Raw genomic sequence first — 72,089 nt, forward strand, 5'->3', positions numbered from 1 at the left:
CCTATTTAGACGTAAACCTTAATAAATTTAATTACTATTTGTTTTATAGATTACACATGACCTAGTGATATGGTTAATATAATTAATTAATGTTCGTTTAATAAAATACCACAGGGCCATTGATATGGTATTTATACCTTATAAAACCGGTGTTTGTTCAAACTTTACAAATGCAAAAAGTTCGATGTGTTTTTGATTTAAAAAATGATGCTCAAATAAATATTTTGTTTTGTTAATTACAGAATTTAAAGAAAATGCCAAAACTTTTATTGTTGTTATTGTTATTATTATTATTATTGTTGTTGTTGTAACTAGTGGATTCCCCACACTTCGCGGCAGGCATTTGTTTGGTATCAGCTCAATTATAAATGCAGATAAAAAACACATTGTGGGGGTTATATTTCAAAATCACATAAAGTTTACATTGTTGTATCATGCCCATAAATCAACAAATCAAGGGCCAAACATGACATTTTTTGGGAGATACGGTGTTTGCTTCTTAAGTTGTATCATGTATTTCTCTATCTTATCCACTACCACATACATGTTTTTTTTATTATTTTAATGGTTCATTTTTTTTTTGACAATTTTTTATTGTTTTAGTGTTATACTTATCTTTAAAGATGTAATTTGTTTAGTTACGTTACCATAACTAATGTAATCAAAACTAAACGAATTCGCGTTGGCTCGCTACTGCAACCCTCGAGTTTTACTGACCGAATAAACATCATTTTAAATATGTTTTTTTGGATCATAGACCGTAGTGAACGTAACGAAAACCGATCAAATTTGCACTGACTTTTCACCAAACTTATTTATTATGTCCTTCTAGTAAAAAATATAGAATATTTCTATGTCCAACAAATCCATATAATTGACCTTGACCCTTTCATAAACTTTGTGGTAGTAGCTGATGGAAAATTCTCTACCGTGGTGAATTTTGATAGAAAAAAGCTTTGGATAAAGACCTGAACCAAAAAATAAATAAATACGGTTTTCAATTTCATCTCATTATCAAGAATAGAGAGTCTAAAGAGCATATCATTACCAAAATTACGTACCATAAGCATTGTCAAATTTAAAGTTTTGAAACTCTATCCTGACTTCCCACGTTCCCATTGTTCTTCATTTGCCCTAATCGTGTATTTGTGTCTTCTCTGTATTACAAACATGGAGTGAAGAAGAAGCAGTTGATACGCTAGTATGAGTTAAAGATGTAATGATAAGATTTCCCTTAGTTTTTTTTCACATGACTCCCATTCTGTTAAGTTTTTAACGGATGTTAGACTTAGTAGTATCCAACTTTGTTACAAAATTAAAAATTGAATGCCTAAATAAGTAACTTTTAAATGTTAATACCCAATGTTATTACTTTTATGAAATGTTAGGCACCCATTGTGTAGTTAAATTCTAAAAGAAATTACAAAGATGCCATGATACTGTCGTAATTGGGTTTGCAATAATATATAGAATAATTATAGTAAATATATATTAAATTAATTATAAGAATATTTTTATTTCTATAATACTATTATAATATTTAATATTACTTTAAGAATATTATTACTATACTAATTATTTTTATTTTCATACAATCATGATAATACGTATTCTTCTTTTTGTTTCTTTTATTATTATTATTATTATTATTAACGAAGCAATTATTTAATAGTAATTAAATTTATCAAGCAATAATTGTACATAAAAGAAACAGACAAAAAGTATTGATTATTTTTTGAATTAAAAAAATTAAATAGACAAGTTAGATCTTTATGAAAACAATAAAATTACAAAACAGTCAAAGTTAACCACCAACCTTCAATGGTTCTGTTATAAGAATTATACAGTTCACGAGGAGATGAAAAGAAAATTAAGAAAAGAATTAATATTTCTTAAAAATTCAAATAATTTTTAAATGTATTATGTGCCCATTATGAAATTGCTGTGGCTACCAAGAGTCCGGCCGAAACATATAATGTCATGTGGAATGGGTCTCATATAAAGAATTTCCTTAATGTCGCGTTTATTTAAAAGAGGAAAGTGAATACGGTATTGTCATACACTTAAGCTTAGACGAAAAATCTTTCAAAACTACGCCGTTTTGATTAAAACCCTAAATGATAAAATTAAAACCCACAATTTACCTCAATTATTTTCTTGACGAATTTCATTCCTTCGTTTTTAGTAAATCAAACCCAATAATGTCATTTCTTCGTTTTGCTGCAAATCTCCATTTCTCTTAAAGTATTCATTGACTTTATTAGATCTAAAACTACTTTTCTTATTTTTATTCAATTTCTCTACTTTCATTTTGTATACATAGGTCTTAGATGTCCAGTTTCATATGATCTGGGTGTTAATTTAAAATATAAATGAAAATTAAATAACAAGAAATAAAAACAAAGGTGAAATCGATGAGCTGTGCTTAGGAATTGATAAGAAACTGTTTGGCGTAAGGAATTGAAAAAAGAAAAAAGAACAGAAAAATGTGGATTTGTGTATTTTTAGTGTTTCAATATATTTCAGTTGAAAAAAACAACCATTTTTTAGGGTTTCAATTAAAACGACGTAGTTTTGAAAGGTTTTTCGTCTAAGCTTAGGTGTATGACAGCATCGATTCACTTTCTCCTATTTAAAATTGACACACGTATTGACATTTTTCCTGTAGACGATGATGAATTAACACAAAATCTCCTTTATAACTGACATTTTTGCACTAAGGATTTTGGATACACGTTTACCTTTTTGTAATTTGAATAATCAAAGTTTGTTTTGGGTTTTGATTTTTAATATCTTATTTTGAGGATTTTTTTTTCTAAATTCAAAATTATTATTAATAAAAAATGTAGTATCTAACTAATATATTAAATCAACACAATTTTGTCCACATGTCCTTCACCTATGTTGTCCACATAGACTTCTATGTCATCAACATTCCATAAATCTAATTTCCACATATTCACAATAAAATTTTAATCAATGATATTCATTTTTATATTTTTGTAACTTATTAATGTAATTATGATATTAATTATTCTAATTATTGTTAGAATTAAAATACTTATCTAACTAATATATTATAGCAACACAATTTTATCCGCATGTCCTTCATCTAGGTTGTCCACATCGTTTTTCATGTCATCAACCTTCCATAAATCTATTTTCCACATATTCACAATAAAATTTTAATCAATGATATTGACTTTTATATCTTTGTAATTATTAATGTAATAATGATATTAATTATTCTAATTATTGTTAGAATTAAAATACTTATCTAATCTAATATATTAAAACAACACAATTTTGTCTACATGTCCTTTACCTAGGTTGTCCACATAGATTTCCATGTCCTCTGTCACACCCCGTTGAGCGAATTACGGAAGCGTAAAACGAAAATGTAACAGACACCTCTGGTATCAACCACATTGTTTATAAAGAACAATACAAGCTAGTTTATAATATTTTACATCGATCTAACTTTGTTTACAACTAGGTGATACAAACTAAAACCAGTCCATTAAGCGACTTTACTTCTTACTAGCATACTTGCATCAATTCACCCAACATTGATCGCAAGTCAAACACGTAGCACATTGACTTTCTAGTCTAAGTCTGGTATATCTGAAAAACATGTTAAAACGGGTCAACTACAAATAGTTGGTGAGTTTCACAAGTTTCAAGAAATCAGTTGTGCGTACAACAATCACAGTTGTAAACACGCAGGTATGTATGTATGTACGTTCACAAGTACGTTTGTTTGTATGTTTATGATGTAATTATGCTAAGCTACAGTGAAGCCTTGACTGTTCGTGCTGCGTGCCTCCATTTCCCACGCTCAATCAACCACTGTGGCCCCCTTTCCGCCCACAACATGCCCCGAGTAGCTATGTCTAACACTACATAGTGTGTTTGTATAATTATGGTCATGTGCAAACGGTTTTGTGTCTCGGCAAACCGTGCCGGCTCCGTTTGGGTTTGTCAAACCAATAGTACTATTCACAAGCCACCGGCTCGAAGTTAATCACGGTGTTAGTGGGGAATTTTGTGTGTTAGCACTTAGATAATTCCCATCATCAAACAGTTCAGAGTATATATAGATATGTAACATGTTTTTCACCCAAAAAGTTCGTAAAAACAGTTTAAAAAGTGGGGTCATGAAACTCACTGTTTAGTAGATAATCAGTAGCATGTCGGTTCGAGGTTCGTGTAACTTGCAATCACGGTTTCCTATAATCAATATTATAATAATATTAATATTTTAATATTATTATAATCTCAATACTAAACTGGGCTGTATAACTAATCTGGGTATAGCTGGAACACCCAGAAAGTGGCAATAGGCTTAGGTTGTGATGTTGTTCAATGTCTAATACTTAAAACTGAACTTGGCTCAGATTCCCGTTTTCCCAGCTGGGCCAAGTTGTTCGCTTACGCGTTCAGAAAACAGATATGGGGAAATAAGCTTGGGTAAATGTGTTGGTTAATAAAATGATTATGTTATAAGAAAAATCACATATTGGGGTCCCGGATTAGCTACGGAGCCCGTTTCCGTTTATTCAGTTTGATTTGAGAAGAAACGCGCACAATCTATCTAGATTGTCCAGATTTCTCATAGAAAGGTTCGTTTTTACTTCATTAATCCAAAAATATGATTTTTGATCACTCTTGGTGTTTTGATATTCCCGCAGGTTCGTTGATCGCGAACATGCCGGTTTTTATAAAACTGAATTTGTTTAATCTTCAAATTAGTACAATTAACTAACCGTTAATAATTAAATTATGAAAATTTAGCCACTTATCAATTAAAATATGTATATTTTTATAAAAATATTTCTAGAATTATTTACTGATTTATTAATTTATAAAAATTTATTTTGTCAGCTATATTTCGCTTGAAAATCATCCGTTTATCCCAAAAAATTTCCAAAAATTCCACAAAACTTCCTGAATACTAAAATTATGTCCCAAAAGAACCTGTATCAATTCCAGAATGTAAAAAGCTCGTGCGATATTCTTTTCGGCCCAATTTCGGCTATAAAAATTTACACGAACACAAATGCACAAAATATCCTTAGATTTCTCCAAATGATCCCAAAATTCATATGTGATCAAAATACATAAAATATGAGTTCCCAGAAAAATTTCATAATTTTTTAAGTATTTTAGATATTTTTCCCAAATAAACGTCCCAATTCGGTAAAAATTCGCCAAATATTCTCGGATGGTCAAAAAATTACCAAATTTGAACAGGGACTCAATGACATGGTCCCTGATATCCCTGAAAAATTTCAAGGCCTAATAATATGCACATCACAACCTTAACCCAAACAGCCCGTAAGCGAGTGTTTCGGCATTACCTTAGCGGTTTTGGTTCGTTTCCGCCTTTCTAATCAACTTTTCAAGCTCTTGTGCTCCTATTTTGGCTAGATAAAAGTCCTATATCACAAACCAAGCAAGTTTCATCAATAGAACAACCCTTTAACTTAGGGTTTCGGCTAGGGTATAAAAACGAACCTTTGAACCGTAAAAATGTCGTTTCAACCCTTTAATCCGTATTTATGGCAAAAAAAAACTATCAAACCAGGTTCCTTACCATGTGTATGATCAAAACATGTTTATAGACCATTTTTAGGGTTTTTACATGGTTAGGAATGATTTTTGGTAATTAAAATATGTTTATATGGTATTAATCAAGGTTAAACAAGTATAAAAGTAGCTTATTTAAGTTGTTTACCTTAGGGTTTATGTAAACTTGCTGGAGAAGAAGGTTATTTCCAGAATTTGCTTGTGGATGAATGTGTATAAATATCTTAGAACTAGTTTATATGTGAAAGAAATCAAAGGGGGGGGGGGGTCCAATATTGCGACCGGAAGTCTCATGGGCCCATTTTGGCCCAAGTTTCTGATTTTTCAAGCCCAAACACGAAAAGCCCAGTCCAAATTTAGTTCGGGTTCGGTTTTGCGCGAAAAACTTATCGGGTGCGTTTAACAGTGCGAAAACGAGTGTTTTTCGGTGAGTTTTGTGTAAAATTATAAAAATATACTATATGTTTGTAAAAATCGAAAATATTTTCACGGATCGCTTAAAACATTTCAAAGGAGTGTTTGGTAAGTCTTTTTCGGTTTAACGGATGATACAATTCTTGGTTTGTAACTATTTTTCGCATTTAAATCTATAACGGGTAGTTAAACGAGCATATTTTCGTTTAACTTGTTTGCTATTGAAGTAAGGCCATATTACTAATATTTTAGCTTATATTAAACGTGTATCACTTATAGATGCCCCCCCGAGGTATCTGGGTTATAACCAGACCCGTTTGATTATCCGTTCGTTCGATACGCAATAAGCGGTTAATCGCTTATTCGGTTTGTAAATACTGAGGTGTATCCGGTTTTGTCACGAATGTCACATCATCAACCTTCAATAAAATCTAACTTCCACATATTCACAATAAACTTTTAATCAATGATATTGAGTTTTATATTTTTGTAACTTATTAATTTAATTATGATATTAATTATTCTAATTATTGTTAGAATTAAAGTACTTATCTAACTAATATATTAAAACAACACAATTTTGTTCACATGTCCTTTACCTAGGTTGTCCACATAGACTTCCATGTTATCAACCTTCCATAAATCTAATTTTCACATATTCACAATAAAATTTTAATCAATGATATTGACTTTTATATCTTTGTAACTTATTAATGTAATTATGATATTAATTACTCTAATTATTGTTAGAATTAAAATACTTATCCAATCCAACTAATATATTAAAGCAACACAATTTTGTCCACATGTCCTTCACCCAGACTGTCCACATAGTTTTCCATATCATCAACCTTCCATAAATCTATTTTCCATATATTCACAAGAAAATTTTAATCAATGATATTGACTTTTATATCTTTGTAACTTATTAATGTAATTATGATATTAATTATTCTAATTATTATTAGAATTAAAATACTTATCTAATCTAACTAATATATTAAAGCAACATAATTTTTTCCACATGTCTTTTACCTAGGTTGTCCACATAGATTTCCATGTCGTCAACCTTCTATAAATCTAATTTCCACATATTCACAATAAAATTTTAATAAACAAAATCTAAAACCACGCAACCCGTTTTATTTCTATAACCTGATAACCCAATACTCAGTTGAAGCCATTTATTATCATCTTCTCAACCCTAATGTGACATTCGTCAAATTCCGAACCCGAAACCCAGCCCATTTTGGATTTTAATTTCCGAGTTCATATAACTTATTAAAGTTATAAAGGTTTGATATTTTAATATTATATTTTAGTTTTATGTAAGTTAAAGTACCAATTTTGTAAATAATAGTTTTAAATGCTAATAAAGTTGAAGGACTTTTGTGCAAAATTTAATAAACTTGGAGTAAACCTCCGTTACGTTGTCATCTCAACCAAGAATTCCGGCCACATATCGGCGCTTTTGTGGCAAGTATTTAACACCGAATTAAGGCTTAAAAAGGTCAATTAATGAGACCATTTGACTCGTAACTTCAAACCGAGCGTTTCGCCACCATGATTGAAATTCAATTCAGTGTTTTAAGTCTCCAATTAACGGAGCGGAAATTGTGGGTTGACCAAACTGATTGTAACGTGGCTTTTAGCTCTGTATAAAATCGTAGAACCATCTCGTGATCCTTTCGCACTCGCATATCCTCTCAATTTCTTCTAAGCTTTCGTTCTACGAACGGACTCAAGCTCTTCTAACTCTGGTACTTCGACCAAGCTAATCTACTTCAATCTAATAAACACATGGGTAATTTAATTGTGATTCATGTTCGGTTTTATCTGCAGGTACAAAGCCGCTGTCAATTTAGATTGGCAGAGGTATTTACTTGATCAATTTGTGATTTATAGTTTAGGGTTTATATGGATTTGGGGATAAAACTTAAGTTGTGTTTATAATTAATCAGAACCAATCCTTGAAAAAAAATCTTATTATAGTCCTGTTGGTTTGCGGGTTACATATAAAGTTCCAAACCTATCCAGACTCAGGTTTGAGTCTCTTAAAAAGCAGTTTGTTAGTTTTTTTTTACTTTTAACACATTATTATTATTATTATTTTAACACTTTATTGTTATTATAAAACCAATTATCATCACTAAATAAATGTTAGATAAACTTACAAATCCAGTTTTGTTTGAAAATCTAAAAAATTGTTTATTTTTTTTCTTTATTCTAAATCATTCGTTTAGGTCTTAAAAAACTCATTATTATAATCATCGTTTAAATTAAGTGAAACGTTTATAAGCTGATTTCTGTTCATATAACTTAATATTGTTGTTGTGTAACTTTTAAGTGTCAAAATTATTTGAAACCGTTAATCACAAATTAATAGCATCGTTAGTTATTTATTGCTTCATCATATTTTAAAATAGTTACGAAGTTCTAAATTAATATAATTCGTAACCAGTTGTCTGTTTATAATTGTTAGTCTAGAAATATAATTTAAAGCCATTTTATATCAAACTTCTAATCAAGTCCCCAAATTTGGCATACAAACCCTAAATCCCAAATGATCTTGGACGTTTCGTGTCGTTTAGTCTATTTAACTTATTAAAGCACATATTGTTTGACTGCAATTTAAGTTATTTAATTAGTTATATATTAACTATAAAACTATATAATTAACTATAATTGGGATGTTTCATGTATTTGGATATTTAAAAATTTTTAATTCACCAAAATCATATTAACGATATAATTAGCTGCTACAAGATTTTTAATTTGGACTTTATTATATAATTAAGCATATTAACAATATAATTGGCTGCTACAAGATTTTATGTAGCTTTATCAAGAGTGAAGAGTAGAACCGGTATTAAGTTAGTCATACTCGACAAAGAATCACAGCTTATAACTAAAACTACAAACGTTGTTTACAAGGAGATTTTCGGAAACTTAATGTGATAAAGTTTAAACCTGGTATTTATTTGTAAGCTTAGTTTTCAATTAATATTACAAAATTTGTTACTAATATGTGTTTTTTATTTTTTTCAAGTCTAATGGTTCATTTACGTTATATTATTTTTTATTCACTGCATTGTTTATTTATAAAGTATTTTCTTTTTATGTTATAGATATGGTTTAACATCTTTTGTAATATTTGAAGCTAAAATACTTATGCCAAATATTTGTGTTGATTGAATATGTTGCTAATATTTTATATTGTTTGTTGATATGTTTTCCACCCGTATGTAACACGGGTTATTATCATAGTTTTCATATTAATATTTTAAAAGAAAAGAAAAAAATACACATAAAGCAAAAAATTAACTCTATCTTAAAATGCTATATGGTCGGAAATAGCACTTCATTCTCATTAGACAACATCTTTTTGTTATCATATGTCTTCTTCTCCAGCAGGCAGCAGCTGGTACAACGAAAAAAGAAGAGGTACATTTCCTTTTGAGTCTCTCTCTCTCTCTCACACACACACATGCGACATTCACCACCACCGGAGTACATCGTCGGCCAAGACACTACCACCCTCACCTAGTGGGTGTTCTTTATAACTCTGTAACATGTTGGTTAAGATTATTATTTGTAACCATCCGAATCATCAAAACCCTAACAAATTTTAAGAATTAGCATATAGAATGGGGATACAAATATTAATGGAAGTCATATGGAGGCTCAAAAAGTAAGGATGTAGGGAGAGTAAGGAATGGCGACAAACAAAATGGATTGGAGGTTGTCTGGTAGCCTTATAACAGTAATTAAGAGGCTACCTATTAATGGCTCATAACATTTTAATGGTTAAGATGTAGTCTTAAGTCTGAATGGTTAAGAGGTAACCGTTAAGAGATAACATTTTAACCATTCAAACTTAAGGCTACCTTTTAACCATTAAGAGGTTATGAGTTATTAAGAGGTAGCCTCTTAATAACTGTTAAAGGCTACTAAACAGCCCCTTTTAATTGCTAATGTGCTTTAAATTACATATAAATAATATAAATATTTCCTACACTTTTAATTGATTTTGAGCTAGTTGTTATTAAAATATTAGTCTAAAGTGACTCGCGTATCAAGTTTAAAAGATTAATGAGACAACGAGCTTAAACAAGTTAAAACTAGTAATATTGGACGTTTAATTTAAATACAAACCAGAATTTAATTTCATATTAAAATTATTGAATAAGAAACTAATTCCATTTTGCTAATCAAACTTGAATGATTACTTGAATGAAAGAATATTTTCTCACTTTAAAAGAAATAAAATATATAAATCAAGTTTGGAATTAAAATGTCAGCAAATTTGATGTAGTTCACAAATCAAATATATACAGACAATTATTATAGAGTTAAGTGCCATTTTAATACCCGTAATTTATTCAATTACGTAACTTTAGTGTCGATTTTGAATTTAATGCAAATGGCTACTTCATTTTTTAAAAACTTACAATTTTAGTACTGTTTTCTAACTCCGTCTATTTTTGTACGTTAAGTCAGGAGTACTTTGGTAACTTCGTTATTTTATTTATTTATTCTTTCTTTTATACTTTCTTAACCATAAGATCCCAAAGACCGCCTGTAGTGGGGCACTTCCCACCCTCACGACACCCCATAGCGCCGGGGAACACTGCCCCCCGGAGTAACATTTCGGATCTTTCGTATTCGTATTCGTATTCGTATGTGTTTAACCAATTCAGGAATGTAATTCGATCTTGGTTATTAATAAAATCATGCATTTATAAGTATTCGAATGTGTATTTTCATTTCATACTCTCTATGTTACTTAAACTTGCCATTTATTGTTCAAAATCTCTAAAAATAAAGGCCAATTGACCATGCCGAAAGTGGCTGGACCTCCTTCCATGCCGCACCATGCGAGGAGGAAGGCCCAACCTGGCCGCGCGTGGCGACCAGGTCTGCAGATTAGATTCGTTTGTTTGTTTGGTCATGTTCGTGTTTAATGCTAAATCACTTATTTTTCGACCCAATCTCGTGTTTTTAGCTCCATGAAAACCCTCCTAGACATGGTACATGTCAATATACATTTGCCTCTTCCTCAAGAACAAATATTGGTTTTTATTTCTTTTGATTTGGTCGTTAAACAAGATATCTTGCATAAACGAGTTCTTTTGACCAAAATTAGTGTTATTTTACATTTTCTATATAAACGAAGCCATAAGAACCTTTATCTCTCTTTTCTAAACCCTAAATATTACTGTAACTTAGCCATCTACCTCAAACCCACGAAATTCCCTCTCCATTTATTATTTTCTTCAAGATTGATCGAGCTCTAGGTTGATTTTGGTGTTCAAGACCTCTTTGACCACGAATTTATCATCCTTCTCTTCATCTTCGAGGTAAGTTGTCTTATGATAAAACATGCATTTTTATCCTTTAAACAAAATCTCTCAATCAATTTCACATATAGATTGAGGGAGTCTCGGTGGTCAATTTTATCCCGGCCCGTTTAAGGGCATAATAGTCAAATCCTTTGATTATTCGATTACTCAACCTTCTGGTCAAAATAATCGTTCGGGCCAGAAGACTTTTTTTTGTTCCTCATTAAAATTTGAGTGTATTGGTCAGAACCTGACTCCCGACTCGAAGTTCGGATTCTGAACAGTATCAGCTCGCTTAAGTCTATTTGAGTTTTACAACTCCGTTAACCTGATTCCAATTGCAATATTCTCGGTTTTAATTCTAGCTTATTATCCCGAAGTTTTAGGTTCATTTGGATCAACTCAGTTAGCGCGCTAAAATTTTGGTTTCTTGTTTTATTTTTATTATCTCTCAAACTCGCCTAATTACTAAAGTGGACTGCCCCGGCATGAAACCAAATTGGTCCACTGTAACCCGAGTTCTCGTCTAATTCTAACCCAATAGCTGTTTCCCACAGCTTCATAGTATGACTTAGTAGCTTTATATCTCTATAGTTCCCACAACATTGGGCATCTCCTTTGTTCTTATAAATAGGGACTACGATGCTACTCATCCACTAATATGGCATCTTACCAGTTTTGAAGATCATATTGAGCAAAGTGGTTAACCACATGACTCCTACCTCTCCCAAACAATTCCACACCTCAATTGATATGTTGTTTGGGCCGGCTGCCTTAGCCCTTCCCATCCTCGAAAGTGCAAACTTTACCTCTTCCTGCGTGATACGCCAACAATAACAATTGTTCCGTTGACCCATATATGCATTCACATTGATATATAACACAATACATACTCGGTTGAGTTAAAACATCAAGTTTATTGTGTTAAAATGTTAAATTTAACTTGGTTTAACGAACAAAATATCACTTATAAAAGGAGGTAAAATACAAACTTAAAACATAGACATCACAAACTAGAACGCAAACAAGTTCTTATTTCATAACCTATATGACGTATGAACAACATTAATAATCTGCAACAAATTGAATGTTAAAGAGGAAAACAAAATATCCCCTTAGTCGTATGGAAAGTAGTTTTCTCTCCAACCTCAAATTTCATTTATATCCGGTGATAGCCCTTGTAGACGCCTAAGAAGCATTTGAACTGGAAGCTTGTAAGTGTGTCAACCTTCCGATCAATCTCAGGAATGGGGTAACACACATGCGCCAAGAATCATCTGACCTTTTTTTTACTGGATTGCCTACCGATGATAGACACTCAACCTCCCAAGAATTCTTGCTTGGATGAGCTTGTCACCTCCTGACATTCTTCTAAGCTTCTACAGGCGCCAAGCTTCTTTTCTTTTTGGACTACCAGTTTAACATTAGGGGCAATCTTCAGCTTATGTTTAGCAATATCGCTTGGTATCCCGACCATCTACTCAGGACACCAACTGAACTGTATACATCCACGCTTTCCTAGAACAACCTTTTAAGCTTTTCAACGACTTTTTTGGTAAGTTCCCCACCGATTTTAATATTTTGCTCGGGGTAGGACATCGTTGATGCTAAGCTTAGTGATTTCATTTTCCTCGAGCTCATGAGCTTTATCGTTTATCAAGTGGTTAAAGGTTGTGTGGCTTGTATTTGGTTCATGAAATGTTTTCAAGGAAACTGACACATCAGGAAGGAAACCATTTAAGGCTGCATAAAGCCTATATACGTGAAACCTTGACAGTTTGTTGAAGGCACCGGACAACTTACTCCCACACACAAGCTAATAGCCATGCTTCCAGCCAAACGTAAAGACATGATTGCTTGATCCTAAGAGATGGGAGAAGTTGGTGGAACGATAGATCTTGAGCCAAAGGTAAAGAAGTGATTGTTTGGTCCAAAGAAATGGGAGAATATGGTGGAACGATAGACCTTGAGGGTTGAAAGAGTTGTTCCAACGTATATTCTTGAGTTGCTGGGACTATGATAGGTGAGATAGCTGGCTGTTGCCTTTAGGATTCGTTCTATCCCTCGTTTGGAGGTAGGGAGGCGAACTGGGCCTAACTGCACACCTTAAAGGCTTAAAATTTGAGTTGGACGTTCTCGGTGGAGATAGAAGGCTACTTCAAGCTTATCGTCGTAAACCCCATACCCTTTTAACATTCCTCATGCACATAACTATTGAGAAACTCCCTTAAACGCATTAAATTGTTTTTGACTCCCTCAAGGATTAGATGAACCCGTTACACAGACAACATGGTGTCATATCTAGGTGTTACAAAAAATAACGGTAGGGATGGTGTAGACGACCATGGGGCTTAAAGTGGGATAATCGGAGTAAGAAGGGAGTTCTCACCTAAGCTATATCTTTGCGGACAGCTCAGGCGCTATGACTCTTCTCTTCTTCCTAGGGCAAATGCTTCCGATCATTTGAGTTTTGAAGCTAACAGAGTTGTGGTGTGAGATGGTGTGTTCAAGTATTTGCCCCTTGTGTTGGACCCACCTACACACCACCGCAAAGGTTTGGATATTTTTGACTAGGAACGGATGACATAAAATCCAACACTTCCAATCTACTATGTCATATGCTACAAATTTAGGTGGGACCCACTTTTTGTCATTAAAACAAAACAAAACAAAACATTCCACAACCACAGCACACCATCATCATCACTGTCACTTCCATTTCATTCAACAAAAAAATGGTGGTAAACGCAGTTGAGCTTCTGAAGCAAGAGATACCAGTGGAGGAAGAATCAGTATGCATACCTGATGATGTCATCACTGGACTTGTTCTTGTTGATATCATCAATGGCTTCTGCACCATAGGAGCTGGAAATCTGGTCAGTTAGTTAACCATAAACAGTTAGTTGATGATCTGTTTGTGTGCAAATTGATATGATTATTTGGTAACATATCATCTTGATTTAACATACGACGAGGTTAAATATGAAAAACCGAGAAATAGAAGGGGTGAATCAAATAAAAATTGAAGATAAAGATGAGAGAATAAATTGAATAATTTATGTTAGGAGATCATTACTAAAGTTAGAGATAAAGTTTACTTTATTATTTATTTGAGTATGATTAGAAATTAGAGTTGGATTTTATGTTAGTATAAATAGAGGTGCAGGGCTATTGTATCTTGTGTGGTTTTCATTCTTAATAATATTGAAACGGTCGTGGTGGTGAGTTAGCACAAAATTATCGATGCTGCTCGATCAATCCATTTAATTCCAACAATGATGACGATTGTGTTTGTTAATTAATTAGGCACCTAGAGAGCCTAACAACCAGATGCTGGAAATGATTGATGAATCAGTGAAGCTCTCAACGGTTTTTTGTGACAAGAAGTGGCCGATTCTTGCGTTTTTAGACACTCATCAGCCCGGAAAACTTGAGCATCCTTATCCTTCTCACTGTCTTGCAGGCTCTCATGAATCTGATCTGGTTCCTGGTATTATATACATATATCATCCTTCTTATAATTCCCTCTTATATACCTTGATCAGCGGATCGTAATGGGTGCCTACTATCATATTATTGCTGAGACAATATTGTAATCATATTATGTAGATTCTTTATTAAAAGTTAAAAACTTGAAACAAAAAGTGGTTTGGGTGCCATAAAACAAGCAATTACATGTTTTGACCCAAGCCCATTTTGCCCTTTACCTGACTCCAATGGCCGTTTCGGCTTCTCTGGCTAGAGGTGCGCCAAATATTGAAAAAGGTTTGAGAAGGACCAGTTAGAAACCGGGTTGTAACCCTATGTTTTGAAACCAGGTAAAGCTGGCCTCACCCAATCAAACCCGATCTTTGACTTTTTTCAAAACGGTCAACTCCGATCTAAGAATTTTTTTCAAAACCGGTTTGAGCAAAAACCCGATTTGTACACCTCTACCCTGGCTCATCTGTGGTCTCGTTTTCTCACTTCCCTTTCTCCTATATATAGCACTAAAGTGGTTGGAGAAAGAATCAAATGTAACCATTAGGCGCAAGGACTGTTATGATGGATATATCGCTTCCATAGAAGAAGACGGTTCAAACGTTTTTGTTGACTGGGTCAAAACCAATAAGATACAAACAGTAAGTATTTCCTATAATTTCCCAAACACATAACCATACAAATCACAAAACTTCAACCACTAAGCACCGCCTAAACACCGTGTGTTTGTTCATTCATGTTCAAGTTATTGGTGGTGGGAGTATGCACCGACATATGCATGCTTGATTTTGTCTGCTCCACATTATCAGCAAGAAACCGCGGCTTCCTCACACCATTGAAAGATGTGGTGGTGTATTCCCGCGGTTGTGCTACCTTTGATTTCCCGGCTTCAGCTGCCAGAGAGACTAAAGATGCCCTGACTCATCCCCAGGTATAAACAATAATCCCCTAGGTGGTCTTAATTTAAATGTAATCATATATAACTAAAAGAATATAATATAAATGTTTTAGATATCAAGATAAAAGGATTGTTAGGTTACTGAAGCATGAATGTTTGGCAGGAGATAATGCAGCATATGGGTTTGTATATGGCTAAAGGAAGAGGAGCAAGAATAGCAAAGGATGTGTCTTTTGGCGCATGAAACCAATATTAATAAGCAATCTATTATCTAATAATATGTACTCTACTTCATCTACTAAACTTATTAAGAAAGATTGTATCACTTGTGTTTGTAATATATATGTCTGCAGTGTGTAAGATGCTATTTACCGTACAGTTTAGCGCGCAACATACATTTTGGCCAACCCAGTAGCTCTCAATGTTCAGGGTCCGCTTCCGTCAATCTTGATAGACGAACCGCTTTGAAAAACGACAAACGAACTGCTGGTTGGTCAGAGCAGCCAAACTAGTCTATTTCACGGTTTAACGATTCAGTTTCAACAGTTTTAAAAGCTTGACATATAAAATGCTTAGATTAGTTTTAAAATATAAGGATCGTTCAAGACATTACATATTAAATATCTAGCATGCAAACAAATAACAGTAATAACATATGCTAGTCCGTCAATTCGGTGTTATGGCTGGTTCCAAGTTCCAAAACTATCATAACCAAACCACAGACCGGAACCGGATCATTATTTTTCAAACCGGTGTTATGGTGTTGGAAGAACAATTGATAACAAAAACAAAGAACAAAGATCTTTGGTGGACAAAGACGTCCTTTTCTGATTTTATTAAAACTGAAAATATGATACTTAAAAACAATAAATCTAATTGCCTTATTTATAGGCTGTTAATACTTGGAGAACAAGTATCCTAATTTAACTCAAACTCAAATTGAACTTATGACTCAAACTCTAATTACCAGCTATCTTAATCTAAACAGACTCTATTAAAACATAATTAATAAAAGACAATTATACCCCTTCAAATTAAGCCATCGATCCATAAACAAATCTGGATTAATTCTTCATTCACCCCCTTAATCCTGATTTTCTCCTCCAAGATCCACCATTCCGAGCAACTCTCTCATCTCAGCGAACTTTATTCTCGATAAGGCTTTCGTTAAAATATCAGCCCGCTGCACTTTTCCACTGATGTGTTCCACTTTAACTTCTCCCTCTTCAATACACTCTCGAATGAAAAGGAAACGAGTGCTTATATGTTTGCTCCTTTTGTGAAAAACTGGATTTTTCAACAATGCTATAGTTGACACGTTATCTACTCGAAGTAGCACTTCTTTCGGTTCCTGACCTGTTATCTCGCTTAAAAAACCTCTCAACCATAAAGCATGTTGAGCTGCAGCTGCGGCTACCATAAACTCAGATTCACACGAGGAAAGTGCAACCCTACATTGTTTTTGTGAATACCAAGACACAATGGCTTTCCCGTAGTAGAACGCCATCCCGGTTGTACTTCTGCCATCACACTGATCAGTACCATGACTGCTGTCACTATAGGCAGTCAATTCTTTCTTCCCATTTCTATCATAAGTTAACCCGTAACTGATCGTACTCTTCACATAGCGCAGAATCTGTTTCACCACAAGCATATGACTTAGTTTCGGTTCCTGCATAAACCGACTAGCCACACCGACTGAGTAGCTCAAATATGGTCTTGTGTGATCTAGATACCTAAGACTCCCAATAAGTCGTCGGTATTCAGTCGGGTCAACAGCTTCACCATCTTCATCTTTGGTGAGGTGTAGTCTAGCCTCTGTAGGAACTTTTGTAGGATTGCAGTTCATCATTCTAGCATTCTCCAAAAACTTTTGAGCATACCCGCTTTGTTTTATCGAGATCCCATCTTTGTGCTGGTGTACCTCGATACCGAGATAGTAGGACAGTGGTCCTAGATCACTCATCTCGAACTCTTGTTTCATTTGAGCCTTGAACTTATCTATTATTGCTAAACTTGTCCCGGTGACTATTAAGTCATCGACATATACTCCCACTATTGTCACTGAGTTTTGTTCAGTTCTTGTGTAAACAGCTTGTTCACTAGGACATCTTTTGAACTTCAATCGTTTAAGTGTTGCATTTAGTCGTTCATTCCAAGCTTGAGGAGCTTGGTGAAGGCCGTATAAAGCCTTGTATACACGATACACTTTATCTGTGACATTCGTCACTTTCGGGTCTTGTTTGTATTCGTTTTTGTATTTGTTTATTATGTAAATCGACCCTATTTGTAAACCGAAGCTTATGTTATGATCAAAATGATGGATTTATGTTACAATATTGTTTCACACTTGTTGGGTCTTGAAAACATCCTATTTTTATTTTTATTTATTTATTATTTATTTATTTATTTATTATTTTTGTTGTTTTGTGTTTTTGTCTTGATCCATTTTGCATGAAAACTCTTGTGTCTCACACCCATATTTGACCACCAACATTACCCTATATATACACCACCTTTCCTCTTCATTTTCCCTTGCTACAACTCAAAAAAAAAAAAAACTCTCTCAAACATCAAAGATTTAAGGTTATCTTCTTAAGTGTTCTTCAAGGTTTTTAGTCTTTTATCTTAATTAGTTTATGTAGCCTTATTAATACTTGTTTATAGTTGTGCAACATATATATAATATACACCCTTTGTTTACCTTTGGTAGTTACTTCTCCGATTCTGGTCGGTGAGGTTTCGGACCTCATAAGACAAGGTTTCATGGAGGACTTCGTGTCCTTGATATATATACATCTATATAACTTGTTCATACATATTAATCTTGCTTATTTTAGCTTGTTGGTCATGTTTACAAGTTCCATGGTTATGGGTTTTTAAGAGTCTATGCTTTGGTTTAACCGTAAATAGCTCTAAACCGTAAACCGAACTTTGTTACTAGTTTTGTTAAATAATTGTTTAAACATACTTATTGTTAGATCTAAGTTTCTAAAATCATTTTTACAAATTCTATAGTTATGGGTTTGTAGAATCTTACCTTGGTCTTAACCCGAAACACGATCCGAACCGAAAACCAAACTTTTGTTAAAGACTTTATTGTTAACTTTTGGTTGTAAAACTTAAAGTATTTTTATTTGTACATTATTATACAAGTTCCTTAGTGTTTGGACATGTGGAAACCATCTATGAACTTGTTGTGAGATGGAAACCGAACCAAACCGATTCTTACTCGCTTAAGACACACAAGTGTGTTTTTTTTAGCCATCAAGACTTGTATATTTCTTTAAAAATATTTACAAATTGATTTTTAAATATTTTCTTAAGTACTTGAAAATGTTGGATCCAACTTGATCTCATAACAAAGTTTGGACCGACAAAACCAAACACTCGCTTAACGTGCGTTTTTAGTTCTAAAACAATGGAACTACATACTTGGTTAAGCCTTATTAAATTTTATTGATTATCTCATAACATTCAATATTTTGGAAAGTTTACTTTGGGTTTGACCAATTATCAAGACCCGAACCGACAACCCGAACACTCGATAAAAAAAACCGTTTTAGTATCTTCATTCCAAAGGGATTTGCATTCTTGCATTTTACCTACCTTATTACTTAACATAAGTTGAGTAAATATTAAGGTTTGATACTTTAACCCGGTTTCGAGCAAACTTACATTTTTAAAGGGTTATTATTATAAATTCTTAAGTAGTTACATTTTAAACCTTGAACTTTAATTATTTACATTTCTCAACATTTATTTTGTTTAAAGACCTTCAAGACAACCTTTCTAAATTCAAGACTTCTTTTCTTTTTAGGCATTGTGCGTTAAACTCGTCGTTCCGACAAATCTCCAAATTATCATCTTTCAAGTTTACTACTTAAAGGTGAGTACTTCATGCCCCATTTTCCATCTTTTATTTTTGGGGTGACATTTCATACTTATTCAACAAAATGCTTTATATTTGAATCTTAAACCACAAACGTAGTTGTATACTTTACCTAAATAATTGCTCGATTTGGTGTTCTATGCTTATATGCCTATGTGTTTATCGTTTTTGGTTTGTGGAACTATAAAATCCTAGACTATTTGGCATCCCCTTATAGCTAAGTGTCGCTAATGTGTTTAGCGATATCTATTTATCCAAATTACCACTTTTATTTATCGTTTCGTATGCAAGTTTTGTTGCTATCTTTATTATATACTAATATGATTAAACTTATGAATTGCTCATCAACCTTTGTGTTGACAAACTTTATTTTATGAAATGCTGCAGGTTTGCATCTTGGTTGATTTATGATTGTGAAGAAAACGGCATCAAAGACCTTAGGATATTAGTAAAAATGAACAATATCAAATTTGCCATATTTTGTGATATCTTGTTTATGGTTATTTTATGGATAATTGTTATGTGACATTTTCGATGTTGTGAAATGAAATGAGTTTATTACATACTGTCACTTTAATTAGTGTCATGTGCTTATGGACAATCGTTACACCTCGGCATGTTCCGCCGTCTTTGGTCGGGGTGTGACATTATCTTCTTTTCCAAGTACAATAAATCCCTCGGGTTGTTGTACGTACACCTCTTCTTTTAGCTCTCCATGCAAGAAAGTCGTCTTCACATCCATATGATGGATACTCCACTCTTCTCGTGCTGCTAAGGCAATTAAAAGTCTGATGGTTTAAGTCGGGCCACCGGAGCGAACACTTCTTCAAAATCAATGCCCGGCATTTGAACATACCCTTTCGCCACCAATCTTGCTTTATATTTTATTATATTCCCATCAGCATCACGTTTTACTTTGAAAACCCATCTTAGCCCAATTGACTTATGACCCTTTAGTAAATCAACAAGCTTCCAGGTTCGGTTTCGCTCGATTGAAGCAATCTCACTTTTCATCGCAACTTCCCATTCTTTAATTCCAATTGCTTCTGAATGGTTTCTTGGTTCTTCATCAATTAACAAAACCTCTTCGACTGCTAGCTGCTCAATTGGGGCTGATTCGGTGTAAACAGCCCCTATCGGTTTGAACCCATGTGATGGGGTATCATCAAACGTATCATGATCGGGCTGTGATGGACCAACCAAGTTGTCATCCGGGTTTGGTTCTGGGTAAATAAAATTCTGACTAGATTCGTTCTTTCCACGGACTCGGGGTCTTCTATTAACAGCGGTCGGGTTTGGTGAGTCATCATCACTCTCATCAAACTGGTCGGAATCTGAATTCTGATTTGGGTAGACATTCGGGCTTGGCATATCATTCTGATCTGGATCAGAAATTGTATTCTGGTCATCTTCTTGTTGCACTCGAAAATTAACCCACTCTGGTTCGGATTCTAAGTCAACATCTTTCATATAATCAGCCCAATTATACCCTTTAGCCTCATCGAATTCAACATCTCTGCTTACGTAGACCCGATTTTGATCTGGATCATAAAGTCGATAAGCTTTGCTGCCCGGTTCTGTACCGAGATAAACAACCTGCTTGCTTCGATCATCTAACTTTTTCAGATTCACCGGAGGTGTTTTCATGTAACCCCGACACCCGAAAACGCGAAGATGATTGAGGCTTGGTGTGTAACCCTTCCAAGCCTCATATGGTGTCCTGTTCTTCAATGGTTTCGTCGGGACTCGATTTAAAACAAACACAGCATGCCTAACAGCCTCACCCCACAAATCTTGTGGTACGTTCATTGCTTTTAGCATGCTACGTGTAGTGTTTAAAATTGACCGGTTTCGCCACTCGACGACACCGTTCTGTTGCGGTGTGTAAGGGGTCGAGAACATTCGTTTTATGCCAGTTTGATCACAATAGGTTGTAAATAAATTGTTTAAAAACTCTCCACCCCTATCACTCCTTAGGGTCTTCACTTTTAACTCAATTTCCCGTTCAACCTCTTCTTTAAACTTTTTAAACACATTTAAGGCATCGGTTTTAGTTTTAATATCATACACCCACATGAAATGGGTGTGGTCATCAACCAGCAACATGAAATAACGATTTCCACCTCGGGTCGGTGGTGAGATTGGTCCACACAGATCTGTGTGGATCAATTCTAGTGGTTTACTAGCTCGAAATTTGGTTTTCTTGGGAATGGGCAAACGGCTTTGCTTTCCCAACATGCACAAATTGCAAACCTTTGAAAATTTTGAAATATTTGGTACACCACGTACCAGGTTCGAGCTAGTCATGTGATTTATTGACTGAAAATTTAAATGACCTAGCCTCGCATGCCATAACCATGCTTGGTCGGTTATAGAGAAAGGAGACATACCGGTTTGCCAATCTTAAGTCTTTCTTGTATAGCCGATTCTTAGAACGCGGAACTTTCATAAGAAGACGTCCACCCTCGACCTCGACCTCGTTCTCGTATAACCATAAATATTCATCAACCATTACCACCTTGCACCCGACTTCTGTTAGTTGACCAAGGCTTAGGATGTTACTACGTAACTTCGGAATGTAGTAAACATCGTTGAACACGCGTTGTTCTCCATTCTTGCAATCGAAAACAATTGATCCTTTACCTTCGATCTTTATCGTGGACCCGTCTCCGAACTTCACAAGACCATTAATGTTTGAATCGATCTCGGTGAAGTGGGTCTTGTCTCCCGTCATGTGGTTAGACGCTCCATTGTCCAAATACCACGTCTCACCTGTTTTGTGGTCATTAGCATAAAGATCCGGGTGTACCTTATCTTCGTTTAAAAGGATTTTTTCTGTTTCGGATATGGCCAAAACCATCATTAGTGTTCCACCTTCCTTTGATTTGGACAAATTCGCCTGCTGTTCTTTAGGTTGGTCTTTCGGCTTCGGGCACTCCCACGCAAAGTGACCGTGTTCGTTACAGTTGTAACAACGAACTTTACTTTTATCACGAGTTTGGCTGTCATCTCTCCGGTTGTCATAGCCTCTTCCTCTACCTCGACCTCGTCCACGGCCCCGACCTCTTCCACGGGAATCAGAATTCGAAGAACCTCGTCCATGCTGATTTTGGTAATTAGTAAAGCCTTTGTTGCCATCTGTCTTTGAAAACAGCAGCTTACCGTCCTGATCAGATTGGTTCACGGTATATAATTTGACCCGATCTTCAAACGCTTTCAACCTACCGATAGCATCTTCGAAAGGCATATTATCCAAATCTTCCGATTGTTCAATTGACGCTACAATAGGAAGGTATCTAATCGGTAACGAGTTGAAGAGTTTTCTCACCTGCACTTCGGGTTCAAGAGTTGAACCGAGACTTTTTAAACTTGCCTTCTATTGCACTTATCTTGGCTGCGAAGTCATCGATCGAATCGTTTTCTTTCATCTTCGAAGATTCCAGTTCTGATCTCAGAACATGTAACCGGGCCTTTTGAACCCGGTCTGCACCTAAGAAACGTACTCGTATTGCTTCCCAAACTTCATGAGCCCTAGCATACTTTGAAACTTGATTTAAAATAACCTCTGGCAGCGATTGAAACAACAGAGCCAAAGCGGTTTGGTTCCTTCGATCATCTGTGGCACCTCCCGTTACTGGATCAATCGCACCTGCTAAGCCGTAAGCGCCCAAAACAGCTCGGACCACAACAGACCAAGACGTGTAGTTTGTTGTGGTTAATTTTGGACACTGTAGGTTAACATTCTGATGATCTCTACCCTGCGGTTGCTGGTCGCCCATTGTCTTCCGCAAATCAAGAGATTTAAACTTACCAGATATTAAACTTGATCCCCAAGTTTGTTGGTTCTGGTTTTGATCAGTTAGACTCCCTGATCAGTTTCCGGTTCTTGATTCTGGTCGACAGCAGCAACAACTTCCTGGTTCCAATTGGTTTGACACCCCAACTGAAACTATCCCTTTGATCTTCTCGAGCTGAAGCTCTGATACCAATTGTTGGAAGAACAATTGATAACAAAAACAAAGAACACAGATCTTTGGTGGACAAAGACATCCTTTTCTGATTTTATTAAAACTGAAAATATGATACTTAAAAACAATAAATCTAATTACCTTATTTATAGGCTGCCAATACTTGGAGAACAAGTATCCTAATTTAACTCAAACTCAAATTGAACTTATGACTCAAACTCTAATTACCAGCTATCTTAATCTAAATAGACTATTAAAACATAATTAATAAAAGACAATTATACCCCTTCAAATTAAGCCATCGATCCATAAACAAATCTGGATTAATTCTTCATATGGCTGGTTCCAAGTTCCAAACTATCATAACCAAACCACAAACCGGATCACTATTTTTCAAACCGGACAACTTTCTTTTGTTTCAGACTTTCAGTGGTTTATGAATTACAGTTTTCAAAAGCATAGCTAACAGGGTTTATTTGCTTAAGTTGGGAGCTTCTGTTGGTTTCAACGGTTTATGAACACCCTTAACACCGGAATATCAACTTTACAATATCATGTAAGGGCTAACAAGCGAGTGATGAGTCAAAACCAACCGAAACTAGCTTTAAAATATAATTTACAAAGATAAAAAGCAACAAAATTTAAACTTCCTCTATTCAAGACTTATTTAAAATCTATCAAGCTGATTGATTTAGATTTTAGATGTTAGGATATAGCACCAACTTAGATACATCAAATGAAGCCAAAACTAACTCTGATAATTACATTTGTCATTTGACTCTAATGGAAGATTATGCATACTCACTCTCCACTCTTAATACTCCACAAGCCATCTGACACTGCAAATAATAATAAATTAATAATAATAATAATAATTTATTTCGATTATTATTATTATTAATAATAATTTATTATCACTAGTAAAGAATCACTTAAGCATGAAAGTGAATGAAGATCTTACCTATAATATCTGAACCAGCTAGAAAAAAAGATTTGTGAAGATTCATTCATGTACAAAGAGAGCATCTTTATTATTCCTGCAGCCTCAGCTGATTAAAGAACACCAAGAAATGAGATTCTGGGGCCCAGTATACAAATCCAACAACAGGACCTCCGTTAATGTACTGCACGAATATAAATTAAGTCAAAATTCTATAAAGTCACAAGTCAACAAAGAAAGTGGGTACCTTTCCATCCAAGATAACAAGTTCACCATCAACCCATCGAGGATTTTGAAATCCTGGGTCTGCAAGCCTCCCTTGTCCCCGATATCGAGCGATCTGATTTCCATAAAAATATTAAAAATGGGCCTGGTAAACTAACTGAACATTCAGTAAAACGTTCAGTAGGAAGTTCATTTATGATCGATTATCTAATAAATGAACAAACACGAACAACACTTCTTGTTCATTTAGTTAAACGAACGAACATGAACACATGTCTTGTTCATTCATTTATGTTTGTGAGCGTTTGTTTGTTTAAAATTTAAATTCATTCATTTGCGTTTGTTAATGTTCGTTAGTTTTATGGTTGTTTTAAGTTTGTATGCTTATATATTCATTAAAACTTTTATTCCTTCTAATTTAGTCTAATTTTTTGGAATTAAAATATCACCCCTAGAGTTAAGCCTAGTTTTATCAATGTTTACTTTGAATTGGCATTCGTTTAATTATGCTCGCTTATCTTCGTTCATTTATTTTCAGTTATGTTTGTTTATGTTCAATTTGTGTTCGTAAACTGTGTATTTATACTTAAAACAACAAACATAAACAAACACAGGCACACTCATTTTCTTAATGAACAAACAAAAAGAAAAAAAAAAACTCCATTCGTTTAACTGTTTGTGTTCAATCGTTTGTTCGATTAAAGTTAAACGAAGTAACATGAAAATGCCCTGTTGGTGTTCGTTCAATTATATTCGCTTATGTTCTTTCATCTCTCCGCAGTTATGTTTGTTCATATGCGTTTGTGAACTGTTCGTTTCTACTTCAGCGAACGAACATAAATGAACATGAACACACTCATTTTCTTAACGAACAAGAAAACTTCGCTCGTTTAACTGTTTGTGTTCAATCGTTTGTTCGATTAAAGTTGAACGACCTAGCATGAACATGCCCCGTTCGTGTTCGTTCAGTCCAGCTACACGCCTACTAAAAATGCTCAACATATATATTATATAATAAAGCATTTAAATAAATAATAAAAACTTGCCACTCCAAATTCTTCTGGAATGATGCCTCTATGAGGTAGCTGATACTTGGTTCCAACTTTTGCACGAAATGCAACCTGTAGAAATTAAAATAGTATAAAAATGGTGTATAAAATTTTATAAAAAAAATAGTGCAAAGTTTACCTGTCCAGCTGGAACATAAGGATCCCCGGTAATCTTTATGGCTTCTACATACTCGTAAAACTCGAGATTTGAAAACTTCTTTGTGCTACCATCTTCTTGCCACTGACCGAATTTTCGTTTTAATTGAATCACCTCAGAAGTGTATATACCGTGTGCACCGACATATAATCCTACCAAAAATGTTTGAAAATACGCTTATAGAATTCGAATTAAATAATATAATTTTGTTGGAAACGAATGAAATTCAATTATATTTCTTTGTAAATTTCTGTTTGGTTTAGAGAGTCAGTTTTGAATATGTAGAATAATAGATACTAACAAAGTCAGCATTATCCATTATTGAATATTTTTAATTTTGCAATGTTTAGCTATGTTAATAAAACGACATTTAAATGTCTTACAGATATTAGTAAAATTATTACTTCAACTACCATTTATTTACATTGGTTACCAAAAACTTTGAAAGTTCAACACAAGTAGGGGTGTAAACAAGCCAAGCCGGCTCATAAGCTACTCGAGATCGGCTCGTAAATTCTCGAATCGAGCTGAGCTTAAACGAGCTCAAGCCTGAGACTTTAAATAAGCTTGTTCATAAACGAGCCCAAGCCCGAGCTTCATTTATCGAGCTCAAGATGGCTCACGAGCCTATTATATATATAACTTTTATTTTATTAAATAAATACCTTTGCAAAATTAATTTTTGCTACACATAAAATTATGATAAAAGTAACTAAATAACATATATAATGTTATATATAAAACATATGGTTAAAAAATACATATAAATAATTAAAAAATATATATTTTTATTAATAAGTAATAAACAAGCCGAACTCGAGCTTGAAAAACGACTCACGAGCTGAGCTCGAGCTTTAAAGAAAGCTCAAAACGAGCCAACCTTGAGCTCTCGTAAGTTAAAACAAGCCAACCTTAAGCTCTCGTAAGTTAAAAGTTAAAACAATCCGAGCTCGAGCTCGAGCTCTCATAAGTCGAAACAAGCCGACCTCGAGCTCTCGTAAGTCAAAGCTCAGCTCGGCTCACTTGCTTACACCCCTAGATACAAGTCAAATTCCAATTCTGCCAAATTCCCACCATTTAAAGGATCCTGATTAGAGGGAACCTCGATTCGGTTAAATGTTGTAGATCCGGATAACGGTTGACGGTTTTGAGCCTGACTGAGACTAAGATTTATCAACTGATTCACATCTTTAAGCACCTGAAAAAAAAACACATCGTCAAAAACTCAATGGTTTGACTTTGACTTGCAATAGTCAAAACATTAAATGCATATAGTCAACACCAACCTTCATGGGTATCTTCCCGGTTCCAATATACTTGGCAAGATTGAGCATAACACTATCTATACTACGAGCACCTTGATTCTTAGAATCTTTTTGATTTGAAGATTGTGCATTACTAGATCGTACATTTTGATTTTCTTTTTGTATGGAGAAAGTGAATGACGAGCGGCTTTTCTTTTCTAGCTGAGCTGGCATTCTAACCAAATCTTTATGAGAAGTATCATTGGAAACCTTTTGTACTAAACCACCAACCACAACTTTGACCGCGATTTGACTATTATTATCCCCGTCAATTATAGTATTACCAGTGTCAATATCAATATCTATATCATATTGCTCTCCATCAGTTTCAGTTTCATCTTTAACTTCCACTATATCACCATCATCGTCATCATCGCTGACGTCATCATTGCTTTCATCTTCATCATCATCTTCATCTTCTTCATCCATGATTTGTTCAACCACTTTTGATATTAAATCTCTGTCTATTTTTCCTGGTGACGTCACATTCATAACCTTAATTTTCACATCTTTTGCACCGGGAATCATGTCCCGGAGAATATTTTCAAAGCTATATTCCTCATCGTCTGTATCTTCGTTATCTTTTGTAAACACGTCACCTTTGTCACCCGTGGGGTCCACCGTATTCACACTGTTGATAATACTAACATTTGATGACTTAGGGGGGAAAAGGGAAAAATCTTGAGGACCCTCCTTTCGTTTGAGGTATACAGCCTGATTATACAAATTCAATCTCAGAATAAGTTCAGGGTATCAAAAGTTTGACCAAAATTGACCCGGATAAAGAAAGTTACCTGATGCTTGTATTCTCCTTTCACATTCATTGTAATAAATATTTCAAACAAAGGGGCACCATCTGCAGCCTTGGCAAGCTGCCTGAAATTCACAAATTTAAAAATAACAATAATAATAATAACATATAAAGAATTGAAACTTTAAAATGCTGACAAATTACATCTAACTATAGCATAGCTTTGAGGTATAGGTTACCTGGGACTATAACTTCTTGCAAGGTATCGTCCATGTTCTGCACTTATACGGATGATTCGACCATAAGGGTCCTTGCTATCATCTGAAAATCCAGCCCACCAACCAACCTAAAATTTGAGATGAACGGAATATAGTTACTAAGGTGTGATAACGTGAAATCACAAAAATAGAGTGAATATAATTTATAATTTTAGTCATGATAAGTAGACTCAATAATTAACCTTCTTGGGGCTTTTAACGCTATAATTAAAACTATAGTCCTAAAGATAGCAATTTCGAGTTGTTACTTATAGATGCGACAACGGTTTAGTTTAATCTCAAAGGCATCGGTTAAGTTGAAAGTCGCCAGAACCCTATTATTAACGCATACAACCACTTAAACCATTTTATTCAGACATTAACATTAATATTGTACCAATAAAAGTTGTAACTCTGTCTAGCACAAAAAAGATTTTAAGCAGTTTACCGTGTACCAGAAAACAACCAATTTTAACCTATTACCTAACTCAACCCATTTGACCATACTCTTATTGCAACCTTTAAGCTATATCATTCTAAAAGAAGCAGTATTACAAACTAGAGTTATAGAAGAATCATTGTGATAATTTCTAGAGTAATCTTTCAAAATACTGAAAGCATATGAATGGGGATAACACGTTTGACATGATCTAACTCAAGTATAGCCGTATAGGAAAGGCAAACCTTAGTTAGTTGTAATGATACATTACAAGTAAAACTTACATTAGCCTTTAATAGATAATTTATCACCCCATCAAGCAAACTTATGTGCATATTTCTTACTCAACTTGTTTTTATACGTTTGATCGAGATCCATAGAGATTGTGCTTATACAAGTAACATTCGAAACCACCATATTTAAAGAAAATGATCATAACAACTCACCAAACCCGCACTAGCATAATCTCGTACATACGCAGCATCCTTGTAACGCTCTTCTTTTATAGCTTTCTGCAACAAGACTCTAGATCAGTACAAATACTGTAACCTTATATTTACTGCTCTTCACTTATTACAAACTAAATCATTCTCTTACATTCAACTGAGACATCACCCTGCCAACAGTATCATTATTAGCAGCTGCTGCAATTGCAACCTTGATCCTAGCAGCATCTTCATAGTCCTCATTAGCAACAGCATGCTTTAATTGTATCTATCACAAAACACACCTCACAATTTCAACATAGTAATGTTACCACAGAGATGATAATCACATAATTCAACCTCACTACTAGGGCTGTAAGCGAACTGAACGTCCGGGGAACTGTTCGTTGGGAAGTTAGTTTATGTTCTTCCGTTTAATAAATGAACAAACGTGAACAAAGAATTCCGTTCGGTAAGCTTAACGAAAGAACACGAACATTGGCCACGCTCGTTCAGTTGTGTTCGTGAACGTTTGGTAATGTGTTCATTCAGGTTTGTTCTTTAGTGTTCGTTTACGTCCGTCCATTACGTTCATTTACATACATTGTGATACGCATATGTATCGCATATGTTCGTTTATTAGAATTTTACTATAACTATTTTTATTTATTTATTTATTTATTTATTTATTTTTACTATTACAATTTTGATATAATTAGGTTTATGATTACTATGTTTAGCTTTTTTGGATATTATATGGTGTGGTTCAGGATTTTATATTGATTTAGTGATGACCATTCTCGAACTAATATATGTTCCTTTGTGTTCATGTTTGTTCATTTATGTCATTTGTATCCGTTAGTGTCCGCTATTGTCCATTTACGAAACTAGAGAATGGCCACCAAGAAGCTCAATTCCTTAACAAACAAACACGGGCACAGAATATGGTTTGGTAAAGTGTTCATGAACCGTCCGTTTGTCCGACAAAAGGTTAAGAGACGAACACCGACAAGGTCTCGCGCAGTTCAATTTGGTTAGTTTCCAGCCCTACTGACCACCTAGTGAGCCCCCACCCTAACACCAGGTGAAACAACAATTTGAAAACATAATAATGTCATCACATAAGTCTACTAAACTCATCAACTTCACACACGCACACACAATCAACAAACCCTAACCCTAACAAAAGTTGAAGCAACAATTTATACCTGCAATAAGTCAACAATCCTTTCCTGTTGATCCACGTCATCAAAATGCTTCTTCCAACGCTCCCAATCCCACTCATCCTCACCTTCTTTCATCTTCTTCAAACTATCATCATCATCATCATCCACCTTATTATTATTATTCCGATATCCATCGAGAAAGTCATCGAACCACTTGATAACGTTCCGAACATTCTGCTGAAACCATCGCCTAGGGCTTTCTTCATTCCGATGACACCGGCATACGGTTGAAGAAGAGTCCAAAACCCTAGGTGAGGAGTTGGAGAATCGAGTCGACGAATAATAGCTGAGTTTGTTAGGGTTTGTGTGGTAGCTGAGTTGGTGACTGCGGACGGAAGGTGGGAAGTTTGGGGGAGATACGGACGCCATTGAAGACAAGTGAGGTTTCAAGAAGAAAATAATAATAATAATAATAATAATAATAATAATATTATTATTATTATTAGGAGAGAAGAGAAGAGATAGAGGTTGATAAGATGGAAAGATGGATCAAGTGGTGTGGTGAGTAGCCAATAACACGTGGATTTTATTGGTTTCTATAACATAAACAACTTTTGTCTAAATACACCGGTTGAGTTAGCGCACAGAGCGTTCTGGGCGTTGAGATCCGTTAATTTTGACCTGACCCAAGCTGCAAAAAACCGGTATCTCCATATTCATGAGGTAGAGGAGCTAAGAGATGAGGCGTACGTGAGATCGTGGAGTTATAAATAGCGTACGAAGGCATTGCATGATCGGAAGTTGAAGAATGTGAAGGAGTTCAAGTGTGAGGATCGAGTGTTGGTTTGTATTAACCGATAATTATGCCTTGATCTTAATCTACCTTGATTTTAGCCTTGATTTGTATATTGCTTTAATGTATTTTATTTTTTCAATCTCCTAATTATAGGAGTGATTGTTGTATCCTTCATTATAAATTAATAGATATGTCTCAACAAAAGGCAAGGTTGATTTTTTACCATTCTTACATGGTATCAGCCAACACACACCCTTTCTTCATTGCCTAACTTCTTTAAAAATCCTAATTCCCTTTTCTTTTTCCTGGGACATCATCCATGGTCGCTACTCCTGCTAATGATACATCTTTATCCATGAGTGCTCTCCTGCACCTTACCACTATCAAGCTTTCATCCACCAACTACCTTCTATGGCGTAATCACATGCTTCCCATCTTCACCTTTCAAAAACTATTAAGTCATATTGATGGCACTCTTCCTCAACCAGCCCCTCTCATCACTATTGAAGACAAATCTGTGTCCAATCCTGACTTTGTTTCACGGAATGAAACTGATCAACGCGCCATTATTCTTCTTAACTCCTCTCTCACGGAAGAATCGGCTGCAGAAGTCCTTGGTCTTACTACCGCAAGACAAATATGGGTTGCTCTTGAAACAGCCTACAGTAACGCCTCTGTAGAGCATATTCACTCCCTTCGTGATTCCCTTCGTCAACTCACAAAGGGCACATTATCGGTCCCCGAGTTTGGTCGTCGATTCAAATCTATCTATGATCAACTCGCCGCCATAGGCCAGCCAGTAGTTGACTTTGAGAAAGTCCATTGGTTTCTATGTGGCTTAGGGCCATCATTTGAAAAATTCTCAACTACTATTCGGGCCATAAAACCGCCACCACCATTCCGTGATTTGCTTTCACAAGCCGAAAGCCATGAGTTATTCCTGCACTTACTTCACGGCACTTCAGCTCCTCCAGTCGCATTTCAAGCTCAACAGACTAGAGGACGCCCGTCTGGTTATCGTGGACATGGTGCCGCGGTGCGTACAATGGTGGTAGAGGACGACATCAAGGTCGTCGCCCACCTCACTGGCAGTTGTGTCGTACCGATGGTCATTATGCCTCATCATGCCCGAACCTCCATACTTATGCTAGCAAAGCCACACCTTCAGATGAATCTATAGCCAAAGCGTTCCATGCTCAATGTCACGTCACCACCAACAAACCTGATTGGAATGTTGATTCGGGAGCAACCGACCACATGACTCCTGATTGTGAATCTCTTCATCAATCTGCACCATATCAAGGTAAACTCTCAGGTTATTTTTGGGAATGGTAAATCTCTACCTATTTCACATAAGGGTACATCTATTATTTCAAAAGATATCTCATTACATGATGTGCTTGTAATCCCTAATCTTACCAAGAAATTATTATCCGTCAGCAAACTAACCACCGATCATCCGGTTGGTGTTTTATTTTCTCAATCATATTTTAATATTCAGGATTGGATAACAAAAAGGGTGCTCGCTAAAGGACGTTGCGAGAATGGTCTTTATGTTTTGAAAGATGATTATCAAGCTTTTGTTGCTGCTTTAATTTCAAATAAGGCCTCATACGAGCTTTGGCATGCTCGTTTGGGTCACGTGAATTTTGATATTATTTCTATTTTGAACAAATTGGGTGTTTTGAATGTTACTTCGGTTTTACCGAAGCCAACTGTTTGTTTACCTTGTCAACTTTCTAAAGGACATAAGTTATCTTTTGATCTTAATTCAAAACATTCATTGCATCCTTTAGATTTGGTTCATTGCGATTTATGGGGACCATCACCAATTTGTTCAAACAACGGTTATCGATATTATGTGGTCTTTATTGATGATCACTCCAGGTTCACATGGTTCTACCCACTCAAAACTAAAAGCGGATTTTATTCGATATTACAAGTTTTTCTTAATCTTGTGCAAACCAATGTTCTCGAAAAGTTAAAGTTTTTCAAAGTGACAGTGGAACCGAATTCGTGAATCACACTGTTCGAAAAATATTTGAAGATGATGGAACTTTTCATAGATTTTCTTGTCCGCACACTCCTGAGCAAAACGGACGGGCCGAACGTAAGCATCGGCACATTGTTGAAACAGGTCTCGCTATGCTTTTTAATGCTCACATACCAGTATCTTATTGGGTGGATGCATTTGGTTCGGCTACTTATATTATTAATCGGTTGCCTACACCACTCTTGGGGAACAAATCACCTTTTCGGTTAATGTTCTCTCAAGAGCCACAGTATACTAATTTTTGAATCTACGGCTGTCAAGTTTTTCCTTACCTAAGGAATTACTCGAAACATAAGCTTGCACCCCGGAGCATTCCATGTGTGTTCATTGGTTACAGCTCGCAATATAAAGGTTTTCAATGTCTTGACACGGCTACATCCAGAGTCTATGTAACTCGCCATGCAAGATTTTTAATGAAACGGTATTTCCGTTTCAAGGTTCATCTTCATCTACATGTTTTGATTATTCAAAAATAGATGTTACCACTTTTTTTAGAAGAAGCTACAAGTCCGGAACCTCAACAAACTGTTGCCCATGGTAGCCCCACACCCAGCCCACAGTACCTCAACAAACTACTTCCCATAACAACCCAACTACGATTCCTTGTGAACTTTGTATGCCAAATCCTACCCCAACCAGCCTAAATCAAACTCACAGCCAAGCTGATAACCCAGCTAATATCCCACTACCCAAACTAAATATACCTATCAGCCTAATTACTGAATCCATTTATACCCCACCCAACAGCTTAGCTAATAGTCCATTACCCAGCCCACACACACACTCCAGCCCACATCCCACTCCCACCGCCACTCCATCTAACAGCCCACTCACCACTCCACCCGACACCCCTAACAACTCACTAGTCAACCCAAATCTATCCAGCACAGACTTACCAACCACCTCTTCTCCACCTAATATTCATCCAATGACTACTCGGGCCAAAGCTGGGATTTTTAAGCTCAAACACTATGGGACCTTGCCTCCCTAACCATTCATCCTCTTCACATTGCTTTAACCGCATCTACCGAACCCAAAAGTTATAAAACCGCATCCAAAGATCCTAAGTGGCTTGCTGCTATGCATGATGAATTAAAGGCACTGTAATGTAATAAAACTTAGACTTTGGTTCCTCGTCCACACACTTCTAATGTTGTTGGATCAAAGTGGGTTTACCGTACTAAGTATCGTTGTGATGGCTCAATAGAGAGATATAAAGCACGCTTGGTAGCACAAGGATATACTCAAATACCGGGACTTGACTATTCTCATACATTTAGTCCGGTTGTTAAGGCATCTACAGTTTGTATTGTCTTATCACTTACGGTTTTGAACAAATGGAAATTACATCAGTTAGATGTCAAAAATGCCTTTCTAAATGGTGATTTAAGCGAAACAGTTTTTATGGAGCAACCATCGGGTTTTGTTGATCCTCAGTTTCCTGACCATGTGTGTAAACTGTCAAAAGCTCTCTATGGTCTCAAGCAAGCTCCGCGTGCTTGGTTTCAACGCTTAAGTGCATTCCTTATCGCCTACAGTTTTACTTGTAGCCAAGCTGACACCTCACTCTTTGTGTTTCAACGAACCTCATGCACGATGTACTTGCTTGTTTATGTGGACGATCTCATTCTTTCAAGCAACAATGAAGCTGCTATTGCCACCTTTATCTCTCGCATCAATCAAGAATTTGCTATCAAAGATCTTGGAGATCTTAACTACTTTTTAGGGCTTGAGTTTGCCTACACGGATGATGGATTGTTTCTCACTCAGTCAAAATATGCCACTGATATTTTTTAGAAAGCGGGCATGTATGTAAGGCCCCGAACCCCGGGATCCCCACAGTTGGTAATCATTTAAAACACTCGTAAAAATAATTAAACTTGAAAACAATTCTTTTCATTAAAATAAGCATCACAGAGTATAATTCGGCGGAAAACGTAAATAAGTAAATGAGTTCCCAAAACCCGGGAATTTTGCCCAAAATCAACTTAATTATCTTTAAATAAAAACTTTTAAAAATAAATGTTTAATAATAAAATCTTCATTCTCCGTATGCCCTTCACCGTCCAAGTAGCTTCGTGCACGTCCAAGCGATAAGGCATCCTCTTCCTAACCTGAAACTCAAACTAACATGCACACAAAGTCAGCTTAAGCTGAGTGAGTTCAAATTTTAAATAAGTAACAAAATTCTTAAATAATCATTCCAACGGTTTAAAAACGGTAAACGAAAATACATCGGTTAGGTCACCACATTCGATAAATAGTCATTCTTACGTATGAGCATCTCTATACGTGCATTCCTATATATATCAATATATATATAACATTCAATAATAACATTCAGGGCCGAGAAAACGTACAACCCAAACACGTAACATTCAGAGCATGCAAACACAAAGTAGGCATACGCAACATTCAGTAGCCGAGACGACTACAAACATTCAGGGTCGAGCAAACGTACAACCCAGACACGTAACATTCGGCGCATGCAACACAAGGTAGGCATACGCAACATTCAATAGTCGAGACGACTACAACATTCGCCAAATATTGGCCATTCTAAATATATATAAATATATATATACATACACATTCTATAACATTCCAAGGCCTACCAATACTAGCAAGCCTATGTAAAACCATTCAAAACATTTCATCAAGTAAGAAAAACACTTAGGTGTGCATGCTAGCCCAAAACTTAAAAATAGTTAAACGGGGCATCAAGAACTCACCTGAAATCAATCGAACACCTGCAACGAGCTAGGAAATCCCTAAGTGCACAATCACAAGCAAGGGCCTGTAAAGTATACACAACGTGTTACTAAACTAGACTGTAAGAACACTCTTGCCTAATGGGCCATTCAAGCCCAACACTTGGCCCAAGGCCCAACACTTGGCCCAAGGCCTAACAACTTGGCCCAAGGCCCAACAACCTTACCTCAGCCCCTAAAATCTTTCAACTAAACAAATCCACCGGTAAAGCCTAAAACGAACTTATCGATTAATAACGAGTAAAACGTGTAGATTTTAGCATGCGAAGATTCATTTAATTACATAGGGTAACCTTTGAAATAAATTATTAAATTTTTACCAGACTTTGATAAATGTCTTAGGTCTATAAAAATATTTTTATTATATTTTTCTATTGGACACAAAAATTATAAAAATTCCTTCAACACAGCAAGGTACATGCAGCTATTTTAGTGCACAACAAAATGGTTTTATTTTTATAAAATTCATTACCGAACCAAATTAAACGATTCCAATTGGGTTTGGTTCCTAAATCAAAATACTAACTTCCAGAAGTGGAACCAACCCATTTGGACCTGTCGAAAAAAAGGTTATGACGTCGGGAAGACAGACCAGAATCCGTCATCCCACATCAGCTTTGACACTCGATTTTATAAATTCATAAAAACCATTCAAATCTCGTCCAAAAATTACGTACTATACATTTCTGGAAACTAGACTCAAAGTAGAACATCATGGAATCAAGAATCGATCAAAAACAATGGATTATCATCGCGTTACAAACTGTTATCATCAAAACTCAACCTTAACGACCAATAAGCGCGTTAATATGATCAATTAAGGTGTAAAAGACATGGGGAATCATAAAACCGACCTTGAATTAAATTTTTCACGGCTGAAACTTGGCTGGGCAGAAGAAAAACGAGCAGGGGGTCTTAGCTGCGATCGGCTACTGAAATAGGGTTTAGGGTTTTTTGTTTAGTGTTATATTATAAAACATTTTCATTCTAGCCCCCGGAATTTAATAATGATGCAACTTGGAAGAAATGTTATGCGATTAGACGTACCGGGATGACGTAAAGGCTTCCGAGAAGCGTTGGATAAATCCCGAGAATTATACATACTCTACAAGCTTTAATTCTTGAAACCGGAATTGACGGGCGTTACAAGTCCACCCCCCTTACAATGGGATTTGTCCCCGAATCTCGATGCGACAGGAACAACTGCGGATAATGCCTCATCATCTCGTCTTCGGACTCCCAAGTGGCCTCGGAACCCCTACGGTGTTTCCACTGCACCTTCACCTGTCTAACCACCTTATTCTTCAAACGCCTCTCCTGACGGTCAAGAATAGCAATCGGTTGTTCGACGTAGTTAAGCTTACTATCAAGTTCAATATCATCGAGAGGCACATGGACCTCTTCATCTGCTAAGCATTTCCACAGATGGGACACGTGAAAAGTAGGATGAACCCCCGCGAGCTCCTCGGGCAATTCCAGCCTATATGCTACCTCACCAACTCGGGCCAATATACGGAACGGACCAAAAAAACCTCGGACTGAGCTTCCCCCTCTTACGAAAACGAATAATGCCCTTCCAAGGAGAAACTTTCAACATAACCCGATCTCCAGCCTCGAACATAATAGGTCTCGCCTTTTATCCGCGTAAGACTTTTTTTGATCCTGAGCGGCCTTCATAAACGCCTTAATTTTATCGAGGTTCTCAGTCGTAGCCTCAACTACCTCCAAACTACCCAACTGTTTCTGTCCAATGGAACCCCAACAAACTGGAGTCCTACACCTCCTACCATACAACATCTCAAATGGTGGCATCCCAATCGTGGCGTGATAACTGTTATTATATGAGAACTTTACCAACGGTAAGTGACGATCCCAACTACCACCAAAATCTTTGACACAAGCCCGTAACATATCCTCAAGAGTTTGAATGGTCCTCTCAGACTGACCATTCGTCTGCGGGTGATAAGCGATACTGATGAGGAGTTTGGTGCCCATCTCCTCATGAAACTTCTTCCAGAACCTGGAGGTAAAACGCGTATCCCTTTCCGAAACAATAGATACCGGCACCCCGTGCCTAGAAACGATCTCACGAATAAACACATCGGCCAACTGCTCGGAATTAAAAGTCTCTCGGATCGGCAATAAGTTAGAGCTCTTGGTCAGTCTATCAACGATTACCCAAATGGTGTCGTAATTACCCCTAGGAGTACGAGGCAGTTTAGTCACAAAATCCATGGTAAGATGCTTCCATTTCCACTCAGGTATATCCAACGGCTGAAGTTTCTCAAACGGCTTCTGATGCTCGGCCTTAACTTGTGGACACGTCAAACACTTACTCACATACTGAGCCACTTCAAACTTCATCGCAGGCCACCAATAATTTTTTCTTCAAGTCTTGGTACATCTTGGTCGCTCCTGGGTGAATAGAATAGCGCGACTTGTGTGCCTCATCCAAAATTTTATCTCTGAATCCCCCATACTTCGGTACCCATAAACGACCATCCTTATACTTCACCCCGTCACCGACGTCCTCCAACAATATCTCCTGACCCCAAACACGCTCTGACATAATCCATTCCACCTGCAAAGCCTCATTCTGAACGCTGGCTATTTGCTTTAAAATATCGGGTTTAAGGATAAGCTGGTAAGATTTTACACGAATCGGCTTCGGTCTCTCCTTCCGGCTCAACGCGTCAGCCACCACGTTAGCCTTACCTGGATGGTACATAATTTCCAAATCATAATCCTTAATCAACTCCAACCATCGACGCTGGCGCATATTCAGTTCCTTTTGTTCGAAGAAATACCTTAAACTCTTATGATCGGTATAGATAACGCAAGGAACACCGTACAAATAATGCCACCACAACTTAAGCGCAAACACAACGGCCGCAAGCTCCAAATCGTGAGTAGGATAATTCGCCTCGTGAGGTTTCAACTGCCGTGAGGCATAAGCGATGACTCGACCTCACTGCATCAAAACACACCCAAGCCCTTGATAAGAGGCATCAGAATACACTACCAAATCATCGGTGCCATCAGGTAAAGCTAAAATCGGGGCATGCATTAACCGGTTCTTCAACTCGAGAAAAGCCTCCTCCTGCTCAGTACCCCAAACGAACTTAACACTCTTCTTAGTCAACCTGGTCAACGAAGAAGCAATTTTCAAAAAGTCGAGAATAAAGCGGCGGTAATACCCCGCCAAACCCAGAAAGCTACGGATTTCAGATAGAGACTTTGGAGACTCCCATTCATTCACGGCTTCCACCTTTTGCGGGGTCAACCAAAATACCACTCGGGTTAACAACATGATCCAAGAACTGAACCTCGCGTAACCAAAAAGGAACACTTAGAAAGTTTCACATACAACTTGTTCTTTCTCAGAGCTTCCAAAACTTTCGTGAGATGACCGGCGTGATCGGATTCGCTTTTGGAATATACCAGAATGTCGTCGATGAACACAATAACCGAACGATCGATCATCGGCCTACACACCCGGTTCATAAGATCCATGAACGCAGCCGGTGCGTTGGTCAAACCGAAAGACATCACGAGGAACTCATAATGCCCATAACGAGTGCGGAAGGCGGTCTTAGGAATGTCTTCCTCCCGAATTTTCAACTGATGATACCCGGATCTAAGGTCGATCTTAGAGAACCAACTAGCTCCTTGGAGCTGATCAAATAAGTCGTCGATCCTTGGGAGAGGGTACCGATTCTTAACAGTGAGCTTATTCAATTCACGGTAGTCAATGCACATTCGCATGCTACCGTCCTTCTTCTTAACGAACAGGACCGGGGCACCCCAAGGTGAGATGCTCGGTCAAATGAAGCCCTTGTCGAGCAAGTCTTCCAACTGGGCCATAAGTTCTTTCATCTCATTCGGTGCTAGACGATAAGGGCTTGAGCAACGGGTTTTGCGCCCGGCACAAGATCTATCTGGAACTCGACCTCGCGGTCCGGCGACACATCTGACAAATCATCTGGAATTACATCCGGGAAATCCCAAACGATAGGAACATCACCGACGGTAGCCCTAGACACGGAAACAGATTTTCCTACGTTGACCTCAACCTCAAACACATCGACTACGCGCTCGGGTGATTTATTCAACGAGGAACAGAAAGCGGTAAACACAAAACTTCTACTGGCGCCCGAATCAAATAAGATTGACGCCGGTAATTCATCAAGTAGAAAGGTATCTGGGATAACATCACGCTCCTACTTAGCTAAACAGTTGCTCATACGTTCTTGAAGAAGCAAGGAATTTAAGCGGTCAAATACCAAGGAACCCAGAGTGACAGTATACTACGCCTCAGCTAAACAATTACACGCAAAGCGTTCGAGAGGATGGGAAACGAACAGGAGAATCTAGGGAATAGGATAAACTTTAACGCTAACGACTCGAGAGTTAGCCAAATCCTATCCCTACAAAGACGGAACCCTAACATACTCAGACACAAGTGGTATTTAAAACATGGAAGGTAAGGGTAAACTGCTAATAACGTTGATCAAGTGTTATTAGTCATTTACTTCACCGGCCCGTTCTAAGCACCCCCTGTCCCTAACCACATTAGCATTCTATCTAACACTTTACATTTAATCACATACTGGAAACTTTCAAATTCAAAGGAATGACTAAATAATTTAAAGTTACCTCTTGGCATGCAGCTACTCGCGGTGGGCATACTGATCTCTTTTCTTACAGTTCGAGTCCAAGCATTCGGGAATGCTCAGATTCCTCGAACCTTGGCTCTGATACCAACTTGTAAGGCCCCGAACCCCGGGATCCCCACAGTTGGTAATCATTCAAAACACTCGTAAAAATAATTAAACTTGAAAACAATTCTTTTCATTAAAATAAGCATCACAGAGTATAATTCGGCGGAAAAAGTAAATAAGTAAATGAGTTCCCAAAACCCGGGAATTTTGCCCAAAATCAACTTAATTATCTTTAAATAAAAAATTTTAAAAATAAATGTTTAATAATAAAATCTTCATTCCCCGTATGCCCTTCACCGTCCAAGTAGCTTCGTGCACGTCCAAACGATAAGGCATCCTCTTCCTAACCTGAAACTCAAACTAACATGCACAGAAAGTCAGCTTAAGCTGAGTGAGTTCAAGTTTTAAATAAGTAACAAAAGTCTTAAATAATCATTCCAACGGTTTTAAAACGGTAAACGGAAATACATCGGTTAGGTCACCAAATTCGATAAATAGTCATTCTTACGTATGAGCATCTCTATACGTGCATTCCTATATATATCAATATATATATATATATAACATTCAATAATAACATTCAGGGCCGAGAAAACGTACAACCCAAACACGTAACATTCAGAGCATGCAAACACAAAGTAGGCATACGCAACATTCAGTAGCCGAGACGACTACAAACATTTAGGGTCGAGCAAACGTACAACCTAAACACGTAACATTCGGCGCATGCAACACAAGGTAGGCATACGCAACATTCAGTAGTCGAGACGACTACAACATTCGCCAAATATTGGCCATTCTAAATATATACAAATATATATATACATACACATTCTATAACATTCCAAGGCCTACCAATACTAGCAAGCCTATGTAAAACCATTCAAAACATTTCATCAAGTAAGAAAAACACTTAGGTGTGCATGCTAGCCCAAAACTTAAAAAGAGTTAAACGGGGCATCAAGAACTCACCTGAAATCAATCGAACACCTGCAACGAGCTAGGAAATCCCTAAGTGCACAATCACAAGCAAGGGCCTGTAAAGTATACACAACGTGTTACTAAACTAGACCGTAAGAACACTCTTGCCTAATGGGCCGTTCAAGCCCAACACTTGGCCCAAGGCCCAACAACTTGGCCCAAGGCCCAACAACTTGGCCCAAGGCCCAAAAACCTTATCTCAGCCCCTAAAATCTTTCGACCAACCAAATCCACCGGTAAAGCCTAAAACGAACTTATCGATTAATAACGAGTAAAACGTGTAGATTTTAGCATGCGAAGATGCATTTAATTACATAGGATAACCTTTGAAATAAATTATTAAATTTTTACCAGACTTTGATAAATGTCTTAGGTCTATAAAAATATTTTTATTATATTTTTCTATTAGACAAAAAAATTATAAAAATTCCTTCAACATAGCAAGGTACGTGCAGCTATTTCAGTGCGCAACAAAATGGTTTTATTTTTATAAAATTTATTACCGAACCAAATTAAACGATTCCAATTGGGTTTGGTTTCGTAACTCAAAATACTAACTTCCAGAAGTGGAACCAACCCATTTGGACCTGTCAAAAAAAGGTTATGACGTCGGGAAGACAGACCAGAATCCGTCATCCCGTATTAGCTTTGACGCTCGATTTTATAAATTCATAGAAACCATTCAAATCTCGTCCAAAAATTACGTACTATACCTTTCTGGAAACTAGACTCAAAGTATAACATCATGGAATCAAGAATCGATCAAAAACAATTATTATCATCGCGTTACAGACCCTACAATAAACATATACGAATCTGTCAGCAAACTGTTATCATCAAAACTCAACCTTAACGACCAATAAGCGCGTTAATATGATTAATTAAGGTGTAAAAGACATGGGGAATCATAAAACCGACCTTGAGTTGAAGTTTTCACGGCCGAAACTTGGCTGGGCAGAAGAAAAACGAGCAGGGGGGGGGGTCTTAGCTGTGATCGGCTATTGAAATAGGGTTTAGGGTTTTTTGTTTAGTGTTATATTATAAAACATTTTCATTCTAGCCCCCGGAATTTAATAATGATGCAACTTGGAAGAAATTTTAAGCGATTAGACATACCGGGATGACGTAAAGACTTCCGAGAAGCGTCGGATAAATCCCGAGAATTATACATACTCTACAAGCTTTAATTTTTGAAACCTGAATTGACGGGCGTTACAATGTATGACTCTAAACCTATCAGCACACCAGTTTCCCCTCTCGAATCTTTCACATTAAATGGGTCTTCCTTTCTGGATCCTACTCTATATCGTTCTCTCGTGGGTGCTTTTCAATACTTAACAATAACAAGGCCAGATTTGTCATATGCTGTAAATCTGGTTTGTCAATTCCTTCATGCTCCAACTATTGATCACTTTCAAGCAGTTAAGAGAATCTTAAGGTATGTGAAAGGCATGGTATCATTTGGTCTCTCTTTTAGTCGTCCCAATCAATCCTTTCTCATATGATACTCTGACGCCGATTGGGCTCGTTGCCTTGAAACACGTTGCTCCACATATGGATACTCCATATTTCTTGGTGGCAATCTAGTCTCTTGGAGTGCAAAGAAACAACCCACTGTTGCACGATCTAGTTGTGAATCCGAATATCGTGCCATGGCAAATACAGCTGCAGAAATTGTGTGGATCACTCATCTTTTGCAAGAGTTACATGCACTGCCACCTGATCGTCCTACTTTATTGTGTGATAACAAAAGTGCTCTCTTCATGACTCAAAATCCGGTTTCACATATGCATGCAAAACACATTGACCTAGACTATCATTTCATCCTACATTTGGTAAACTATACACAAAGTTTGTACCAACCAATCTTCAAGTGGCCGATATATTCACTAAAAGCCTTCCACGCATGCAATTTGAAAAGCTTCGTTTCATGCTTCGTCTTGGTCCGCCACCGTTTCGATTGAAGGGGGGTATTAACTGATAATTATGCCTTGATCTTAATCTGCCTTGATTTTAGCAAACTTTGATTTTAGCCTTGATTTGTATATTGCTTTAATGTATTTTATTTTGTCAATCTCCTAATTATAGGAGTGATTGTTGTATCCTCCATTATAAATTAATAGGCATGTCTCAACCAAAGGCAATGTTGATTTTTTTACCATTCTTACAGTTTATAATTCCCATCTGAAGTTATTTCCAGGTAAACTTAGATCGAGACGGTGAGGACCGTATACGGTCAAAGAGGTGTTCTCGCATGGTGCTGTTGAACTTCATGATGTAGATGGGAGCTTGTGGAAGGTGAACGCCCATAGATTAAAGCATTATATTGGTGGATCGATTGACTCGGTTAAGGAGGACGTGTTTCTCCTTGACATCCCTAGGTTGGTTGATTGATAAGGATAAGACCTCGGGTGAATACCGAGTGTAGAGTGTGTATATGTTTTTATTTATTTATTTTTTTTTTTTGTATTTTGAGTCAGTTTTAAGTTTTAGAGTTTGTTTGATGTCTGCTTTGGGTGCTTTGAGCTTTGCTTTACAGGTTTGGATACTCTCATCAGTACTCAATCTCCATTCGGACAAGGGCATTATGAACTTATTTGATTGTACAAGGAGTCCAAAAGCCGCGACCGTGAATGAAATGCTATACGGTCGCTTTATCGGAACATGACTCACGAAGATCACTGCATTAATTACCAAAGGAGTCAGTTCCATTTTCTTTACTGTTTTAGTTCATCTTATTTATGCTTTATTTTTGTTTTTTTCCTGTCTCACATTAAGGACAATGTGAAATTTAAGTGTGGGGATGGGAAACTGATGTTTTAGGTAGTAAAAAAATACTTTAAGGTGGTGAAAATTACGTGCACTTAAAATTAGAACACCACTCTATTTTATGAATGTAAATAATGAGTGGTGGCACCCCGCCATGTCCATCTTTATACGAACTTAGAAAAATAGTTATATAATTAGGTAAAAGATGGCTAAGAGCACAAAGTTTTGTTGCACGAACATCAAAGATATGCAATTATTAAAAGCAAAAGTGAATAAGAAAGTTATGCAAATATCAAAGAAGCATTCACAAAAAAAATAGTTAGAAAAAGAGGCCAAAAGGCACATACTAGATGGGGCCGAGAGCTTACGTGTTACCTTGGGGTTCGAGGTTATTAGTCAATAAATATTTTTAGGAAATACTAAAGGGTGGAGGCCTGGGACCGTCATATATTGGGTTGCAGCTCGGGTGAAACAATGCTGGGCCGAAATCCGTTAATATAGTTTTAGGTATAGCTATTGCTCGTACGACCTCACTGGACCTTTCATCCATCTTCCACCTAAGTGCATTTTCTTCTTACCATTAAAGGGTTTTTAGCTTATGTTGATAGGTTGAACCAGTTTGCTTCAACCCGGTTTATATTATCTTGATTATGCTTGAGATAAGGGTAAGCAAATCTGTAACTCTTTAAGTTTGAGACCAATAGGTTTATTGATATCGCTTGAGTTTAATCGTTAAATATGATGATGGGTTTGACAGGTTGGTGGCTGGGTTTAAGTGAACAACATTATCGGTAATCATGGTTTTCGCATTTATTTATTATTAATTAAAGTAACCTAAATGGTAAATGTTTTGAAAACAGTTTTCCCGATTATGATTCCATTGCAAATAGTTTTTTTAGGGACGAAAAATGTTTAAGTGTGGGGATATTTGATATGAGCTAAATTATATATAAATATTATAAGTATTTTCTACACTATTAAGTAGTAAGTACTTTTGAGCAGGTTTTTATTAAATATTATTTTTAATTGGTTCATATGTGAGTTTAAAGGTTTCTTGAGAATAAGAGCTGAAATAGAGTAATTTGTACTAAATTTGAGACCATCGAGTGATGTGAACTGTCTATTAGTATTTTAATTATTACCGTAAATTGTCACGTTAAACATATCTAAATTACAAATCAATCCTATTTTAATATGGACATAATTTAATCTATTAATCAATAGTAATAATTAATTATTGTTATGGAATTTAACTAGGGCTTTGGAGCTTGAGTTAAGATGGTAAAAGATGTGAATATTGGTTGGAGTCTAGCACGTTGAGAAACAAAGATATGCTAGTATCCACTAGTAATGTAAAATGAAGTGTTGAGCAAAATTAACAAATTCAAGATCGGGCAGAGTAAGAAAAAAAATAAATGAAACAGGGCTCACAATAATTTAGTTGCAACTTAATTTGATTGTGGGGGCCCATGATTAATATGTTGGTGTGCTAACTCTATTGGGCTGCTAAATGAGAAACGAAGTTCGTGAACAAAGTAAATGGGAATTGCAAGGCATGGTAGGTTATATATAACATTGGGTTTACTAAATCTTAAAAGAAAAAAAAGAGAGCATAGCCTGCAGGAGGTCAGCCGCAAGCTTTGGAAGATCCCTATGGCCGCCAAGAAGCAATATTAATATTATTCTATTTTGTGTTTTGGTGCTTTTGTCCATGCAAAAGAAAGACGGAATAGGAGGAGCACAAGTTTTATTCGAGTAAAGGCGTTCGGGTTCACACCTACTCATTCAAACACAGTTCTTTTGGTTTGATTTTATTATTTTTATTATGAACTCCATTATTGAACTTATATATTTTATGTTTTTGAGTATGGTTATTGGCTAAATTCTTTTAGTTACCTAGGCTTTGAATGAATATTTGTTGAGTTTGGATTGTTTGTCGGTTTATTGGTGACTTGTGTTGGACTAATACTATTGTAACTAATTTATAATATTTAACTAGATGAATATGCATGCTTAATATTGATTTACTTTTATTCAATCGTTCCATTTGTGTCTTAGTGAACGTCTTTTATGTGTAGATGCATATTAGGTTACCTACTGTGTGTTCGTAACTAGTGTATAGTTTATAGTCGACATAATCCACAGGAACTTTTGTTTGAGGGTTTAGAGAAATTGAGGGTTTATTTAATCGTTCCATATGTGTCTTAGTGAACGTCTTTTATGTGTACATGCATATTAGGTTACCTACTACGTGTTCGTAACTATTTTATGGTTTATAGTCGACATAATCCATAGGAACTTTGTTTGAGGGTTTAGAGAAATTAAGTGTTCTACCTATCTTCAGACTGATAGGTAATAGATAGTTGGGGTTGTCTTTGTCATTGGGTGGTTTGGATATAGATTGCATGAGAGTGAATTTCCCCCTTATTGTCTTTTGATTTTTGCTATCCTGAGTCTTTTTTAGCATCTTTAGGTTACTCCTTACGTCCCTTACACTCCCGGATGTATTGTGATTAGTGATACTGAGAGGTGATCTAGTCATTAGAGTACTTTAGTATTGTTGGAGAGACTAAGAGGTTATCCAACCAATCGGTTTGCGTCATACGTGCCTTAGGGTTTCCTTTTAGGTGACACCCAGAGAATGATCAGGGATCCACTAGGTTGTCTAGGGGTGTCGTATCTTTAGATCCCGGCTCCATCACAGTTTCCATAGCCGATAAGCGTCCAAGATTCACAAATAGGATTTCAAGCCTAGGTAAGGCCTTTCTCGTTATTGTTTTCATCTAAGTCTTTAAGTTTTAATTTATTTTTTCCTAGTTTAGTTTAATTAATTATTAGTTTTAAAATAAAATAAATAAAAATACAAAAATAATCTTTATCTTAATTATTAATTTAATTAGCTTTTAGAATCTAGTTTCATTAATTTAATAAGCGTCTTTAGTGTTCGATATTCCAGGACTTCCCATAGCTTTTCTACACCCGATAGGTTCAATTGCCTGTTGCTAGTGGTTTAGTTTAGGGCATTCTAGGTTTTTATTACTCGTTGTGCTTGGTTGATTAATTTAATAATTTTTATATACCACTCATGCACATCAAGTTTTTGGCGCGATTGTCGGGACGCTTGGTAATTGGCGAATTAGTTTTTGTTTAATTAGCTTTTTATTTTATTTTTGTTTTTAGTTTTTGTTTTAGGTTAATTAATTAGTTTTATTTTATTATTTAATTGCTCTTAATTGCTATATGTGCCTATGTACTTTAGGGATGAGCTTGGGTTCTCACTCTTTTATCTGTTTTTCAGCGTATGCAATGTACTCATTCGCTAGTACCATCAGAGTTCGCAACCGATGTGAAAAAAACAATCTACAAAACTTAAACTAGCCTAGACACTCTAGCGTTAAATTTATAAACCTAGATTCTTCTAATGCTAGACTACTAGATAGGCAAGTGTACCTATCGAACGTAGTAAAGCCTAATGAAGTCCGGGATATCGAACCCAAAGGACACTAGCGACACCTAAAAGTAGACTCTGACTTAAAACTTAATGATTTTACTTATTTGACAATTAAATAATTAAACTAAAAACTGACACTGACAGACACAGACTTAAACTCGATTATCTTGACAAACTCAAAGATAGGAGAAGCACCACATAGGTTTAGAATCCTACTTGTGAATCATGGATCTCTCTTAGCTTTGGAATCTATGATGGAACTGGGATCTTAAAATACGACACCCTTAGAAAACTTAGTGGATCCCTGATCATTCTTCGGGTGTGACCTAAAAGGAAACCTTAAGGGGCGTGTAAACCTTACGACTGATCGGATTACCTGTAAGTCTCTCCAACAATACCAAAGTACCCTAAAAGATAGATCGGATTCACTCGTATCTGCGACGCTTTTAATATCGCCAACGTCACTTGTGCTTCTATCTACCTTAATCTTTTTTCCATTTTCTCTAGAGGGTCGAGATTCATCGTGGTTGGAAATCTCCCCCCTAGGTCCATCACTACCTGGGATGATCTTCAAGCTAAATTCCTTAAGAAGTATTTTCCGTCATCTAAAGCCTCGTGACTTCATGATCAACTCTATTCTTTCCGCATGGACCTTGACGAGCCATACCCTTTGGCTTGGGAACGGTTTCGTAATCTACTTAGTAGATGTACCCAGCATGGTTTGTCCGAATGGGCCGCAGTCGATAAATTGTATAACGGGTTGATTTTTGAGATGCAGCAGAGATTCAATACTTCAGCTGGAGGGAACATGTTAGAGAAGCTGGATATAGATGAGTGTGAGTCATTGTTTGAGAGTCTCGCCCTAGCCGAGCAGCGGGAGCCGTCTGCCCCGAGGTACTTCTAAAACCACAACTTCTTCCGCTCAAGGCGTCTATCAAGTCTCGAATGAAACTAGCATCACGGTTGCCTTAGAGGCCCTGCAGAAAGAGATTAAAAACTTGAAGAAGGCGTTTAGAGATGTGATATCTGCCGAGGAGGGCACGACACAGTTGATTGTCTGGTCGGTCAGCAAGAGCAGGTGAACTACTTGGGAAATCAGAATAGAGGACCGAATGCCAACGAGAAATCAGGATGGAGAAATAACTCCAATTATGGTTGGAGGTCAGGGAGGTAATGCTCAGGGCTTTCAGCCGAGGCATGATGATGTTGCTTGAAGTAGTTTAATATTTTTTTAACTAAATTAACTAAAAATAAAAACTAAGTAATACTTTAGACTCTCTAAAACTCGACTAAACTACTAACCAGCAAGTGAACCGATCGACTCTAGTAAAGCTAAGTAGGTCTGGATATCGAACCCACGAGACTCTTTAAATTACGTTTATTAGCTAATTAGACTCGACTACAAAACATGACTTATTAATTATATTTGTTGGGGGGGTTTTATTTAAAATACTAATTTAATACTATAATTAAAAACTAATTAAGAAAACAAGTAATTTAAATGAAAGCAAAGTTTGTTATGAAAATAAGATTATAATAAGAAAACTACCTAGGCTAGAATCCCCTAAATTTCAGTAATGAATTAACCGGGAAAAATGTTTAGTTATGGATTGGGATCGTAAATTAGACACTTAAAAGAAAAACCCAAACAGGACCCCTGACCCTTCTCAAGAGACACCTATGGATTTCTAACAGGATTTAATGCACACCAGTTTTAAAAATCAAGTTCGCTTACGGTCACCCAATTATTTATAATTTAGTTTCTTTATAATGAAATCCTACCTTACGGCGCGGAAATCAAAGGCAATTTACTATATTTAATTGATTTGATAAACAATAATAAATAATCAACCATAGACGGACTCCTTACGAAGAACTAAATCTAGAAAGATTAAATAGTAAAGACTTATCAATAACCTAGCACTTTACAGATTTAGGTTAGCAGCACACTTAGGTTTATTCGACAATATTATTCCTATGACCTTATCATGGCATCAATCATAAAATAATCAAAAACACAAAGTAATTGACTTAATAGCAATCCTATCATATGACAAACATTAATCAAGGAAAACTATGGAATAAAACTCATCAAACAATCCTAAGCATTCATATGCATCAATTTAATATAAATAAATCTTTTACTAAACCATAAAAACCATAACGATAAACAATCCCAAAGTCAAATCAAAACATCAAAATAAGTTCATCTTAAGCCTAAGTAGTTTATGCAATTAGCCTAGCATCTTAGGTTTAAACAAAACAAGCAAGTAAGAATTCATGGCGTAAAATAAACGAAAACGAAATAACAAAAGATAAAACCCGTGTTATGCGTCTTCAACCAATACGCGCAACACCAGCTGATTCTTCGACTCCAAAGCTGCCAAAATCTGCTCTCGAACTCCTCGGAACTCACCAAATTCATCTGGAACTTAAGGGTGAGTTTAGGGGTCTTTATATAGGCAACAGGTGTCCAAAAATACGATAAGGCGGTTAACGAACGAAGATTCTGGAAAATCACACTGTCGCGCCGCGTGGTGGGCACTCTCTCCCATGTCGCGCGGCGCTCTGGCCTAGGGGGGGGCTGGTCTAGTCTGGTTCGTTTCTGGTTCGGTCTGGTTTGTTTCCTGATCCTTCGGGTCTCCGGTTCGGCTTGTTTTTGATGGTTTTTCGCCCTCTTTAACCACAATTGAAACCCGAGACCTACATTTAATCAACTAAGTTAGTAGTATACAAATCTTATAAGAAACCGACTAAAACCAATAAAATAGTAAATAAAATGTACACGTGATTAATGTATATTAAGCGTTATATCAAATATCCCCACATTTAACCTTTTTTCGTCCCTGAAAAAGTCTCATTGCAATGGGATCAGAATCGGAGAAATACAGTCTTAAAAACATATAGGTTATCTTAAAATTTAGAACAACGCAAAAACTGCGATCACCGATATTGTTGTACACTTAAACCCATGCTTTATCTTTACCGAGACAAGTAAGATCCAACTATTATTATTATTATTATTATTATTATTATTATTATTATTATTATTCTATATATAATCTAGTGGAACACACAGTCAAGACCCACTTTATTTTAGATTTTACCGGATCAAACCACTTCAACTTGACTTAAACCTCATAATAGCAGATTAAAACATTGTTGCACATTTTTCATGAATAGCTAAGACGATCAAAAATATTGTTTATCCACCTAAATTTAAACATCAAAGTATACCAAGCAGCCATTAGATACGACTAAGGTTCAATTATTCAACTATCTAGCAAGTGTTCCCCACTACATGACATACCCCTGTTATCAAGCAACACCTCGGACCCATTACCACACGTGATTTTACAAGTTTCTATCTGTCGGTTTACGTACGTCGTGTCTCTAGTTGATCCTGTTCTTAATGGTATAGGACGCAAGTAAGAGGACCACATATGACTAATAGCGGGATGATCACTGGATCATCAAGATTTTACTTCACGGTAATTGATGTAAGTGCGTGTAACGGCAGTAAACTGCGGGTTTATGCTTAAAAGCTTTTATGATTTTTAAATATCCGAAGATACCCAGATGAACAACTGTAAAAAGACCAATGGTTTCCGAACCCGAGGCATCCCATCAATACACGATTTAAGACCATAAAACCATACGCCTATGAAGTGTTAACCACTAAAACTAGAAGTGCAAGTTTTAAGTTTATATCATAGGCTACACGGTATACTTTAACGTTTAAACCTACCTAAGCATCGTATGATAACGTATTCATATTTCTATAAAATTTATAATTTTCTACAATCAAACTAAAAATGAGGCTTGAGTATGGCCCGACCTTTCATCTCGTATTTTATACAGACTTAACATGTATCTCACTAAAAATCACATTTATCGTTAAAAACCAACTATCAAACCACCTTTTCATTCTAAAGGCTGAGCCTACCGAGACATCCCAAGTTAAGTGCGTGTTCTTTAATTACATCTTATTATTAGTAGTTTGAAAAACCGATTCCCGATAAGTATCCTCATCTCCCATTTATACGCAAAAAGAAACAAAATCAAGGCACATTTTTCAAAACTTTTTCTTTTTTTTATGTGACTAAAATTTAACTACGACTCAAGTGTCCTATCCCCACACTTAATTTAGCATTGTCCTCAATGCAAGGATAAGGACGAAAAATAAAAATAAAATCGGAATACAAAAACCTAAAAAGAAAAACAAAAATAAAGATAAACAAGCAAGATAAATAATAGAAAAGACTTAGCCAGTAATATGCGCATGAACTTTGATGCCAAAGTCTTCTTCCATGAATGCCTTCCAATTCCGAACGTGCTCAGCAAACAATATCTCCTTCTCTCACACTCGAACGGGAGCGGCAAACACAACAAACAATATCTAAAACATATCTTATCAACTTGATAGATTTAATCATTCAAAGTATATAACCAGACAAACCAATCCCAACCAATATATAATAAAAACAGCAAATAGATAAATAAAAAGTATACGGCTCTTGCTGCTCTATCCCCACACTTGAATTTTGCATCATACTCCAAGGGGATCTTCTCTCTCACACTATATTCCTTCACAACTTTCAAAACTTAAAAACAAATAAAAACTACAAAAAACTACGTTAGTGACTCAGGGAAAAAAATAGAAGTAAAAATAAGAAAGAATATACAAACTCTACACTTGAGTTTTCACTCAAGAACCACGTATGACAATTCAGTGCGATGGATCGAGAGGAGTTTCCTCCATCTCAATAGACTCTTCCGGTCCTCCAAGATAGTGCTTCAAGTGATGACCGTTTACCTTCCAAGACGTTCCATTATCCGGATTCTCCAACTCCACCACTCCATACGGGAAAACTTCTTTCACCAAGTACGGTCCCATCCACTTGTAAGACCCCGAATCCCGGGAATCCTACAGTTGGCATTCATACAAAATACTTAAACAGAAAAACAGTTCATTCCATTAAACCAACCAATTCAGAGTGTAACTCAGCGGAAAATCATAATTATTAAAAACAAGTTCCCAAAACCAAGGAATTATGCCCCAAAACCAAACTTCAATGTATTTAACAAAACTTTAAAAGAAAAGCGTTCATCATTAAAACTTCCGACTAAGTATGCCCTCCACTGTCCAAGTAGCCTCGTGCAGGTCCAAGCGGAAACGCATCCTCCTCCTAACCTGAAACTCACACTAACATGCACACAAAGTCAGCTTGAGCTGAGTGAGTTCAAATTTTAATAATTGACATCTAAAATAATAATAGTAATAATCATTCCAAGAGTTTTAAAAATAAAACGAGATACAACAGTTAGGCCATCATCAATCATAAGTAATCATACTCATATATATACCCATCCATATAATTATATCCCTAAAGATATCATCCAAGTATTAACATCAAGGTCGAGCACACGTACAACCCAAACACGTAATATCCAAGTAATAACATCAGGGTCGAGCACACGTACAACCCAAACACGTATCATCTCATCCGATGGTGATCATGCCACACAAGCCTCCCCCCTTACGGGCTTTTCAGGTCCCGCCACAGGATTTAAGAACCTGAGTAGTATAGTTTGGCCCGACCAAGATCACCATCCATCCGCATGCAAACACAAAGTAGGCATACGCAAACATCCTTAGTCGATAACGACTAATTAACATCGCCAATTACTGGCCATACAATAATACATATATAATCATACGTACAAACATACATAAATATCATCCCAAGGCATATTCTATACAAGTAAACCTTTTATATATGTATATATATTTATATATATCATCCCATCCATGCCATCATGAAAGTAAGCCTATGGTCATAAAGTAACACCTACATACACATTCATAAATATCATCTCATGACATACTACAATACGAGTAAGCCTACATCCTTGAGTCTAGACCATAAGTAATGTCTTTAACATTATAAAATATATAACCATAAACAAGCTTCAAATATTCTAAGGCACAGAGTATAATTCACCTATACTTTCATGGATCCCACAAACATAATTAAGGCCATATAAAACCATCCAATTAGTTTAAACGAGTATAGTTGGATAAAATTGTAATATGGTGTGCATGCTAGCCCAAAACGTAAAAAGAGTAAAAGGGGCATCATGAACTCACCTGACACAAGGCACGATTTCACCACAAGCTAGAAGACCCCTAAGTATCCCCAAAACTTAAACGCCAGCCGGTTCACATATAAACATTACTAATGACATCGAAAGGACTTGTTTATCCTACGAGACGTTCTAACATGGTTTGAGTTACCTAAAGCCTCGACCTCATCAAACTCAATCATAACAGCCCCCGGGGGCCTTAAGTTTACCAAAACGACCCATAGATACTCTCGGGAGTAAAGAATTCCCAAATTACCCCCGGAAGCACTAGGTGATACTAGCACGCGCGTTTAAGAGTTGTTTAGGCCATTAACATCCAACTCATCCCCGTGTGGACCCATTATGCTAAATTTACAGCCGACAAGTCGACACGACGCTACCTGAGTCAAATGGGACGGTGACTCGCAAGTACAACGCACCAACTATTCAATAAACGCGAAAGCGTGTTGTACCGACCCGTTTAAGTAACCAACAACCAATTCAGCCCTAATATTTATAAAAATCATTTTCCAACAGCCCGTACACTAAACCGAGGCTATCCGAACTAAATTGGTTATCACTTACTTCATGTCTCGCGTTAAACGTAACAATCTACTATTCTAGCCAACCGAAAACAATCTTTCAAACTACAACTAGTTGACCAATCTAACTAACACCAATGGATATGATTTTAAATATGTTCTATGGGTCATACCTAGGAAGATTGTGGTGAAAAAACTTCAGCCGAAACAGCCCCAAAACCGCCCAATTGGACAACCACCCGGTAAGCCTAAAACAAGCGGTATAACGACGAATAAACGAGCTATAAAGATGAATTAAGGTGAAAACGAGTTGTAGACATTTAATACCGACCTGGAATTGAACGTTTGAAGGCCGGGTGATGGCTGGTTGCATGCAAATCGAGAAGGGAAGGGGGTGGGGGTGCGCCGATCGGACAAGGGGGATGGGTTAGGGTTATTATTATTATTATTATTTTGTATATTATAATAACAATAATACATTCTAGTCCCTCTACTTTATCGATGGGTGAACTTGTAAGAAAAGTTAAGTATGACAAGCTTACGAGGGTGGCAAGGATCTCTTGGGAAAATGTCGTGTCAAGCCCGAAAGGTGCACACAACACTACAAGGTTAAACCTTTTATCGGAAATTAACGGACGTTACACCACTTCGATCTCAACTTTCCTGCAAACAATTTCGAACGAGAGTTAAATAATAATACCTTATCGCCTTTCTTGAACTCTTTGCCGCCTTTCAAATACCGATCGTAGAGCTTTCGTCTTCTCTTTGATATTCAATGACCGAGAATATTTTGCATCCCGAAGCTCTTCCAACTCATGAATCTGAAAGTACCTTTTCCTCGCGGCCTCGGTAAGATCGATGTTAACCGTCTTCAATGCCCAATAAGCACGATGCTCCAACTGAACCGGAAGATGACAAGACTTAAAATAAACAAGCATAAACTGTGTAGTACCCAATGGAGTCTTGTACGCGGTTCGTAATGCCCACAATGCATCATTTAACTTCTCCGACCAATCTTTCCGACTAACTCCAACCGTCTTCTCCAATATCCTCTTCAACCCTCGATTTGCATTCTCGACTCGACCATTCGTTTGAGGGTGATAGGCAGTAGAGGCACAATGCGTAACCCCATAACAAGCTAACACTTTCTCCGTTACGGTATTACAAAAATGGGTTCCCCGATCACTAATAATAGCTCTCGGTGTACCGAAACGAGTAAACAACTTCTTTAGGAACTTCACAATGACTCGTGCATCATTGGTGGCCAACGCTTGGGCTTCCACCCACTTCGACACATAATCAATAACCACCAAAATATACTTATTACCGTTTGACGTGGGAAACGGTCCCATGAAATCGATGCCCCAAACATCAAAGATTTCAAGAATTTGTATGGGGTTTTGAGGCATCTCATTCTTTGACGAAATATTACCTGTTCTTTGGCACGCATCACAAAGCTTTACAAACTCTTCAACATCCTTAACAACCGTCGGCCAATAGAACCCACTATCAAACACCTTCTGCGCAGTAGCATGCGCACCATGATGTCCTCCAGCCAACCCTTCGTGAACATGCTTGAGAATATCCCAACCTTCTTCTTTTGTCACACATCTCCTCATAATCCGGTCACTACCAATCTTGAACAAGAACGGGTCATCCCACACATACCTATTAACATCCTGAAAGAACTTCCTCTTTTGTTGCGTAGTCATACCCTCCAAAACAAAACCATTAGCCAAATAATTAGCAAAATCAGTGAACCATGGCAGACCTTGCTTCTCAGCCGCAACAAAGTCGATCGACTCGTGAGGGAATGTATCTCCAATCTCTTCCTCACGCAACTCTTCTCTCCTCGGGTCCTCTAAGTGGGATAGATGATTGGCCGCTACGTTTTCCGCACCCCTTTTATCTTTAATCTCGTTGTCAAACTCGGAAAGTAGAAGAATCCACCGTATAAGACGGGGCTTCGCGTCTTTCTAATGAAAAAGGAAACGCAAAGCTGCATGGTCGGTGAAAACGGTGGTCTTCGAAAGCACGAGATATGAGCGGAACTTGTCAAATGCGAAAACAACGGCTAAAAGGTCCTTCTCGGTGGTGGTGTAGTTCTCTTGGGCATCATTCAACGTCTTGCTAGAAAAATAGATGGGGTGAAAATGTTTATCTCGCCTTTGCCCCAAAACCGCTCCAACCGCATAATCACTAGCATCACACATTAGCTCGAATGACAAACTCCAATCGGGAGAACAAAGAATGGGAGCATTTACAAGCCTCTCTTTCAAAAACGTGAACGCCTTCACACATTCATCATAAAAAACAAACGGTACATCTTTCTCGAGGAGTCAGGTCATCGGGCGGGTAATTTTAGAAAAATCTTTGATAAATCGCCGATAAAACCCTGCATAACCCAAGAAACTCCTAATTTCTTTCACATTTGTTGGTGGAGGAAATGTGCTTATAGTATCAATCTTTGCCCGATCCACCTCAATACCGTCTCTCGAGATCTTATGACCCAACACGATCCCTTCCGTCACCATAAAATGACACTTTTCCCAATTCAACATCAACTTCGTTTCGATACACCTCTTTAACATCTTCTCAAGATTAGCCAAACGATGATCGAAAGAATTACTGTAAACCGAAAAATCATCCATAAACACCTCCATGGACGTCTCGTTCATATCCTGAAATATGGCCACCATACAACGCTGAAAAGTGGCCGGAGCGTTACATAGTCCAAACGGCATGCGACGGTACGCAAACGTGCCATACGGACATGTAAAAGTCGTCTTCTCTTGGTCTTCCGGTGCAATGGGAATTTGAAAATAACCCGAAAAACCATCAGGAAAACAATAAAACTACTGACCTGCCAAACGCTCCAACATCTAATCAATAAATGGCAACGGAAAGTGGTCCTTCCGGGTGGCATCATTTAATCGCCGATAATCAATATATACTCGCCAACCGGTAACCGTACGCGAAGGGATAAGCTCATTCTTCTCATTCATCACAACAGTCATACCTCCCTTTTTCGGAACAACTTGGGTCGGGCTCACCCACGGAGAATCAGAGATCGGGTAAATCATCCCGGGATCCATCAACTTCAATACCTCTTTCTTTACCACCTCTTGCATACTCGGATTGAGACATCTTTGTGGTTGCACCACCGGTTTGTACTCATCTTTCATTAGAATCCGGTGCGTGCAATAAGCGGGGCTAATACCTTGAATATCAAAAAGTCTCCATGCAATCGCCCCCTTATGTAGCTTCAACACTTCAATCAACTTCGATTTCTCTTACTCCGTAAACTTGGACGACACAATAACGGGCAAGTTCGAGCCCTCATCGAGATACGCATACTCCAAATGTGACGGGAGTACTTTCAACACCAACGGAGCGGGTTTCCTCTCAGAACCCACCTCACTCTCACAACTAATCTCATTCACCTCTATAATCTCGGGCAAACCCGAAATCTCACCCAACTCATCACAAATAGAATCGTTCTCACACGACTCATCCTCACCCAAATCATCACAATCAACCAACCCATTACTTCCCACAAGATCCGCACCACAAATATAATCGAAACAGCTATCAATACCTTTAACAAACGAGTTAATAAAATAAACCGAGTGGCTTGGACCACTGAAATCATCTTGATCACTCGGATGCTTCATCGACCTCGCGACATCATAAGTAACATTCTCATCACCAACCTGAAGCGTGATCTTCCTATCATACACATCGATAAGTGCTTTTGCGGTTCATAAGAACGGACGACCAAGAATAATGGGAACCTTCTCGTCGGCCTCCATGTCGAGCACCACAATATCCACCGGGAAGACAAACTTATCCACCTTCACTAACAAATTCTCGATAATACCTCGCGGATACTTAACTGAACGATCGGCCAATGACAAGGACATGCGAGTCGGTGTAAACTCGCCCAACTCCAACTTCTCGTACAAAGATAATGGCATCAAATTTTATACTCGCACCCAAATCCGCCAATGCATGGCTCATCGCATCACTACCAAACAAACACGAAATCGTAAACACACCCGGATCCGACAACTTCGCGGGCACGCGGTTCAATACTACCTCCGAACAATCTCCCATGAGAGGAATCGATGACACCTCCCCCAACCGATCTTTCCTCTTCAACAGGTCTTTCAAGAACTTTGCGTACTTCGGCATGTGTTGGAAGGCTTCAATGAATTGGAGATTAATCTTCAACTGTCGGAACATATCAATAAAGTGCCCATACTCCCGCGTATATTTCTGATGTTTCGCGTGAGCGAGATACGGGATACGAGAGTAGTCAACCAAAGGTGATGGCCGGACTTCAACTGGCTTCTTCTCTACTGGCGGTGCAACTGGTGCGACTGGTGCGGTGTTCTGCACTTTTCCCGGTACTTCCATCTCGATCTCTTCATCCATCACCTCCTCATCTTCAACTTCAACCTCATTCCTTTGCACCTCGGGACCTAAAACCCTACCACTACGAGTAGTAATCGCCTTTATTTGAGCGGCCAGATTCTGCTGAGTAGAATCTGAAAACTATACCGGGGGTCTCTCATTTAATTGTCGAGCAATATCACCAATGGTTCGTTGCATGTCGAGCATAACGGATTGTTGATTCTTGAAAAGCAGATCAAGCTCGTCAAGGGTCTTTTGAGTGGCTTGATCTCTAGTAACGATTTGCTGCATCATCTCGTCCACCTTCTTACTTAGATCCGGCACATTATTCGAACTTTGACCATTGGAGCCATCATTGCTATACTGTCCCTGATTTCGGTTATAGGAGGCTTGGGAATCAGGTGGCCCACCGGCCGGACGCCAGTTCGAGTTACCTTTCCCTTGATTCTGATTCTAATTCTTGTAGGTGTTCCAGTTCTGATTGTTGTTGTTGTTCTAAGCATTAGGGAACCTGTTTTGACCAGCCACAAAATCAGCATCTTGATTATTCATCAACGAACACTCCAGCGTATCATGACCACCCCTACACATCTCACACTTATCCACCTTAGCCTTTAACTCTTTTATTCTCGGGTGAGATTCTCCAAAGCAGCAGCCATACCTGTATCCAGATTAACCTGGTGTACACCTCGAGCATATGAGGACGCACTGGTGGCGGGATTGGAATTCCCGCCTCGTGGCTTCTTCGCGTACTCAGATTGTGCGAAACTTTCAAACATTTCGTTACACTCGGTCACATTCTTCTTGTCCATCAGATTACCCCTAGCAGCCGTGTCAAACCTCGCCTAAGCCTCATAAGTAAGCCCATTGTAAAACTTCTCAACAAGGGCCAAGGTGTGAGCCCATGTTGTGAACAACGGGAAAGCAAATTCTGAAAATGCTCCCAAGCTTGGTAATACGCCTCATCTGGCTCCATGTGGAAGGAGTGGATCTGATCACGGAGGTGAGAGGCCTTAGCAGGTGGAAATTACTTCTTGAGGAATGCATTACGAAGCGCCTCCCATGTGGTGAATGTTCCAGCAGGTTGCGAATCGAGCCAAGTGACAGCACTACCCGAAAGTGTAAACGGGAACAAGTGAAGGAAGATCGTATCCTCATTAGCACCTTGCAAATTGAACGTTTTGAACACGAGTCAGACGGTTGATGTGTGCCAGTGCATCTTCATCTTCACGACCATGGAATTGGTAGTGTTGGGTGATGTTGTTCATGACATAGGATGGGATCTGCCACAAGTTAGGGTTATTAATGTCAGGAGCGACAATGGGTGAGTGATCTCCATGGGCCCCTTCAAAAGCTTGCTAGTACACAGTGCGGTTATTCTCGGCCATTGGAACGGGTCTAGGACTTGGTGGTGGTGAATTGGCGGGTGATGACTTTGGTGAAGTATCTATGGTGATCGGTTGCTTTTCAGACGAACTTGCCTCGGACTTCAACGGAGTAGGTCCAAAACAATTTAACAGCGGTCCTTGCGAACGAAGATGTGGCATATACCTACACAAACGCACAAGACCGAGTAAGTAGTTTCTAATAAAACGAAAATAATAAAAACAAGCTAATAATTAAAAACAAACTAGACTTAATTAGACTCCTACGACTCAAACAAAATGTAAAGCAAAACAAGTAGCACTTATGTAGCAAATAGGTCCAATCAAAGCTAACAACGCAATTACCAAGAGTCCCCGGCAACGGCGCCAAAAACTTGATGGTGCTCTAAAAATAAACACTAAGTAATACTCTAGACTCTCTAAAACTCGACTAAACTACTAACCGGCAAGTGAACCGATCGACTCTAGTAAAACTAAGTAAGTCCAGATATCGAACCCACGAGACTCTTTAAATTACGTTTATTAGCTAATTAGACTCGACTACAAAACACGACTTATTAATTATATTTGTTGGGGGGTTATTTAAAATACTAATTTAATACTATAATTAAAAACTAATTAAGAAAACAAGTAATTTAAATGAAAGAAAAGTTTGTTATGAAAATAAGATGATAATAAGAAAACTACCTAGGCTAGAATCCCCTAAAGTTCAGTAATGAATTAACCCGGGAAAAATGTTTAATTATGGACTGCGATCGTAAATTAGACACTTAAAAGAAAACCTGAACAGGACCCCTGACCCTTCTCAAGAGACACCTATGGATTTCTAACAAGTTTTAATGCACATCAGTTTTAAAAATCAAGTTCCCTTACGGTCACCAAATTATTTATAATTTTGTTCCTTTATAATGAAATCCTACCTTACAGCGCAGAAATCAAAGGCAATTTACTATATTTAATTGATTTGACAAACAATAATAAATAATCAACCCTAGACGGACTCTTTTCAAAGAACTAAATCTAGCAAGATTAAATAGTAAAGACTTATCAATAACCTAGCACTTTACAGATTTAGGTTAGCAGCAAACTTAGGTTTATTCGACAATATTATTCCTATGACCTTATTATGACATCAATCATAAAATAATCAAAAACACAAAGTAATTGACCTAATAGCAATCTAATCATATGACAAACAATAATCAAGGAAAACTATGGAATAAAACTCATCAAACAATCCTAAGCATTCATATGCATCAATTTAATATAAATAAATCTTTTACTAAACCATAAAAACCATAACGATAAACAATCCCAAAGTCAAATCAAAACATCAAAATAAGCTCATCTTAATCCTAAGTAGTTCATGCAATTTAGCCTAGCATCTTTGGTTTAAACAAAACAAGCAAATAAGATTTCATGGCGTAAAATAAACGAAAATGAAAGAAACAAAAGATAAAACCCGTGTTTTTCGTCTTCAACCAATACGTGTAACACCAACTAATTCTTCGACTCCAAAGCTGCCAAAATCTGCTCCCGAACTCCTCGGAACTCACCAAATTCGTCTGGAACTTCAGGTATGCTTAAGGGTGATTTTAGGGGTCTTTATATAGGCAACAGGTGTCCAAAAATACGATAATGCGGTTAACGAACGAAAATTCTGGAAAATCACACCGCCGCGCCGCGCGGTGTGCACTCCCTCCCCTGTCGCACGGCGCTCCAGCCTAGGGGGGCCTGGTCTGGTCCGGTCCAGTTCGTTTCCTGATCCTTTGGTTCTCCGGTTCGGCTTGTTTTTGATCGTTTTTCGCCCTCTTTAACCACAACTGAAACCCGAGACCTACATTTAATCAACTAAGTTAATCGTATACAAATCTTACAAGAAACTGACAAAAACCAATAAAATAATAAATAAAATGTACACGGGATTAATGTATATTAAACGTTATATCACATGAGCATGGGTAGGTTAGAGACTTAGAGGCAATAGGGAGTTCTAGTGCAGAGAATATTAGCGGTATGGATCCGGATCTTAAGGAGCTTCTAACTAAGCAATCTACCATGCTTTCCCACCTTATTGACATAGATAACAACACACGGTAGAGACTGGCTGAGCAGGACACCATATTGAAGACCAACAGTCGTCATTTTTGGAGATGTCTCGAAAGGTGGATGAGATGATGAAACAGATGCTACCTAATAAGAAGGTCGGAGCGTTTTAGGGTAGCACCGAGCTTAACCCAAAGGCACATTTGAAGGCAATGACCACCCGTAGTGGCAGAGGAAGCGATAGAGAGTAGCCGCCAGCAGATGATGAGGAGGCGGTGAACGAGGAGATAGAGATGGAGGCTTCTGTGAGGATGCACAAGAGGCAATCCCCAGCAAGTACCGTGCCAAACGGTGAGTCTCTTGTGGAAATGTTGTTGAGAAGAAGATTGAGTCCCGAAGTCGTCTTACTCGAGTTCCGTATCCTGCTCATCTTCTGCGGCAGAAGTATGTGTAGGAATATGGACATTTCTTGGACATGTTTAAATAGCTAAAAATCAATCTTTCGTCGAAGCACTCCAGCATATGCCTAAATATGCTAAATTCTTAAAAGATCTTCTTTCGAACAAGAAGAAGCTGGAGGGGTTGTCGACGGTATGCCTAAATGAAGGATGCTCTACGGTAGTCCAGAACAAGCTGCCGGAGAAATTAGCAGACCCGGGACACTTCACAATCCCGTATGTGTTTGGTAGCTCGACTGACAGCTTCGCGTTGGCCGACTTAGGTGCTAGCATAAATCTTATGCCATGTTCTCTCTATAAAAATCTAGATCTTAATGAGCCGGTCCCGACGCGCATGAGTTTATCCTTGGCCGACCATTCGGTCAAATATCTGTGAGGAATCTTGTAAAACGTACTCGTTAAAGTCGATAAATTTGTTTTCCCAGTGGATTTTGTTATTCTCGACATGGAGGCTGACGATCAGGTCCTGCTTATTTCGGGACGAACTTTCCTACGTACTGCTAAAGCGCTTATTGACGTCTTCGACGGCAAAATTACACTTCGTGTAAAGGAGGATAACGTCACCTTCGATGTCGTCAAATCTATGAGGAACTCTAGTAGTCAGGATGATTCCGTTTATTTCCTTGACTCATTCATATCTCAGTTCAAGCGATGTCTTGACTACATCTCTGGAGCAGATTTGCTGAATCAGGAGGACGAGGTAGATGTTCCCCCTAGAGCATGACCTGAGCATTCTTGCTAGCTCACCCCCTGAATACCCCGAGGTGTTCACGGTTTCCGATAGCACCGAGGGAGAGAAGGAGAGACCATCGATTGAGGCACTACCGTCCCTTGAGCTTAAAGAGCTGCCTCCTCATTTGGAGTTTGCTTTCTTGGACAGTGATGCCGATTTGCCAGTTATCATTTCTTCTCAGTTGACGGATGATGAGAAGTCGAGGTTGGTTAATGTGCTCAATACACATAAATAGGCTATTGCCTGGAAACTTATGGACATTCAGGGCATTAGCCTGAAGTTTTGCACGCACATGATACTCATGGAGGATGAATACAAGCCCGTAATCCAACCTCAAAAGAGGCTTAACCCTAACATGTCGGAGGTGGTCAAGAAGGAGATTATCAAACTCCTCGATGCTGACCTGATCTATACCATCTCTGACTCTTTATGGGTGAGTCTCGTTTAGGTAGTCCCTAAGAAGGGAGGGATGACAGTCTTCACTAAAGAGCATAACGAGCTTATTCCGACTAGGACAGCCACATGTTGGCGGGTGTGCATCGACTATAGGAGGCTTAACGACGCTACTTGGAAAGACCACTTTCTTCTTTCGTTCATCGATCAGATGTTGGAGCGTTTGTCAGGACGACAGTTCTACTGTTTTCTTGATGGATTTTCAGGTTATTTTCAGATCCCAGTCGCACATGAGTATCAGGAAAATACCACTTCTAAATGCCTATACGGTACCTTCGCGTACTAACGTATGCCTTTCGGGTTATGTAATACTCCGGCTACTTCCTAGTGTTGCATGGTAGCGATATTCCAGGACATAATCGAGAGTTCCATGGAGGTCTTCATGGATGATTTTCGGTATATGGGGACTCTTTGATCAATGCGTTTCTAATATTGAGAGGATGATGAAGCAGTGCATTAAGAAGAAGTTGATGCTAAACTGGGAGAAGTGTCACTTCATGGTGACTGAAGGTATCGTGCTCGGGCACAAGATTTCGTGAGACAATATTGAGGTAGACAAAGCTAAATCGACACTATCAGTAGACTTCCTCCACCTACTAGTGTGAAATCTGTTCGTAGTTTTGTCGGGCATGCAAGTTTATATTGTAGGTTCATTAGAGACTTTTCTAAGATCACCTGACCCATGACTCGCATTCTAAAGAAGAATATCGCATTCGACTTCGATGCTGATTGTTTGAAGGCGTTTGAGTTTCTCAAGGGGCAGTTGGTTAATGCCCCTATCTTAGTAGCACCCGACTGGAGCTTACCCTTTGAGTTGTGCGACACTAGTTGATATAATGCTAAATATATATAAATCCCTTGTATATTTTATTAGTTTTTGTTTGGTTTTTATCTGAATTTGTATACTACTAACATATTTGAATAATGTAGGTCCCGAGACTTGTTCGTGGTTAAAAGGGGCGAAAAACGAGCTAAAACAAGCCAAACCGGAGAACCAGAGCATCAGAATTGAAACAGACCGCATCAGAATTGAACCGAACCGCATCAGGAAACGAACCAGACCGCATCAGAATTGAACAAGACCAGACCGGTCAGTTCCACCCCCTAGCCCACGGCGCGGGGCGCTCCGGGCACCTAGATTCTAGAATTTTCTTGCATTTTACCAGTTTTGGGCCCATAAAACCTATATAAACACCCCTAAACTTAACCCTAAGGATACCCTGCGAACCATGGCCGAATTTGGAGTTTCCCGGAGCTTAGAATTGCATATTTTGGCTGGTTTGAAGGCAAGGAATAAGCCGGTGAGGTGCTCCTCGATCAAGAATGAAGACCACGGGTTTTATCACCTTTAATCTTTTATTTACATTATTTTTCACCATGATTTCCTTTATCATTGTTTTGTTCAATTTTATTATGCTAGCCTAAACATTATAAACTGCCTAGGCTTGTGATGAACCTTCGTTGATGTTTGATTTTTACTTAGGATTTATTTATCGTTATGTTTCTATGAACTAGTAAAAGGTTTAATTATATTGAGTTGATGCATATGGATACTTAGGATTGTTCAATTGAGTTTTATTATTCCATAGTTCCCTTGATTATTGTTTGTCATTATGATAGGTTGCTGTTAGGTCATCTGCTTTGTGTTTTTGACTATTTTATGATTGATATGCATTAAGATCATAGGACTAATATCATTTAATCAAATAAACCTAAGTGTGCTGCTAACCTAAACAGTTGTAAGGTGCTAGGTTATTGGTAGGTCTTTGTTAATCAGGCTTGCTAGATTTAGTTCTTCGTAAGGATTCCGTCTAGGTTTGATTGATTAACTTTGTCAATCGAGTCAATTGAATATATTAGACCGCCTTTGATTTCTACGCTGTAAGGTAGGATTTCGTATAAAGGAACTAGTCCATAATTAATTAGGTGACCGTAAGGAAACTTAATTTTTAATACTGGTATGTGTTAAAACTTGTTAGAAACCCATAGGTGTTTTCTTGAGAATGGTTAGGGGTCCTGTTCGGGTTTTCTTTTAAGCGTTTATTTTACGATCCCAGTTCCATAAATAAATACTTTTCTGGAATTGACAACTGAAACTTACGGGATTCTAGCGTAGTAGTTTTTCATTATCATTTGATTAAAATAAACAAACTTGTCTTTCGTTTAATTTACTCGTTTTTCTTAATTAGTTATTAATTATAGTTTAAAATTAGTATTTTAATAAACCCCCCCTTTAAAATAAACAAATAAATAGTCGTGTCTGTAATTGTGTGTAATTAGCTAGTTTACGTAATTTAAAGAGTCTCGTGGGTTCGATATCCGGACTTACTTAGCTGCACTAGAGTCGTTCGGTTCACTTACTGGTTAGTAGTTTTAGTTAAGTTTAAGAGTCTAGAATTTATTACTTAGTCTCTAGAGTAGCGTGTTTTTATATAACTACTTTTAGCACATCACTAGTGTTTCGTGTAGGCGCCGATCGAGTGTTGAGGAGGTGTGTGAGTAGGGAAGAGGGCCGTGAGATTCTTAGGCATTGTCATGAGGTTTAACTGGAGGCCACCATGGTCCGTCTTCCACCGCTAGGAAAGTTCTAGATTCCGGTTTTTATTGGCCATCAATTTTCAAAGACTCACATGGGTTTGTCAGACATTGTAACGCATGCCAGCACACCGGAAACATCTCATCCCGTAATGAGATATCCCCAAACCCTATTCAGGTTTATGAGGTTTTCGACGTTTTGGGAATTGATTTCATGGGGCCGTTCCCTTCTTCTCGAGGGAGCCGATACATTCTCGTGGCTATCGACTACGTTTCTATGTGGGTTGAGGCTTAAACCTTGCCCACTAACGATGCATGAGTTGTAGTGGGATTCTTGATGAAGTTGTTCTTCCGGTTTGGTACTCCTAAGTGTAACGTCCGCAATTTTGAGAAATGTTAAATGAAATAACAGAGGTTTTATTTAAATAAGTGTCATGTAATGTCATTTAGTTTAATTAAATAATATGTAGAGAATGGATAAGGTTAGGAGATGTATATTGGACTTAAGATAATTATGGGCTTAGAAGCCTTTGGGCTTGCCTATTTAAAACCATAAAACCCTAATCTCAACCTTATCCTCATCATTTCACCATCATTCTCCAATCATCAAGACACACACCCATACACACATTCCATCTTTCCATTTCCATCCAAGATCTAGTTCAATCACACCAAAAGGTAAACATTATATTTATTTTCATTTCATTCTCTTTTCGTTAAGATTAATAATAAACGAACAAACGAGTTTGAAAGTTAGTGATGAAATGAACTGAGCCCAAACGGCTCTCATGAACCTTAAAAGGACTGTTCATAGACCAATCAACCCAAAACGAACCGAACTCAAACCTGAATCAAGCCGTCATAAACAGGCATCGGTTGAATCGATGAAGGACGGAATCTTGGTTAAATAAACACGATATCAAAAAATATATATACAAATACATATATACATACAGTTATGAGAAAACAGTTACACAAATGGGCATAAATAGTAACCGAAGTGTAAAACCCAACTCGTGACTGGATCTGAGTTCCGACGAGGGTGGTGTTTGTCTCTGGTGAACAGTAGGTCTACGCGAAACCCGAAGAGCGATTCAAGTGAACCAGATCTAGATCCAAACCATTAAACAACGTGCGACCCGGATTAGAAACCCCGTATGCAACTTAGTTGTACACGACTGGATAAAAAGAAATCGCACGACATGCAACTCGATCAAACTATTCGCGCGAATCAATTGACATGCGAATAATAGTGCGAATAGAACCCTCGTGCGAATTATTTTCAAAATCTGATTCGCATCTCGTGCGAATCCTTCCCGTGCGAACCTTGTGATGCAAAGCTAGTAGAGATAGACCGATCTTCCTATGTCTTTCGTTGTAATTGTAGCCGGAAATGGAAGGGAAGTGGCAGCGCCTGGTTTCCGGAAAACTGATAGGGGCGGCGGTAGTGGTTTGGCAGAGAACAAGAAAGATGAAGAATGAATGGGTGGGTGTTATAAATAGGGTGAATAGTTGAGGGCATATTGGTAATTGACCATTAAACTTTAATAATAATAATAATAAGATAATATTTATACATAATACTAATAAAAATATTATAGGAATGTGAAGACTTGATCAAACCCGAACTTGGTTCAAAGCATGAACGAAACCTGGACCCGAGACCCGACTTGTTTAGAACCCGTAACCCGCCCCGAACAAAGGAATAAGAGTTGAATGTGAATCAAACACAAGAACCCACTCGTTAAGGAATTGAAATTATTAATGAGGGTTAGCCTATAGGGGATCAATATGAGGACTTAAACCAAGCAAGAGCTAGAGAGAGGATCAAGAGAAAACTCATCTTTAGAGAGAAAGCTTAAAAACTCCTAAAGAATTATTTTTAATTAAAAATAAAAAATATTTTCAAATTTCTGTTTTTGCCATTATTCTTATATTTTCTTACCCTTTCTTAAAAAATAAAAAATAAAAAAAACCCACTGTAATGCACTTACGTAGTATTGTGCGATACCGTGTATTACACATGTGTATTACTATGTATTTTTAAGTTTAATAATGTTTAATTGCATATATTCAATATTTGTGTATTGTATATATGTGTAGTAGTGTTGTATTATATGGAAAAAAAATAATAATAAAATAAAAGTCGATCTAGTGCACATGTGCGTTAATATTGTATTACACATACGTACTAATGTGAATTTGATGTGCGTATTAGTCTTATATTGCATATATACAATAGTGTGTATCAAATATGTGCAATAGTGTTGTATTCTATGCAATATAAACACTTTTGCATATATGAAATGCACACTATTACACATGTGCACTACACCGACGAGGCTTTTTTTTTTTGAACCAATAAGAACATATAAGAATAATGAATAAGAAAAAAAAGAAACTTTGAAAAAAAAATTTTAAAAAAAAGTTAAAAATAGTGTTTTAGGAGTTTTTAAGTTTTCTATTTAAGAGGAGTTTTCACTGAATCCCACCCCTATATATATATATATATACATATACAATACACAAATATTGAATATATGCAATTAAACACTATTAAACTTAAAAATACATAGTATACACATGTGTAATACAACGGTATTGCAAAGTAATACGTATGTGCATTACAGCGGGTTTTTTTAATTTATTTTTATTTTTTATTTTCTTTTTATTTTTTTCGAGCAAAGGGTAATAAAATATAAGAATAATGGCAAAAACAGTAATTTGAAAATATTTTTTTATTTTTTATTAAAAATAATTCTTTAGGAGTTTTTAAGTTTTCTCTGTAAAGGTAAGTTTTCTCTTGATCCTCTTCCTATATATATATATAGGCTAAGTATAAAATGAAAACCTACTTGAGTTGTGAAAACTCTAGAAACCCATTCTCAACCACATGTTTTTAATTAATGTTTAAATCTTGTTGTCCACAATTAAAGTGAATAAAAAATATAAATATAAATATAACTTTTTCTCTCTCCTAAAAATATATATAAAAATTAGTTAAAAAATGTTAAAAAATAGCAAAACATTTTTTTATATGTTTCGATGTTTTGTATTAAATGTTACAACATATATTACATGTAACAAAAAAAAACGATGTTACATAGGATTTTCGTGGGTTTCACAACTCAAATGGGTTTTTTAACCTTACCATATATATATATATATAGGGTAGTAATTCTAAGAGAACCCTTTACAAATTAAGAACTTTGAAAACTATTTTGAATCACTAAAAAAACCTCTAAAAATTTTTTTAAAAAATTATAAAACAAAAAAACGAAAATTTTAAAAAAGTAAAAAAACCAAAATTTTTATATTTCATTCCGGTTTCATAAAAAATAAAAAAATCGTATTATACATATACGCATGTGAATAATTTCATTTAATTTTTAGTTATGTAATGTACATTATCATTTAGCTTAAATTGTGCATATGTGTATAAAAAAACATATATATGTGTGTCCATATATGTACATATTATACATATATGTATAATTTAGCTAAACCGAGAAATTTTTTTTGAAACCAGGATGATAAATAATAATTTTGGTTTTTTTTAATTTTTTTTTATTTTTGTGTTTTTTTTGTTTTATGAATTTTTTTTATTTATTTTTGGGTTTTTTGTGGTCTAAAATAGTTCTCATGGTTCTCAATTTTTAAACAGTTCTCACATAATCCTGATCATATATATATATATATATATAGAGAGAGAGAGAGAGGGTGGAGTTATAATAAGAAGTGGAGTGTATTTAAAAAGTGTAAGAAGTAATCTGGTGCGTTAGATTTGATGATCTGATGTCTAGATGGAAAGTGTGTTTTTTAGACGGTGTTTTTTTTTAATTCTTGTTATATAACACTTTAAGGGCATATTCTTCTAGTGCGTTATATTAACATTAGATGACAATTATTTAAATGTTTGTTATTGAATAAACTCCGTGATCTTTTTGTTTTCTTTTACATTAACATTAGATATTTAAATAAAAAATTATTAAATAAAAGTTTCACATATATCAAGGGTAAATCATTAACTCATCTTTTTATTTAACATCCTACCATAACTGATGGACTCGCCAGAAAAAAAAATCCGGTCACTCCAAGTTACATCTTGTCTTTTATTCTTACGTTCTTTCTATTCCGGTCTCTACTCTATAATCGACAAACTAGACATCGAATCAGGTCAGCTGCAAGGGTAGCAAAAACCATATAATTCGGACAAGAACCAGAGGGGTCGCTACCCTCCCCGTCCCTATTAAGCTCCACCCGTGACGGTGGTGACGAATTTGGAAACCAAATATCTTCTCCATCGTTCATCTGAACCCAAAATCATTAGCGTTGCCCGTCGGATAACATGTCGTCGCCGTTGTGTAAGAGGCCGACCTCTTACACAGAATTTAGATGAAGTCGATATGGTCCAAATACTTCATCTGAACCCTTGTCGTGAACGTCGATATTTTCTCGTCGCCGACCTCGACGCCGTTAGAACTGAACGAATTGGAAACCATCACAGAATTTTAGAGTTTGCATAGGCAGACCTCTTGATTTCATGGATGGATTACCGGATGATGGCTATTGACACCTGATCTATCTGTGAAGACGAGATATGTGGATCTGTGATGAATAACCAAAACGGTTTCTAAAGTTCTAGAGAAAGATTAGTATTATAAAAAATTGAAATGCTTTCTATTTTTCCATAATATAATTTTGAACAAGTCAGTTTTCGTGTATCAAAACTAGAGTTTCTCAACCAATTTTTTATCTTCTTTTTATCATCGTATTATACTAATCATAACTGTCTTTTCTATTAAATAATATGTGAAAAGTCAAAATTTGCATAAGGCTCGTAGTACGCACCTGTGTATCTGGATGTTGCCAGGTTATGAGGACGGTGGCGGCGCCCGTGCAGTGGGGGTGGTGTTGGCGGAAAAGATTTAGGTGATAAAAGATGATGATATTAAAGAATTAAAAAATCATATCCATACAATTAAGAATATATATCAGTTACATCTTTTCCTAAATTAACTAAAAATATTTGGACCATCCTACCCTTATGTGTCATATTGCATCTAACGGTACAGATCACTTCTTACACTTTTTATGAAAACACTACTTCTTATTCTTATATATGTATATATATATATATATATAGGGGAGGGTTATAGTAAATGAAGTAGTTTCTTAGGAAAACTAAGAATAAAGCATAGTCATTGGATCATGTAAATAAATGGTTGAGATTTAAAGTTACCAAAAACTGACATAGTTTCCTAGAATTACTCTTTCACTATTATAACCGACATAGTTTCCTAGAATTATTATTTTACCATAGGTTTTAATGTCAAATGTCAAAAATCTATTGGTTCTTACCATTCCTATGAAACTCTTTATTCTTATTTGAACCATTTTCTATATATATATATATATAGGGGATGGATCATGCGAGAAGTCAAGTTATAGTGAGAAGTGCGAGAAATCAATATGGACCATAGATTAACATTGATTATGTGTAATCAATGGATTAGATTTGTTATGATAAACTTGTAATTATTAAGATATTAATTTA

The 72,089-nt window shown here is 36.9% G+C and overlaps 2 protein-coding genes across 2 annotated transcripts; one reads left to right on the forward strand and one right to left on the reverse strand.

The window, feature by feature from the left end:
- Positions 1–14,062: 14,062 nt before the first annotated feature.
- Positions 14,063–15,992, forward strand: LOC143550508 (nicotinamidase 1-like). Its single transcript, XM_077041141.1, has 5 exons — positions 14,063–14,221; positions 14,652–14,835; positions 15,333–15,466; positions 15,571–15,756; positions 15,887–15,992. Exons 1-5 carry the CDS (start codon positions 14,081–14,083, stop codon positions 15,965–15,967), a joined length of 726 nt encoding a protein of 241 aa, XP_076897256.1. The 5' UTR covers positions 14,063–14,080; the 3' UTR covers positions 15,968–15,992.
- Positions 15,993–24,007: 8,015 nt separating this feature from the next.
- On the reverse strand, positions 24,008–30,728 carry LOC143550512 (protein EXECUTER 1, chloroplastic-like). The gene is made up of 12 exons (XM_077041145.1): positions 30,339–30,728; positions 29,303–29,419; positions 29,152–29,217; positions 28,249–28,355; positions 28,053–28,134; positions 27,241–27,972; positions 27,029–27,152; positions 25,937–26,106; positions 25,795–25,869; positions 24,771–24,863; positions 24,545–24,707; positions 24,008–24,422 (listed from the first exon to the last, which is right to left on the reverse strand). The coding sequence occupies exons 1-11, from the start codon at positions 30,723–30,725 to the stop codon at positions 24,615–24,617; spliced, it is 2,046 nt and encodes a 681-aa protein (XP_076897260.1). The 5' UTR covers positions 30,726–30,728; the 3' UTR covers positions 24,008–24,422; positions 24,545–24,614.
- Positions 30,729–72,089: the final 41,361 nt, after the last annotated feature.

This window comes from Bidens hawaiensis, unplaced genomic scaffold, assembly GCF_021521415.1.
Source record: "Bidens hawaiensis isolate Kalapana, Puna unplaced genomic scaffold, B.hawaiensis_p1.1 tig00016044_1, whole genome shotgun sequence".
NCBI classification, from domain to species: domain Eukaryota; kingdom Viridiplantae; phylum Streptophyta; class Magnoliopsida; order Asterales; family Asteraceae; genus Bidens; species Bidens hawaiensis.

What these genes read in the sequence shown, in the direction of transcription:
- LOC143550512 (XM_077041145.1), bottom strand. Translation starts at nt 30,725, where the DNA reads ATGGCGTCCGTATCTCCCCCAAACTTCCCACCTTCCGTCCGCAGTCAC. An exon ending in TAATCAGGATCCTTTAAATG is followed by an intron (nt 26,107 to 27,028) that starts GTGGGAATTTGG and finishes CATTTTTGGTAG; the next exon opens with GATTATATGTCGGTGCACAC. An exon ending in TTGTTATCTTGGATGGAAAG is followed by an intron (nt 24,708 to 24,770) that starts GTACCCACTTTC and finishes ATATTCGTGCAG; the next exon opens with TACATTAACGGAGGTCCTGT.
- LOC143550508 (XM_077041141.1), top strand. Translation starts at nt 14,081, where the DNA reads ATGGTGGTAAACGCAGTTGAGCTTCTGAAGCAAGAGATACCAGTGGAG. An exon ending in AAACCAATAAGATACAAACA is followed by an intron (nt 15,467 to 15,570) that starts GTAAGTATTTCC and finishes TTCATGTTCAAG; the next exon opens with TTATTGGTGGTGGGAGTATG. An exon ending in ATGCCCTGACTCATCCCCAG is followed by an intron (nt 15,757 to 15,886) that starts GTATAAACAATA and finishes AATGTTTGGCAG; the next exon opens with GAGATAATGCAGCATATGGG.